The 60,948-nt window shown below is 34.7% G+C and overlaps 1 protein-coding gene across 2 annotated transcripts; it reads left to right on the top strand.

Annotated features, from left to right (window-relative positions):
* The first annotated feature begins 1,584 nt into the window (after positions 1–1,584).
* Positions 1,585–48,766, top strand: LOC136032844 (alpha-amylase 4N-like). 2 transcript variants are annotated; one of them, XM_065713254.1, is made up of 12 exons: positions 1,587–1,810; positions 7,415–7,572; positions 10,319–10,508; positions 12,145–12,260; positions 14,350–14,459; positions 17,778–17,906; positions 24,397–24,521; positions 30,479–30,547; positions 37,331–37,478; positions 41,755–41,870; positions 45,521–45,667; positions 48,664–48,766. In XM_065713254.1, exons 1-12 carry the CDS (start codon positions 1,643–1,645, stop codon positions 48,676–48,678), a joined length of 1,491 nt encoding a protein of 496 aa, XP_065569326.1. In that variant the 5' UTR covers positions 1,587–1,642; the 3' UTR covers positions 48,679–48,766. The 2 variants fall into 2 exon arrangements, with proteins under 2 accessions (XP_065569325.1, XP_065569326.1); XM_065713253.1 differs by lacking the exon at positions 48,664–48,766 and having other exon boundaries at positions 1,585–1,810; positions 45,195–45,555.
* Positions 48,767–60,948: the final 12,182 nt, after the last annotated feature.

Genomic DNA, 60,948 nt, shown 5'->3' with positions numbered 1-60,948 from the left:
CTCTCTGTGAAACTAAAAAAAATGGGTTTTGTAAATTAATTACCAATAAGAAAAACGCTTCGATTATGCTCTCCTTCTCTTTTTATAAACAAAACCAGATGATCCAGATTTTTCTTCTTCTTGTGATAAACATTACAATAAAAAATAAATAAAAATTAATATGATGGCCAAAGGGCATCACAGTTGATATTCAGTTGAATATCAACGACAAAACGACATCAGTTGATATAACTGATCTGTAGGACCCAAGAGCCCCAACGACTCTTCTAATTTACTAGGCATTTTTTAAGTCTTAAAATGATAGCTACTAACACTAGGTTAGAAGTAGATGACTACTTAGCATGGACAACTGTTAGAAGGTACGGATTAGCCCCGGTACTTGTCCCTTTAAGAGACCATTGACTACGTTGTATTTTTCCAGAACATAAATTTTGTCTCAGTATAGCAACTGGCTATTTGACTCCCAGGCAGCGTTCTTAGTTATTATAAAATTGTAGCGGTGTCGCTTACGCGTTTCTGCGTGTTAAGGGACGCCAAACTGTATCTGCGAGCTAGAAACGAAAAATTTACAAAGTCGACATAACATCTCAAGACATTTTTTGACTGATTCGTCTGGAATTTATAAAATCTGGGACCTAACCAGGATTCCACGTTAGGTGGGTCTAACGTGTTCTTAGGGACCCTATTCGTGTTTTGAACTCTACCTCTTCCTAGTTACTCCACTGCACAATATGTGACAAAAAAAAAACTGTGTTGCAAGAAGATTACTTTTAGAGGATCAAGGCCATGGCCAGGATTTTACGTTGTGTAGTTTTCAACTGAGAAGATTGGTTCGCATAGCTGTTATGTCTTTGAAGTCAATATCCACGCTGGTTCTCCTCTGGCTATGCCACTGTCGAGTACAAAATAGTTTACAAAATAACTAGAATTCTTTTGTCAGTGCAAAATTGAATTTCTACAAGTGAAACTTAAAATTCAAAAGCCGGATCTTATTGAATTTTTACCATAAAACTGGAGAGAAATGAGTAAGTGAAAACAGTATTTTTATGAGCTTTCAGGGTTTAATTTACTTTAATCTATTGCAAGGAAACTTCGTTTTATTGCCTAAGTCCTTTACCGTTTTTCAAGAAACCCCTCTAGAAAAAGTAGAGTTGAAGAAGCGACAATATGTAAAATACATTTGTGGTCACGTGTGTTGCATTAGAAACACAAAGAAATTATTTTGGGTCAAATGTCTTTCCAGAAATTGTTTCCCAGGAGCCAACTGTGTTTTGATGAATATGTTAAGTGAGTTGTAGTGTATAATTACTTACCTGGTTTTTCGAATCTTGTGGTGCCTAGTCAGAAATAACCGAAACGGCGCAGATTCATGTGTAAAACCATTTTTTGAGCAAATTAATTTTTATTCTCTAACATGATCATTCCCTTAATTGATTGGCATATTAGTGATAACAGAGCATTGGAAATTAAAATTATTTTCATATGTAAATGTAAACTTTTCCGTCTTATCAGGAGCAAAGGCCATTTAAATAAACTTATCATGTTTTATACTAATATATAAAGACAATATGTCTAAATCTGTCAGTTTTATTTGTTCTTTGTTTTTTTAATTTTGGTTTATCGGAAGTGGCAAAGCCTCAAGATGCACTTAATTGTGCTTTTGTCGTTGGCCACTGCAGTCTATGCACAATACAATCCTGGCTATGACCCAGGACGAACAACGATGGTCCATCTTTTTGAATGGAGATGGGATGACATTGCCGATGAATGTGAAAGATTTTTAGGTCCCAAGGGCTATGGTGGAGTCCAGGTGATTATTCCCCTAAGTACTATTTGTTTAGTAATAGGTAAAAGCAGGATTGGGTGTAAAGCAGAGACATACTGACCCTTCTGACTTCTGATGGTGAGACACGAATCTTGCAGAGGACGACGTAAATATGCGATTTGCCAACCGATGGCTGATAGATTTTATATTGGAAAAAGGGGTGTGTTTTTCTTGATTGTCTGGGTTTGAAATTTTTAGAGATCGTCCTTTGGGCCAAGAGGAAAACATATTTTTAGTGAAGAAGACATATTTAATAAAACATATTTAATATTTAAGAAAAAAAATTTAAGAAAACATATTTTAGTGAAACTTTTAGAGATCATCCTTTGGGCCAAGAGGAAAACATATTTTTAGTGAAGGAGGAGAATTTTCTGGGTCCCGGAAATATATGCTGAATAGTATACTTTTAGCACATAGTTTAAAATTTAATTTAACAAGACTACTGTTGAGACAACACGAACATGAGTTAGCCAAATTCTAAGATTAAAACCTATGAGTAATATTCTTGGCAGACAGAAAAAAACGAAAATCACCAATGTGTGAAAAAAACATCTATTTTTCGGCTTAGCGAAAATGACTGACGTCAAATTATTAAGATTTTAGCAATGGAACTAAGATTATTCTACAGATTTAGAAAATAATCTTCGAAGATTCGAAGGGTATGATTTTTCAACATTGCTATTATCTGATTTGGTTCAAAAATCAGTTATGTCTGAAAAAATCTGCCAAAATTCAGAATCCAACGCTTAAGCTCTTAAGCAATAAAATTAAAAATAAATTGCTATTGCTTTTTTCCTTAAAGCATAAAAATAGACTATGTGAAATAAAAAAATGAATGGAAATTAATTTCCTAATTAAATCATTTCAAGTTTACCTACAGAATGTGGGTCAGGATGGCTTCAACTCTCATAAAAGATCAAAATTGCGCAGATATTTAAATATTATGAATAATAATCCCGCTGCTCATCCATCCAAAATTCCATGGTAAAACTAATATTAAGTATTTACAACCAAAACTACTGTCGATTTAAAATCGTGACTGAGTCCTCAAGTTTTCTCTAAAATTTGGATTACAATCTAACATTCCCAATCTTAAGCAGAAAAATGCGAAAACTTTTACAAATATTCCTAACATTAACCAACAGTAAAACTATGTCAATTAAAAACGAACCGAAGTTTCGAAAAATAATAACCACACTAATGCGCATCGTTTTCAATAAAAGAAAATGACAAGCCTATTAGAGGATTTGATTGGGGAGTAGAACCTCTGCTCTTTATTTGTGAATGTGGACTTTATGATCTATGAAAAAACGATTCTCGAAATGTTGGAACATACATTTCTTGAAATACAGATCATTTTTAGTAAAGCAGAAACGGCGCTATGGCATTTAGAACCGATTTGAAGGGGCCCTGGGCCTACCCCAATCTGTGGTAATGTTTATTAATTTTCAAGTTTAGCATATTTATCCGTTTCAATTTCTATTTGTTTTATAATTCATATATTCATCTATAGGGTATATTTTTTTATGTAAAGGATATATTTTTAGTATATATTTATTCATCTGTACATTTATGTTTGATGTGATTGTTAATTTTGATTTCTGTTCGTTTTCTTTCATTTATTCATTAATAGTAATTTCGGTTTGTTTCTAATTTGAATTATTGTATGGGATTATTTGTGCTTCTTTTGGGTTCAAATATGGCTCTTTATTAACTTAGGAAAATTTCCTAAGGAGAAAATGTAGTTTGTTCATAGAACACTTTATAAACACTCATGACTTTAGATTCCAATCTCTAAGATTTTTTCAAAGCTTCCAGCTGTCTTTTCTGAAACTGGTAAGAAAAAGAAATCACCAATTTGGCATACTTTTTCAAGCCATTTTATGCTCGATTCATCTAGAATCTAAATTCCATTCATTCTATTTTGGCCCGTCCAGTGTATTCCTAGGGGTCTTAGAGGTGTTTTGAAGTCCACCTCTTCCTGACTCGGGTTCAATTGAGAAAAGGGTCTTCGAATAGCTATTATGTTTTTAAACTACATGTTTAATATGTATTTGTTTAGATTACCGTGGTGTGAATTTGCCCCCCCCCCTAAGTTATGGATATAGCTATGCCACCTTCAAATGCCATCTATGCCACTGACTAAAACCCATTTTTGTTACTGCGAAGTATAATCTCTTTAAGTTAAATATACGACTCAAAATCCGCTTTTTATTGAATGTTCACCATAAAAAATGTAGAGTGAGCCAATGAAAACACTATGTTCATTATCTTTCATGGGTTTTCATTTATTTAATGTATTTCAATAGAATATGGTCTTTTGTTGACTGAGTCATTCGCTGTTTTCCTATCAAACCCGTAAGAAAAAAAATGAAAAAAAGAGCGTGTATAAAATAAATATATGTTTAATAATTTTGATTGACTAAAGGAATCATTTTCTAACAGGACAAAACTTTTAATTGATTGGCATATTTATCACAAAGACTTAATGTCTTACAAATTTAACTTATTTTTGGATGCAAATACACTTTTCTGTCTTATCAGGAGCAAAGACTATTTAAATACACCGATCGTCTTTTAAGTAAATGTATGAAGGTAGTTTGTCTAAAATTGTCTATTTCTTTTTTTTTTAAATGTATCTTTTTCGGCTGGGGCAAAGCCTCAAAATGCACCAAATCGTGCTGTTGGCTACTGCAGTCTATGCGCAATGCATTTCCTTCGTTACAATAAATTATTTCTTCTTGTTGCTCAGCTATTTGTACAGTGTTTGGCGAAACGCAGAATTCGCTGAAACACTGTCTCTTCTGAGTTTTAATGTGGCCAGGCAAAAGTCTTCCAGAGGACCGCCAAATGAATTTTACCCTTTTCAAACAAGGTTCGAAAAGAGTGCTTCTGAATAAATTCGATTCTGTCGTTTGAGCATTGTTAGTGAAACGGAGTGCGTGTACTGTTGAGTAGAGGGGTTGGAGATGGGTCGTAGGCAGTATACACACTCTGAAATGATACGGTTAGGCAGGTATGCAGGTGTTTGTTGGGGTGGGGGATGGTGATAATAAAGTATTTTTATGTGGGGCACAATACTTAATAATGAGAACCGAACCAAAGAAATCGGTGACAGAATGTAGGCAAATGTTTACCAAAGAAGGTTGAAGGCGGAGCACATGCAGTTTTTACAGAAGGAGTCAGATATGGAATGCACGAAGAGTTTACCAGAAAAGGATAGAAGATTGAGTGTATGTACTCCTGATAAAAGAGGTTTGAGACGGAAAATGCGTAGCGTTAGTCAAAGGAAGCCTTTTTTTTCTAGTACTCTCCAGGAAGACTTCGGCACATTTTGTTTTGCATCTGACATAAGAGCTGAAATTCACCCAATAACATCGCTTGGTTGTTTTTACTTGACAAAATCCATTATCATCTGTCAAAACATAGTTTTAGATCTGTCTTGAATTTCATGATTTATTTGAAAGGAGGAACCGAAGGTGCGTGTGCAATGTTAAATTTTTCCAACTTTACAACAATTGAACTGTTGATTTTAAATTATTTGAAATAATTCACGGTAAATGACGCAACTGTTCAACGGTGAAATACCGTTCACTCCAAAAAACACGAAAGTTCTATAGCAATATATACATCAAACGACTCTACTTATAATGTTGACTCCAAGTATGCAAAATAGACAAGTTTTGATGTTTCCCGTTAGATTAGAATACGGACAATCGCATAATTTTAGGAAGAGGAGTAAACACCTAACCAAAAAAGGGTAAGTCTTAATGAAAATTCTAAATTCAAATTCAGTATGACCATTCTCACTAAAAGAGAGGTTTCAACCTCCTATTAACGAAAATATCCGATTTTGTATTCCCCCCCCCCCAAGAAGGATGGTCACAAACGCGTGTTTTTTGCTTGTTTGTTTTTTTTTTCTTTTTATACCCTATGGTTAAACATGTCGAGGCCGATTAACTGTCTTAGCCGAGTGGATTGGTGCGCTGGATTTAGGATCCTTTGTCCGAGAGGGTGAGGGGTCGAATCCTAGTGTACCCAATTATTTGGTTTGGGACGGGGGTCAGTGGCATGACTCTGTAAGCTCAGCCAGAGTCAACCCAGCTCTAAATGGGTACCTGGAGAAATCCGGGGAAGGTACACAGGAAGGGTGTGCGAAAGCACAGGATAGTTGCCCCCCCCCCATTGCACTTCCTGGCTGAAGGGCCAAGAAATGGAGATCTTATTCTTTACCTTTACTTAATCATGTCGAATCCGTGGTCATAGATTGTCGCAAGAGAGATTATTTGAACGGAAATTTTCGGTTTTAATGCCCTTTTTAAGTAGCGAAAAGATGTTATAGCGAAAGATTTCTGTCATTTTATGCAGCCAAAGAACCACTTTGACCCAAATAGAGCCACGGATAGGGCCGAAAGGATTTCTAGTGAAAGTTCTGAGATAGCCAGTGGCAGAGATATTTAACCTTTGAAAATAAGTTTGTATGGGTTCCCCAGTTTAAGGAGTCATACCACGGCTCGCTGTCGCATTTGTCCATAAATATGTATACAGTCTATTCAAAATGAAGCCTCAATAAGTGTATTTTTAAGCCAAAGGTTTCTAAACTTTCATGAAAGGTCATTCGGATCGCTATGTAGTGGGAATGAATTCAACCTGTGACAACCCTTTATTTTATGTAATATGTTTGGACTAAGCTTGCAATGTGAATACTGAGGTGCTGCACCATGAATGGTTGTTGCAGACATGATTGTATGTATTGCAGTGCATTGCAAGCAATGCTTTTATTTTTGTTCTGCATCGTTTTATCGCACGTTCGAGTGTTAAATACATTAAACTCATATGCTCAGCTGCGTAGAGGTGGGAGAAGTGATTAGCATCTCTGGAGCAACTTTTTTTCGAATAAATATATTCCCTTTCTTGAAATTTTAAATTTAATAACCTTAAAAACCTTTTCTGGCACTTCAGACCCCCCCTCCCCCTCCAAAGGTACTCTTTTCATGGGTGGTTTTAAGTTTTTAAGGATTGTTCAGTAAAGGAGGAACCTTTGTCTTTGCTACATCATTGTTAAACAATTTAGTGGTAAAGAAATAATACGAGGGTACAATACCCGCTTATGAATGACCCTTTTAGGTGCTCCATAATCATTAAGCAGCAAAGAATATCTCTCTCCATCCGAAAATTATTGCCAAAAATAAATTGGTCTTATAATGATTTTTTATTTTTTTTTGTTACAGTACAGACAGAAGATTAAGCTTCTGTCTTTTCAAACCTTTTTCTCTATCTTTGATTCAAAAATGTTAGATAAGAAAAAGTAATATTTAATAACGTATGTCATAAGCAACTATGCCCGAATTTGAGGTTTCAAGTCATCCAATAAAAACTACGAACTTTAAAAACTTCGTAAACCGCTACTTTGTTTTAAACTACGATAGAAAATAATAAGTACAATAAGAGGGAAAAACTAAGATATTATGAAGAAGAAAAAATGAAAGGGAAAGGACGATGCAGAAACGAAGAATACAAAGGTGGTAGTACTTAAGTGAATATCGATAGAACAGATACAAAAACCTTAAGCCAGTGCTTTATTTTCAGGTTTCTCCGATCAATGAAAATATCATTGGTCATGCCGGGTCAGTTCAGAGACCTTGGTGGGAACGCTACCAGGGAGTTTCCTTCAACATAATTACAAGATCAGGCGATGAAGGGGCCTTCAGGAGCATGGTTCAACGTTGCAATAATGTGGGAGTTAGGTATGTTTATACAGGGTTCTTGAAAGTCCTTCCCCATGCTGAATAATTTACTTTTATCCTATTTGCGTTTACTAGTAAAAGTTTTTTTTTTATGAATTGCTTTGCTTCAGTAGTCGTGTACACGGTCTTTACTCCCTAAGAACACTGCCAGGGACATATCTACTCCTAAAAGAATTGGAAGATGAACATAATTGGTAAAAAAAAAAAATTCAGTGGCTCTAGCTAAAGGGTTACTGACAAATTTTTTGTAACATATATTAAAATCAAGCGACTTTGTTCATTAGCTCAAGGTTTTCTGATCAGTTGTTTCTCAGTTTAAATAGTTCGTGGTAAAAAATTGTAATTGATTACCGTAGCGACTCGTGCTAATAGTAACCGAAACTCTGAAAAAACTTGTTTTGACAACCATATATACATAAAAAGAATTAGTTTTTCATGATGACTCTAAATATGTCCATTTATTTTAAAGTTGTCAACCAAAAGCTGTAAGCCCGAGAAAATTTTTGTAATTGTCAAAAACGAGGAAAAACACATCCCAAAAGGGGAGTGACCTAGGTGAAAATTACAGTGTCAAATTCATATTATCAAAAAACCCCGGTGCAGTGGTTTCAAGTCCATATCTACAAAAATTGTGGTCGTATCGAATCAATGATAGTAGAATATTGGAAGAGAAGTAGATGTAGAGAAGTAGAAGTAGAGAAGTAGATAGTAGATAATAGAATATTTGAACGGAAATTGAAAGCTTTCTGACTTTTTTACGCAGTAAAAGAGATTGCGCGGCATCCAACTAGCATTTTCTGTCATTTGTGAATATAGCCAATAGATTAAGAACTGTCGAAAAACTACATAATGATTTTTCCAGCACATTTGATCCTATAGATACATTTGCTATATTTGCGTGCGGTGGCACATTTATTGCTCCTATAGATGTATTCGCTCCATGCACAATAAGCAGTTAATATGGAAAAGTTGTTTTACATTTACCTGAGTTAATTCATTTAAAGCTTTGTAATATTATGAACAGCGGTGTATAATTTTGCATCAGCTATTATGTCAATAAAAAAGCCAACATTTGCTAATGGTATGAGTTCTTGCTTGATTTCAACATCATATTTGTATTACAAAAGCATAAAATTAAAATGGCAAGCAATTGGTTTGAAAACCTTGCGTTAACACTATTTTATTCCCAACGTTTTACTTTTAAATTATTTCTATTATTTTTTGTGAGATTCGTCTTATTAACAGTGAAATTTGAAAAATTTGGAGCATTTTTTAAAAATATTTTCAGTCCCTTATCCCCTTCACGTAGACGCATTCAGGAATGCGTTCCAGCTTATAATGCAGATCGTAAAATTTCGTATCGTAAAAATCGTATAATGCAGATTATAGATCGTAAAATTAAGGTCTAATGGCAGATGATTTTTTTGAATTAAAAAGAATGCTTCGGAAACAATTTTCAGTGCTATATCTAGAGTAGGACTTTTCGAAAGGGAGGGGGGAGTCCTAAACCCTAATATTCTTAAAATAATTTGACATCTCAGATACCGAATGTACTTTTTCCATAAAACACATTACAGAACTATACATTTTTTTTTGATTTCTTTCTATTGTGTAAGGCAACATAAAAGTAACAGCTTTTATTCTTCCGCTAAAATAAAATGGTATATAAGAAGAAAATTCTATTGTACCAGACTCTTGGGAGAATCAAGCCTATTTCACAACAAAAAAGAGAAAGCAAAGAAAGGCAAACGAAAAAATAAGGTAACTTGGCTAGTCGTTTTCGTTTTACCAACAGTGTATTGTTTTCTTATAATAAATTTTTGTCCCCTTGGTCTTCATCTTCCAGTTGTTTCTAATCTCCCCAATTCGGAATTCCTTATACAAAAAGGAAAATAAGGAAAAGAAAGATGAGGGATTATTTGACAGGTCGCAACTGTCTTCATTTTTTCGTTTTACCTTCTATTCATTTTTTTTGTCTTCTTTGGTCAGTTTTCAGAGTTTCATTTATTCATCAATAAATCTACAACAACTACTTCAACTTAGTCTCTCCCGTAAGGCTCTATGGCCTGGGAAAAACAGGGTAGAGTTTTATCATTCAGTTTTCATCCTCGACTTGTTTCTGACTTCTTGGTCAATTTTCCTCTTCCTAGATTTTCATTCTTCAATTGTCGAATCGTTTTTGTTCTATGGAGTCAACTTTCAACCTTTCCTATTTTCTATTTTCAAAATTACACCATAGGTCTTGACTCTAATTGCTCAATCACAAATTTTATGCTTGGAAGTTGAACGTTATTCAGTTCGAAAAATTATAAACTGGATACATAATTGGCGTTGTAGTCGTGCGTAACTTTGATTTAATTAAAGAGTTTGACCAAAATGTGGACAAGGTATTACTTTACTGAATCATATTTACAACAATAAAATAGATGCTGCGACAGATTCCATGAATGCAGACAGTGTAAAGCCTCTAAAACCGTGGTATTTAGAGATCCATTTATACCACTGGGTTATAACGCATCCAAAATTCGAATTTGCTACTGTTAAGGGTAAACGAGTCTTCTCCAACTCTTTAGACATCAAATAGATTTATAAGCTATCGGCTATGTGACAACAAAAAAATAACATTTTCTACAATTGGCCAGGAAACAGACGCGTGTTTGAAAGAAAAAGCTGCCACCAACAATGTTTTTCTGCAGCTTAAAGAGTCTCACCATTATGTTTGATGAATGCCAACGTTTCTTTACAGGATTTATGTTGATGCTGTGTTTAATCAGCTTGCAGGTGGTGGATGGACTGGCACCACTGGAGGATCGAGCTACGATGCAGGTGGGCCCTCATACCCAGCAATTCCTTTTGGGCCAAATGACTTTACTCCTTGCTCAGAGTGTCCGAACTCAAGTTGTGACATTGGTAACAGTTATGATAATCCAAATGCAGTAAGTAAACATGTGTTTTGAGCAATTTTTTTTTAAACTAGCTTTAGTCTGTAGTCGGTTCACTACCCTAGTCTAGTTTATTAGGTTTATTAGTTTAGCAAGGCTATTTTTTCATTAAGGTACATTTATTTTCTAAGTTACATTAAAACAAGACTTTCTTTTGAGGTTGCCCACATAATTTTTTTCAGGAAGAGGCGGATAAGCCTGGAAGTTTTTTTTTTAAGTGGGAGAGAGGGAAGAATGCTTAATGATTGTTGTTTTTGCCCGAAGTTCCAAATTTATTTCGCATATAGTTTAAAAGTGTTCATAGGATTATATGAGTATCTAAAGAGATTCGACAGCCAGACGGAAGAAGTGAAAGATTTTATATTGGTATGTTAAGCAATTGAGGGAAGCGGTTATTTTAGACTAGTTCCAGGTAAATATTTGAAGAAGCCCACAGTTAGTAACAAATAAGCTTCAAGGCTTAGAGAAAGGAACAATTCAGGAAGTAGTGAGATAAATTTTGACAATTAAGAAGGGAAGGAGGACTTACTACTAAGGATGAGTTAGAGATATTTAACAATATATTTAATGATTAAAAAATAACAGGGATCCAGATCCTGATGAATATAGTAATGCTATATGGTGGTAATGAGTTTAGAATAAAACGCTGAAAGCTATTAGCTCTGGTAAAGGGAAAATGCCCAGTGATTGCAGGAAAATTAAATTAACTTTTTTACATAAAAGGTATATATGAGGGACGAAAGGAGTGTTCACCTCCTTGTTGACCCAAATTCGTCTAACTAAGTGGAAACTGCAGATAATTAAACTGCACTCAAGCCAGGAGAAGAAGGAGTTTGCCACTATTTACTGAGCTTGTATTTTCACAATAAAACCCATAGCCTCTATGTATTACTGACAAATCTGTTTATGGTCATAGAAGGGTACAGTTATGACCCCTAACCCCTCCACCCTACTTCTAAAAATGCATTTATTAAATTAATGTTTAAATTCACGACACTTATGTCATTATTCTTTTAATTCTCTCAGATAATATGTTGGGTATTTGTGGATGTCTCTCTTTTTTTTAAAGTAAAGAATTCATTGAAGACTTAAAAATAAGAAAAAAATTGACTTAAAAATAAGAAAATATTGGGCCAAAGACTTAAAACCATGGGAAAACTTTAAACTTGTAAGTTTTAGGTATATCAAATTATTTTCTAATTTAAATAATTCGACAGATTTAGATTATTTATCTTTAATTTAACCTGAAGAAAGGCTGTAACTTCAGATTATAGCAGGATATGCTGTAATTTCTGTAGCTCAAGCTACAGCATTAACGAGTGCTGTAACTAAATCTCTTTCAACACTCTCTCAACATTCCCTGAAAGTTTCAACTTATACCTTTAGCCATTTCTGAAAAACTGCTGACAAGACTAACCAGCTGACTGTCCAACTTATTTAAATAAAATTCACTTAATGTTTAGATCTATATTTTCTGTTCGGGATCGTCTCAAGTAACCCCGAAATAACTTTAAGAACATGTACGATTTGTCAAATAATGCGTGGCCGATACCTCTAATATGTTTGCTTGTTACAATTTCCCTTTTTTGCTAAAATAAAAAAAGTTTATCTTTTCTTTAATTTAACTTAGGTCCGAAACTGTCGATTGAGTGGAATGCCTGATGTTCGGCAAGGAAGTGACTACGTCCGTGGCAAGCTTCTTGAATTTTTCAACAAATTAGTAGAAATGGGTGTTGCAGGCTTTAGGTAAATATAAAAATACTGATTCCTTATTTGCTTTAAATGGGGTTTTTTATGGTTGCTTTTAAAATACAGTGTCTCGTGGAATGATCCTGTAAGGAGTTTAATCTTAGGTTGGTTTAAAACTGAATGGTATATATGTAACCTGGAATGTTGATAATTTGAATTAGAAAAAGAAATTTTAATCTATTTGAGAACTTAAACTGTGAAATGAAAACGCAAGAAAATGATATAACTTATGCCGTATCTAGGGGGGGGGAGGCTACCGGTCCCCCCCTTCCCTAAATATTTGTCCGACTCATAAAAAAGCATAAAAACTAATTTTTTATGTGGTTTTCAAAAAAAAAAATTACCCCCCAACCCCAAATAAAGTATGTTAGAAAAACAACAAAACATTAAAAAAAAAACTGCCACAGGTAGAAATTGAGGCATGCTCAAGCCCTCCTATCACTGGATTGAAATAGCATGCTCAGTGGTCACATGAAAAACATGAATAATTGTGAAAACTCCGATTGTCCTAAGAAATAAAGCAATTTCGTTCTAAATTCAACTACATACGGATAACATTGAATAACTAATGAATTACTCTGAGTAGCCTACAAGGAGGATAGGTTGGGTGAATTCCTGTTTTTTGGACATGAAACCCGTTTCATGTTCCGCCACAAATGTTACCACTTTCCAATGTGGCTAAAATTTATTCTACAAAAGTGTCTGTGAAAATGAAGCGACCGCATTTCAGAGAAAGATGCGATTTACTGAGATTTAGTCTGAAGTAGGCGGTAACTGGTTGCTAAAATATTGTTAAACTGAGCAGTGGTTTTATTTGTTAAAAGCTTTCGAGGAGAAAACTGTGTTATTTTAGTGGATATTAGAGGCTTTCATATTAAGGAGAATATAAATCTTTCCCTCTTCCTTTTTTTCTCGCAATCAAATTGCAAGAGATGAATGACCTTGGTCAAATATGGAAAGCTCCGTCAAAGAAGTAGCTCTTTGTACTTATTCCATACTGAACGAAAGATTTCAGGGAAGCTGTCACATTTTTCCAAGAATTGTTTTTTTTTCCGATATTTTTCAACATAGTCTCATCATGCAGGAAATGCACCTATAAAGATAGGTGCTGAGAGTGTTTTCTAAACGAGGAGAAATACATGGGCTTTATAAACTCAAGACCGATTTAATAAATATATGTTGACTATTGACGAGTCCGTTGATTTTGAATTGAAAATGGAATAGCTGTGTGAAAAGTCAAGTCATGGCCAATTGTAGACGAAGCCAAGACAGATTGTCCAATTAAGTGGGCATCAAGTCAAGGTTAATTTTACCCCTTGATTGCCGTTGTTACTGTCTCCCACTTATGCTACACCTCTCATGCATGTCACTACACAATGCCGAACTAGAGTCAACTTTGTTGAAGGGTCTCCCCGGGGAACACACGCTGGCTGACAGTAGTTTACTTGAAAATTTTCAACTATACTTGAAAATTTTCCTCTCATTCATGTCACTCCACAATGCCGAACTAGAGTCAACTTTAGTCTACAGCTTCAAGAATAAAAAAAAATTATAAAGCTGGTAATTTACGTAGCACAGGTTGATAATGGTTGCACTACGTAAATGGTTGATACGATCTATATGCTACTTAGCCTAAATCATTTTTACGACACGTCAGTAGCCTGACATGCCCGAGTGGCCTAAATCAAAATGTAAATTCTGTAAGACAGTTATTAATTGCTTTACTGGAAAATTTGAGAGGAAAAGGGAAATTTGAGGCCATGTGTTTACCCAAAGAGAATATCAAACTGGAAAATGATTTTGTTTTGCACGATTTCAGGCAGCATACTATTCTAAATCTAGTTTATAAGTTCTGAGAGTTTTTTCGCAATGAAAATTAGCAAAAACTATCAAAGAAAAGGAATATTTGAGCTTTTTTTTCAAATTAGTTGGTAATGCAAACTACCAACATCTAGTACATGATTTGACCTTGGGGTCTGAACATGCAATAATAACTACAGAGAGGTCATCTTCAGAATTAGGATTGCTGCTAATCCATCATTATGTTTTTTATTGTTTTTAAGACAGATTGAGTTTTAATTTACAGATTCGATGCTGCAAAACACATGTGGCCAGGAGACGTAAAGGCAATTGTTGATTCAATGCCTTCAACTTCATTTGGAAAGCCGTTCATTTTCCAGGAAGTAATTGACCTTGGTAAGTTATCTATGAAAAAAACTGGGATGAAATGAATTCTTTATTGTTTCACCCGTATTTAGTTCTTTTTTTTCTCCCTTTTTTTGTCTGTTCATACGGTGTCTTTAAAATGTGAGATAAGATTCTTTTTGTGTCTTTAGTAGATATTCTTTCCTTTCTTTAGCTTGAGTGATCTCCTCTGTATCTCACTTACAAATGCCTTCCTGAACCTTATTTTAAGCTATACATCCATTCCTGAATGGTATTATCAAAGACAGACAGAACTGTCCAACAACTTAACAAGTATCTAAGATAGACAAAACCCTTAAATTATTTTTCTAACATTTTTTGCATACTTTATAGCCTATAATTCTTCGAATTTTATTTCTTTTGTTTCTTAGCCTGTCCTTCTCGGTGCTTCAAGTTTTTTTGTTTTTTTTTGGTGAAAAGAAAATAGCGGCTGTGGTTAACTGTTCTTAAAAGATATTGTAGTTGACAAGCTTAAAAGACGTATGTCTCTTCTTTTTATTTGCTGCAGATAGGCAGAAAAGTTAATTAACTTTCCTCGTAGATAACTTCGAAGACCACACTGCCTTTCCATGACGAAAGTATAACAGTTCAGAGTAGGGATGAAACCTTTTAATCGACAGTGAACAAATATAAAATTAAATATCACTTCTTTTTATTTGGTGCAGATAGGCAGAATAGTTAATTAACTTTCCTCGTAGATAACTTCGAAGACCACACTGCCTTTCCATGACGAAAGTATAGCAGTTCAGAATAGGGATGAAACCTTTTAATCGACAGTGAACAAAAATAAAATTAAATATCACTTCACGTAAGAGCTATGACCTCTGTCCACCTGATATGTCAGATAAATCTAATGAATCGGAGCCGAAAAGGTCAAGAAGATTTGCTTCCGCTGTTGCATTGAAAAAAAATAAGAGCAATAAACTATATGTAATTAGTTTATTGGGTATAAATTTTGTTTTGCTTTTATTGATGTCTTTTAGTTTTACTGCTGATGATGAACACTGTATATGTGTTCGAAGTATCCAGTTAAAAATTTTATATCTGTTCACTGTCGATTAAAAGGTTTCATCCCTATTCTGGACTGTTATACTTCTAACTTTTCTCGGTACCAGACACTGGTGTACCAATGCACAGTCCTCTGCAATAGACCAACTAGAGGCAAGTTTATCCCTATAAATTCCAAATTGCTTATTAGTTATAAAATTTTTCCTTTGCATCTTTTAATTTCATATATAGAATTTATGTATAATAATTACGTCCTTATTTATACTTTATTCTTATTCACACTTATTGCTTTCTTATTATATTTACTACTTTGATATTTGCGTTATTTAATTCTTTCTTTCGATAGAACTACACCTTGACTCCTCCTGAAGTCCAGTTAAAACTGTTTTTGAGTCAACTGCAAGTTTTCTAGTACCTACAAATAAAACTTTATTTTTGTCCCCGGACCCATCTTACCCATCATACCTGAAAACCACAATTTTATAAGATTTTTATTTTGTGGTTTCAAAATTAAGTTTTTAGGGCAGCACCACCTTTTTGTCGGTGTTGCCACGTTAAACCGTGAAAATAAAAAAGCGAAACTAATTAACAAAAATTGAGAACATTTTTAGTGTGTAAAAATTCAAACAATAAGAATCTGTTAATCCCCAAAGAAAAACATTTTTGATGGTTTTTCATCGCCGTTTCTTTCACTTAATTTTGACGCCCGTGAAAGAATTTTAATTCTTTCACTTAATTTTAAATAATAAAAATTATTTAACTGCACATAGAGGTCTATTCCGTTAAAATTGAACTTTCGGGGTCTCCTTAATTGTTTATATCCATATATATATATGGTTGTGTAAGTTTTCACACAAACAATCTAAAAAGTCAGAGTTGATTTTGACTGTCCTTGGTACTTTCAGCAAAAGGACTTACTTAAAACGTAAATGAAAACTTTGTTTAAAAATACAAAGATAACCCACAACTCCCTGACAGTGCATAAAAATGACCTTTAGAGTTGGTCGAGTAGATGGCATGGTGAAAGTTCAAAATTTTAGTAGTTAGGGTTTCTTGAAATTCGGTTTCTTGATTATCTCGCTAAGATATGTAAGATATTATAACTAAGATATTCTAAGATTCTTATTCGCACTTGAAATTACGCTGACGTTCAAGAAGCCCCAGAAAATGATGAAATCATATGACAATTCAATATAATAAACGGAAAATTGTTTTTAATAAAATCTTTCGTGTGTAGCATAGCTTATTTAATTACTGGGTAAAACAAGAATTTATGAATGTACCTTTTGGGAAAATTAGATGTTACCTTGATGCCCTAACTGTCCTTCCAAAAGTACTTTTAAATAGTGTCCAAGAGCTTAAACGACATATAGTGCGTTTTTGTTTCATGTGTATCACCACTAAATGCTACTTTAAAAATAATGTCGTGTAGACTAAGAATCTAATTCGGTAGAAAAACTGCCAATAATATCAGGAACATTGACTATATACAGGGTAAAAAATATCTATAAACATCCCCAGGATTCTATTTAAAAGGCTAGGTGACATTGATTGACTTTTTTTTTTGAAAAAAGGGTGATCTGAGGACCTCCCTCCCCGACAAAAAATTTAACAAAATGCAGTAAGTAAGAGCCCAGGGGATTGACCCCTATTTCTAAATATTTTTTTTAATAATAGTAATTACAAACAATAATATTTATATAAATATAAATTAGATGAACCAATATAAATTTGTTATAAATATCAGTTCATCAATGTTGAAGGTTTCATTTAGTTTATAAAAGTTTTGATAGAACAAAATAATTGGTGCCACAAATATTCCTGATAATGGAAGTTCCAGAAATGTCACATAAACAAAGATTCAAAACAAATAAAATTATCTGTGAACCAAATCGTTGGTACTGTGCATTATATTGTGCATATCTGTGACTTTTCACTGTTCTTTGCTTTAAAGAATCATTTGAATGAATAGTAGAGTTATTCCTTTTTTGAAGTTTTAATAAAATGGTTTTGGGAAATTCTTTGCTATTTACTAAGTAAAGGGAATTTACAAGTTGAAAAGCTTCAACTTTAAGTAATGAAACTTTTGTGGCTGAACTAAGGCAGCATTGTTTTCAGCACTATGCAAACTTTAGATACTTCATGTTTTTTCTGAAAATGAAGATACAAAAAGAAGGAAGATAAAAAAAAGTTGTTTTGAATAGACAACTCTAATGCAAACTAAAGCCAAATAATCTATACGAGAACCAAAAACTGAATTCATATATGCACTTCTAGTATTCTGTGCTTCTTTTGTTCCAGGTTATGAGCCAATTAAGTCAGATGAATATACAGGTAATGGTGTTGTTACAGAATTTAAATATTCTACTAAAATTGGAGAAGTTTTCAGACAAAAAAATGGACAAAAACTTGCCTATTTGAAGAATTTTGGTAAGATTTTATCTATTCATTTATAAATTGCAATAGAAAAATTTCTAAATTGGTTGTAGTCAACTCAGGGCTCCCCTTAATCTTGGTATTTAATCCCTGAAGTTATTCCTTCAAATCAACTTTGTGTTTAATCTGTTTCTCTGTAGGCGTTCTTCTTGTACATAATAGCGCTTTAACCTCTGCATTATATTGCAAACTGGCCATGACAAAAACAAACAAAAAGAACAAATAAACACAAACAACAAAACAGTAAAGTTGTTGAATAGCTGCTCTCGAGACTGAGACATGCTAGAACAAAAAGAGATGTATTTTTAGATTGCTCTTTTATACGGTTAAAATCGTGTTTGTGATCATTCCCTTCAACCCCGGGATGGCTCTTATATAGCCTTAGGATACATAGTCAATCAAAATAAAAAAATAATAAAACAATGAAATTTGTACTTTATAATAAGCAGCATACTCGTATTAATCAGATTATATTGTTTCCTATTATTATTCAGATTTTTAACTTATTTAAAATTGTATTTATTTTATCCATTTTTAGCAAAATAACTCAGGCTAAAGTGGACATCTCAAGTCTAGGATGCGTAACTGGTTTCACAATGGATCAAACAATGGAAAGATAAACAAACAAATATATTATTAGGGCTTTTTATATATCCATCAAGGGGGGGGGGCTGTGCATTTTTTGGGTAACGAATATTATGTTAAAAGGGAGCATAAAGTAAGGTATTTAATAGTACCGCTTTATTTTATGTTTCTTTTGTATGTAACCTAGTGCAATATAAGAAGGGGTGTGAGGATGACTTATCACAAACGTTGCTTTAGCCATAAAAAAGAGCATAAAATTAGTAATTTAAAAATTTCTCTCTTTATGTTCTAGTATGTCTCCTTCGGGAAAGCCGCTATTCTGAAAATTTACCCAAAGGATTAATTACAATCTTTTTCCCTAATTCATGAAAACAAAGAAGTATGTCTTGACAACAATGAGTCTATAGTAAAAAAAAAAAGTAGAAAAGGGTAAGAAAAAAAAATAAAAAGAACAGTAAAACGAATAAAAAGGAAATAATCTAAAAAACAGTTTTACATTAAACTAATATATTTTGCTCTTCTTACGTTTTATCTTTAGTTTTATTTGGTAGGTACATTGGGCTTTAAATCTTTTACTTCAAGCTCATTTTTTCCAGTATTAAAACTAGCTCCAATTTTAAAAGTATTAAACTAGTATTAAAACTAGCTCCATTATTAAAAGTTTGGCTCGTATCCTGAAGGTTACTTTGTAGTTACAAATAAGGTTTTCCCAATAAAACCGAGCCTTCGGTGCGTGATTCGATGATTATTTGTATTTATATTTGGGGTAGCAACTTCCTAATTTTGGGACCCTAAGACGTCTAAAAGTCTGGATAGCAGCTTTTTAGTCCAGTACCATTCGAAGACTAGTAAATAAAACAGATTGTATATATGTATTTCCCTGTGTATTAGTTAGAGCAGCCGTAGATAGTTGCTTAACAAAATGACTATTTCTAATCCTTATGAGCTCACATTTTTAGTTCTCGGGGTGGGGTAGATTTAATACTTCAATAAATATGTGTTCCCTATTCTCTTCTATTGTATTATTGAGTTCTGTTTTCCTACCCCAGTGGTTTTTAGCTAGCAGTAGTACACGGAGGCACTGTCACGTCATCTGGATTACTCTTTGTTTTATTGGGTGCCGAAATTAGCAATCTATATCCTCAATTTTAGATACTTTTAATTTGCGAGGCACCAAAATTAGTAAGTTACTACCCCGACTTTAGATCCGAAGAGCCCTGACCCGGGTACTGAACAGCTGACTTTAGTTTTACCGAGGTATTGATTTCATTTTGGTATAGTAAGATGCCGGATGCAGCATAAGTGACGGTCAAGATTCTCCATACAAAATGTATTGTGTTTTTACCAAAAAGAGTAACTTTCTACAAAATGTGTTTTTGAATAAAAAAAAACAAAAAACAAGTGCTCATGCGAAAGACAGTTAAATTTATAAAGCGAATCATTCATTTTTCTGGATGACCGTAGCCTTTCAGACCCATAGGGGGCTAATAGCACACCCTGCCTCAGAATTTCCTACGGTTAAAAAAGAGGACATTTCCCTACCCTTTATTTTTGACAGAAGACACAAAAAATTGAAACTTATTAGTTCAAATACGTATTTGCGGTATTATTTTGGTGTCAACAACTGTCATTTTCTGAAAAAAATAGTAGTATAGTGAGCGAGCACTAGAAATAAGCCAGATAAATGCAAACTAAAGTTAAAAAAAACAAAATGTTAAACGTAATCGAAAGTGAATTCTTAACCCTGGTTTTCAATGAAAGCAATGTCTTCAAATACATTGGCCAGTAAATGTAATTTTTTGCCTTCAACACTAGGTACGCAAAAATCTATTAATACGAATAGCTACAATAAAACATCAATTCTAGCCAAGGGAGAGCAGAGCTCGATGTGTCAGCTTATTAAATAGAACCTAAGATAAAACTAACACTTCTAAAGGTTAGAAGAAGTGGAAGAAGTAAATAATCTTCCGACAAAAATAAAAGCAAACCAAGAAAACAAGCAGCAAAAAGTATTAAAAAAAGAAGAAGAATAAGAAAGCCAAGAAGCTTAGTAGTTTGATAACTTCTAGTTAAATATCTCCAAATCTGAATTTTTTATGACATTTTTGAAAGGATCATGTCATGTGTGTTAAGCCATCGACTAGATACTCCAAATCTGAATTTTTTATCACATTTTTGAAAGGATCATGTCATGTGTGTTAAGCCATCGACTTGATACATCTTAACCCTTTCACTGTAAGTGCCTTTCGTTTCGTGCCTTTATTGGATCAGAGAGCTACTGTCAATAAATTTTAAGACCACATTGCTCTTTACGTGCCGAAAAGGTTCATTTCTTTGTTTTATGTACCTACTTTGGGGGAGATGCTTAAACGAATTTTAGGTAAACATAACATTGATACTTGTTTCCAATCAGTGAGACCATTAGGTAGTTTTCTTAATTCTGGGAAGGATTTAACCCAGGGAGCTTTAGTTAGTGGGGTGTATAAAATTCCTTGTTCTTGTGGAAAGTTTTATATTGGTAGAACTCACCAACAAATTACTGAAAGATTTATTGAGCATCGCAACTCAATAGAAAAAACGCTATAATTAAGAAAGCCTCCTGAAACTTTTGTTTCGGCTTTGGCTGAACATACATTCTTTCATCCCGAACATTTTATACAATTTGATGAGGCTACAACTATTTCTAATGATAGAGGTTTTTCTCAGTGGGCGAGGGAGGCTATAGAAATTAAAAAACATATATTTGCTAATCTTTCAATAAATAGAGACACAGGGAATTTAAATATTGACCCAATTTATTATTGTCTTTTGGAAAATGAACCAATAGTCAGTAAGGGAATTAAAATTTTATACAATCACCAGGGGACAAGATTACCTACTAGACCAAAAAGAGTTGCTTCAATGTTAGCTTACAAGAGGATTATTTCGCAACAGAATAGTTAACTAAGTTTCAATTTTCATAATTTTTCCTCAGTTGCTTTGATGTTTGCATTGAAGTAACTCTAATAGCTTCTTTTCCCTACGTGTATAAGTAGCGACAATTGTATTTATTATTATTGGTGGTGGTTTAATATGTTTTTAGTTTAGTGTTTTTTTTCTTGTGCGGAGGACGCCTAGTTTGGATACAGGCGAAATATCCGCGATATTTTAGTCTTTCCTCTCTAGTGCCCGCAGTCTCCTTCGAGGTTTTTTTGTGGAGTTTTATCTCTGTTTGTTGTTTATTACCACATTGGTTCTCCGTAATTTAGCATGGAAAGAAAGTATTTTAATATGGGATTTTTTTTTTATTATAGACGGTAAAGAGGCAGTATTTATCTTTCTGCTTTTGCTAAGTTTACGCCCTGCTCTTTACGCTAAAATTTGACTCTCTCTCAACTTTACTTTTCAAAACAGTAAAAAGCTTTAGCGCAAAGAGCAGGGCGCTGATGAGGGAACAGCTCCTTTCATATACGGAGTAATTTCTGTTCGTTTTAAGTTTTAATGTCGCTCCTTATTTTCAGGTAAAAAAAACTTCTTTTTATAATTTAATTTCTGAACTTTTTTGAATTAATGCATGTTTTAATTTTGGCTCTCCGCACAAGAATAATTGAAACGATATTTGCATATTAATTTTTATTGGCTAAATGGCTTTCTCATAGTTTTGATCAGACGATTTTGAGAAAAAAGAGCAGGGGTGGAGATCTAGTTGCCCTCCAATTTTTTGGTTACTTAAAAAGACAACTAGAACTTTGAATTTTTAAGAGATTTTTTATTAATAAAAAATATACATAACTTACGAATTAACTTTCGTAACGAACTTCTATATTCTTATGTTTTTATTACGTATATGGGGGGGTGGTGGTCGCACCCTCGTCATCACCTCGTTCTTTATACTAAAGGTTGAATTTTGTCCCAATTCCTTAAGAACGACCCCTGAATCACAAAGGCCGTAGAATAAATAGTTGATATTACTAAAAATACTTTAGCGTAAAGAGCGAGGTCTTAGGAGAAGGTGAACCCCTCATATGCGTAATAATCTCCGTTCGTTTTAAGTTTTAATGCTTCTCCTTACTTTCAATTGAAAAGAACTTTTTCATGTTTATATTTTCATTGTTTTTTTTTAATAGTAATGCTAGAAAATCCTGCGCCCTTTTCATTGAATTTCTCTTCCCCCATGAAATATTCCTCCAAGGAAAGATCCTCCCATATAGCCCCCTCCCGTGAACCCCACACCCAAACCAAAAAAATCCCCCTGATAACGTCGGTACACTTCCCAATAACCATTACTATATGTAAACACTGGTCAAAGTTTGTAACTTGCAGCCCCTCCCATGGGGACTGTGGGGGAATAAGTAGTCCCCAAAGAAATAGTTATGAGGTCTTTTGACTATACTGAATAAAACGGCTATCTCAAAATTTTGATCTGGTGACTTTGGGAAAAAATGAGCGTGGGAAGGGGTCTAGCCCTCCATTTTTTTTACTTCAAAAGAACACTAAAACTTTCAATTTCCATTAGAATGAGCCCTCTCACGACATTCTAGGACCAATGGGTCTGTACGATCACCCCTGGGGGAAAAAAACAACAAATTAACGCGCATCCGTCATCTTTCTTCTGGCAAAAAATACAAAATTCCACATTTTTGTAGATAGGAGCTTGAAACTTCTACAATACGGTTTTCAGATACGCTGAATCTGATGGTGTGGTTTTCATTAAGATTCTCGGACTTTTAGGGGGCGTTTACCCCTATTTTATAAAATGAGGCAAATTTTTTCAGGCTCGTAACTTTTGATGCGGAAGACTAAACTTGATAATAATCTGCATAAGTGTCTATGCCTAATCCTCCTTACTACAGATCAATTTACAAAACCAAAGTTTTTTCTGGGGGAAGTAAACAGCTAAGTTGAAACTTAAAACGAACAAAAATTATTGCATCACAGTCTATATAACACATGTCAATAAAACCAGTACAAATAAACTAACTAATTATATTTTCCTATGTTTGTAGGATTATGGACAACTAGCGCTTTACTTAAAGCCCAAAACAATATAGGAATTTCGGTACACTAAAAACAAACTGATTATTGTTGCTTCATTTTTTTTTTCGTTTAATTTGGTATCACTTCTGCAAAATGGGACAGTCCAATGATTGACTCTCACTTTGGTTCTTTAAAGGACGTGTCATGATTAGTTTGTAGACAAGTTTGAATTAAAACCATCGAAGTAAAAACAAACGTATGCAAGAGTACTTCTCAGCTCAAGAGGCTCAGATTCTTCTAATTCTTTCCTTGTTTCCAGTTTTGTTTTGCCTGTCTTTTAATCCTTTGGAGTACTCTCAACCCTTTTCAAAACAAAGTTCTGCGCATGTGCGTGTTTGTGTATATTTTGTATACAAATGATTGGCAACATCTATTTTGAAAGAACAAAAAGAACAAGCAGATAAATTTAAACTGTGTTTTAGTGTCATTAATCGAACAGAATCTGGATTTTATAATTGCTACCTCATCACATATAATTTATATTCAATTTTTATTTTTTTTTTTATGTAAGTGTTGCAAGCGCACAAAGTTAAGACATTTTAGGCAGGCTTGAACTTATAAAGAAAAAGAAATTAAAAATTAATATTATGATAAATTTTTGAATAAGTGACTTGAAAAGAGTCTATTGAATTAAAAAAATATATATGGTGGGAATCAAAAATGAATATAAAATTTTATTTCATATTTAGAAATACACTACAAGAGTAGTTTGAACAACCCCGTTTTGCTTACAACGTGTAGAATACAAATATTTGCTCTAATATAAGTAGAATTTGATTCCATTTTGCGCGCAAGAGTAAGAATAAATTCCTTTCCAAATGTTGTTTAGTAGTTTTATGAGTCTATACCCCTAAGATTGTAATTCTTAGATTTGTCTTTAAAGGTGAAGGATGGGGTATGATTAGTGGAATTAATGCGCTTGTTTTTGTTGACAATCATGACAACCAGAGAGGACATGGGGCAGGAGGACCTGATATCATCACCCATAAAGAATCAAAACTTTACAAGGTAACCTAGATTTTAATTTATTTTTAATAATTTGACGTTTGGCTTCACGATTATTTGTGTTTGGTACGACTTTCAGTTCCATTTTTTTCGCTTGATTCCCAAAAAAATGGGCATTTTGATGAAGTTTTTCTTAGGCAAGATAAATAATAATTGATAGTTATGCTTAAGTGTTGTTATTAAACAACTTGAAGAGAGTCTTTTTCTGGACCAAAAAAGAAAAAATTTGAAGACTGAGAACACCAAAGTACCCAAAATTGCGAATTACTTCTATAAAAAGATCTACAACTGCGAAGGAAGATGACAAATAATCTTGAATTTTAAAAATGTTCATTATGAGAATAGATGAAAATCCCAAGACCCAAATTAGGCATGCTCCTAAACCTAGGCTCTGATAGGAGTCAAATTGTGTTTCAAGTTATGGATTCAATATGCGCCCCGTAAAAAAATATTTTCATTAGGGGGAATATTTGTTTCGTTTATGTTCCGATCAGTGTTCAAAAATTCATTGATACGGCGGGAAATTTATTTTTGCAATAAATTGAGACAGGCTCAGTCAATTTCAGGTTCTGAGTCACTAAAGAGTAAACTAGTAGGTTTGGAAACAAACACCTAAATTTGTGATTGAGTGACCCTCCTCTAACTTTCTATGATCGTCCGTTCTAGGGCAAAGTCGGAAGGGGGGATGCTAATGAATAGAGATACATTCCTCCATAATAATTCATTTCTAATGCGTTGACTGTGAAATGAGCTTTGATTTTTTAATAGTTCAACGGTAGCTCTGTTTTAACAAAGCATAAATTAAGATGACCATGGATCTTTTTTCTTCTTTTTTAGAGACGGCAAACGTTTATGCCAAAAGTAACAAAGGCTAAATAGCAAAGCGGGTAGGGAGTGATAAAAGATTTTTTTATCTTTCCCAATATTTTTTTTATCTAGGTTGTTTGTGCTATTAAATGTCTCGTCAGACACTCTCTGTGTTTCTTACAATTGCTCTGTAGCAGTAGGCCCATTTGCTCCTTTTGTTAGTAGCCTCCTCTAGGCTCATTTAAAATCTGTAGCAGTAGCCTCCTTTGCCCCTTTATTAATAGGCTCCTTTAGGCTCTTTTACAATTGCTCTGTAGCAGTAGGCTCCTTTGCTCCTTTTGTTATTAGGACCCTTTAGCCTCCTTTATAATTGCTTTGTGGCAGTAGGCCCCTTTGCTCCTTTTGTTAGTACCCTCCTCTAGGCTCCTTTAAAATTTCTCTGTAGCAGTAGGCTCCTTTGCTCCTTTATTAATAGGCTGCTTTAGGGTCTTTTACAATTGCTCTGTAGCAGTAGGCTCCTTTGCCCGTTTATTAATAGGCTCCCCTAGGCTCTTTTACAATTGCTCTGTAGCAGTAGGCTCCTTTGCTCCTTTGGTTAGTAGGCTCCTTTGGGTTCCTTTACAATTGCTCTGTAGCAGTAGGCCCCTTTGCTCCTTTTGTTAGTAGCCTCCTCTAGGCTCATTTAAAATTACTCTGTGACAGTAGCCTCATTTGCCCCTTTATTAATAGGGTCTTTTATAATTGCTCTGTAGCAGTAGGCTCCTTTGCTCCTTTTGTTATTAGGACCCTTTAGCCTCCTTTATAATTGCTTTGTGGCAGTAGGCCCCTTTGCTCCTTTTGTTAGTACCCTCCTCTAGGCTCCTTTAAAATTTCTCTGTAGCAGTAGGCTCCTTTGCTCCTTTATTAATAGGCTGCTTTAGGGTCTTTTACAATTGCTCTGTAGCAGTAGGCTCCTTTGCCCGTTTATTAATAGGCTCCCCTAGGCTCTTTTACAATTGCTCTGTAGCAGTAGGCTCCTTTGCTCCTTTGGTTAGTAGGCTCCTTTGGGTTCCTTTACAATTGCTCTGTAGCAGTAGGCCCCTTTGCTCCTTTTGTTAGTAGCCTCCTCTAGGCTCATTTAAAATTACTCTGTGACAGTAGCCTCATTTGCCCCTTTATTAATAGGGTCTTTTATAATTGCTCTGTAGCAGTAGGCTCCTTTGCTCCTTTGGTTAGTAGGCTCCTTTGGGTTCCTTTACAATTGCTCTGTAGCACTAGGCCCCTTTGCTCCTTTTGTTAGTAGCCTCCTCTAGGCTCATTTAAAATTACTCTGTGACAGTAGCCTCATTTGCCCCTTTATTAATAGGGTCTTTTACAATTGCTCTGTAGCAGTAGGCTCCTTTGCTCCTTTATTAATAGGCTGCTTTAGGCTCTTTTACAATTGCTCTGTAGCAGTAGGCTCCTTTGCCCGTTTATTAATAGGCTCCTTTAGGCTCTTTTACAATTGCTCTGTAGCAGTAGGCTCCTTTGCTCCTTTGGTTAGTAGGCTCCTTTGGGTTCCTTTACAATTGCTCTGTAGCAGTAGGCCCCTTTGCTCCTTTTGTTAGTAGCCTCCTCTAGGCTCATTTAAAATTAATCTGTGACAGTAGCCTCCTTTGCCCCTTTATTAATAGGCTCTTTTATAATTGCTCTGTAGCAGTAGGCTCCTTTGCTCCTTTGGTTAGTAGGCTCCTTTGGGTTCCTTTACAATTGCTCTGTAGCAGTAGGCCCCTTTGCTCCTTTTGTTAGTAGCCTCCTCTAGGCTCGTTTAAAATTACTCTGTGACAGTAGCCTCATTTGCCCCTTTATCAATAGGGTCTTTTACAATTGCTCTGTAGCAGTAGGCTCCTTTGCTCCTTTGGTTAGTAGGCTCCTTTGGGTTCCTTTACAATTGCTCTGTAGCACTAGGCCCCTTTGCTCCTTTTGTTAGTAGCCTCCTCTAGGCTCATTTAAAATTACTCTGTGACAGTAGCCTCATTTGCCCCTTTATTAATAGGGTCTTTTACAATTACTCTGTAGCAGTAGGCTCCTTTGCTCCTTTGGTTAGTAGGCTCCTTTGGGTTCCTTTACAATTGCTCTGTAGCACTACGCCCCTTTGCTCCTTTTGTTAGTAGCCTCCTCTAGGCTCATTTAAAATTACTCTGTGACAGTAGCCTCATTTGCCCCTTTATTAATAGGCTCTTTTACAATTGCTCTGTAGCAGTAGGCTCCTTTGCTCCTTTTGTTAGTGGGATCCTTTAGCCTCCTTTATAATTGCTTTGTGGCAATAGGCCCCTTTGCTCCTTTTGTTAGTAGCCTCCTCTAGGCCCCTTCAAAATTACTCTGTAGCAGTAGCCTCCTTTGCCCCTTTATTAATAAGCTCCTTTACAATTGTTCTGTAGCAGTAGGCTTCTTTGCTCCTTTTGTCTTGTTTAAATATTGAAGAAAGATTAATTTTTTAGTGTTTTGAAAAAACAGTTTTTTAAAATCGTTTCTAAGACGCAAAACAATTCTGTCTTGGAAGCGAGTGTATTCTGAACACGAGTGTGACCCCTTCTTAATTTAGCCAAAATGGTGATTTTGGTGGTATTGTTAAATGATGCAGCAACATTTCAGACAACTCTAGAAATAAGTTTCAGGCGAATAATAATAAGATCTAGGTGAGAGTTGATAAGGAATCCTTAACAAATATATACACCAAATCTGAAAGAGATAAAATGCAAAAAGCAATTTTCCGCATAGTAGTTTGCAATGAAAGAAACAGTTTTTCTTTGTAATTTCCTTCTTCTTGAGAAGTTTAATAATGAGCACAGCATAGATACCAACACAGTTATGAAAACTCGATTTATTTTTGGAACATAATGCGCGGTAGAGATGCTAGCGGCTGGAGACAGGAAACTGGCAGCACAGCTTAGATATCAATATTGGTATCTAAGCTGTGTATGCAACAAAACAAAATTGCGTTCCCGCCTATGGTGTTGTAGTACGATCTACGCGTCGGAGCACGGGCTTGGAGGAGGCGCTGTACCAAAGGCTTCTCATGGGCAAGATAGGAGTTTTCATAACTGTATTGGTATCTAAGATAATGAGTATTGAAATCAGAAACATTAGTTATTTCATTGTCCTTCAGCGGAAAGAAATTTCCCTCCGGGTACTTGACAACCCTGAAAGACTTCATACAATAGCAAAGATAAAGAGAACGTCACGTACCCTGCATTCGTTATCTTAATAGCATTCACAGAGTTTTTAAATTTTTGGCTTTTTTGCGTAGTCCAGAGTAATCGCTAAATTAACAGTCAAATGTTATATAATGAGAAGTAGTTCAACTTATCAAAAGTGTTATAAAATGAAATATTATTCATTTTATAAAATAGAAATATTTATTTTGTATATTTATTCAGTTTATTTTTATGCTTAGAATATTTGGTATTACTATTATTTATTATATTTTTGGAACATAATGCAATTATAAAGGAGGCTAAAGGATCCCACTAACAAAAGGAGCAAATGAGGCTACTGTCACAGAGTAATTTTAAATGAGCCTAGAGGAGGCTACTAACAAAAGGAGCAAAGGGGCCTAGTGCTACAGAGCAATTGTAAAGGAACCCAAAGGAGCCTACTACCGTAATCGCTAAATTAACAGTCAAATGTTATATAATGAGAAGTAGTTCAACTTATCAAAAGTGTTATAAAATGAAATATTATTCATTTTATAAAATAGAAATATTTATTTTGTATATTTATTCAGTTTATTTTTATGCTTAGAATATTTGGTATTACTATTATTTATTATATTTTGTTTGATACTTCAAGGAGTACGAGTGGAGGAGTGGTCGTATTAAATTTATTGTTAATCGACGGTGGTTCGGGATGGAAATTTGAGAAGAGATGAGACCACGCTGTGTTTAGTGTTTGTATTATCCACGGACCTAAATGGGTATCAATGCATAAGCAACCGTGTTAATTGTATTTCTATATTTTTATTTTTTACTACTAAAACCCATATCGAATTTGAGCTTGAAACCTGTTAGGCTTGAAAATTATTGTGATTTTGAGTACATTAGATGCTATAGTCTTCAGAACTGTCTAGAATTTTTTCTCCATTCCTTTTCTTTGGATGTCTATTTTTAAGGTTTAGTTAAATTTTGAAGAAACTGTTGTCCGAAAAGCGATTATTTAACCTACTAGCCCGTCGTGTCATTGAGCCACCTGAGAAAGACGCACTAGAAAAGTCCTCATTTGTCCTACCCTTTTTAAAGCTGTTTGGTATGCCTTCTAAAAAAAAACTTCGATGATTTATAGCCATTTCGTTTGATTTCACCTTTCATCCAGCCTGTTGCAAAGGTTGGATGTTTTTTTTTTGTTTTAACCTTGTTAAAAAATATTAAACATACTCATAACAAAAGCATGGTCTAACGTAATTACAACATTGTTTCCGCATATTCTGTGATGATTGTTAGTAAAACACTTGTGCTACAAAAACGCAAAATTGAGGCTAGAACCTGGTGTGAAAATCCTACATTAAAGCTAACTTAGTCCCTTTTATTGTGTACTCAAATTATGTCTTTCTATCGTTTTCTCAGATTCAGTTTACAGGCATGAAAACTAATATTTTAAGATCTAATTGGCCAACCCTAAAAATTCCGCATGGAAGTTGGGCATTGCTCAGCTCACCAGATTATGCGTAATATATATTATTATTACTGTGGTCACGCTTTACTTAGTTTCTATATACAAGCATGACTTTGTAATTATTATACATGTAATTTATTATACGGGTTTATCACAGAATGCATATCAAGCAAGGTAAAACGCTAGACTTTTCTTTAAAGATCGCAGGGTGTGTAATAGGGGTATGATGAATACAAATTTGACAAAAGTAAAAAAGAACCAAGAAATTTTGTAATTTTGAAGCCTGTAAAAAACAAAAGTTGAAAATGGAGAACGTTTGAAAACAAATCATAGATTTGAATATCCAAAATACAATTAATATATGTCATGTTTTCTTTAGCCACATCCAATAAAATTTTCAAAATCTTTAAAGAAAAAAAAAGTAAAATTTCGGTCTTATAAGTTTTTGGAATTTAAATTTATTCAAAAAGCGATTGTGCTGACGAATTTTCCACATGTATATTTTTGTATTTTTTTTTTTTTAGATGGCTGTTGGTTTCATGCTTGCATACCCATATGGATGGACTCGAGTAATGTCTAGTTATTTCTTTGAGGTAAGTAAGGCGTTGTACATACAAATTGGTTGTGGTAAATCCGAGTGCATTGTGTCACTCAACACAAATTTTGCAAAACAGCAAAAACCGGGAAATATCTGCTTATGTCTTTTTTGTTATTAAGTTTTTTATTTGAAAACCAAATAAGATGTGGGAAAACAGATTAAACTAATTGATACAACACACTTCTTATGAGGTGCTGGGCTGCAAACCTGAGCTCTACAAAATTTCCATGTAGAGCACATAGAATTCCGGCAACAGAGTTGTCACTATAGACTTTAGAAATAGAATCATACTCCCATAAGGGAAGAAAACGTAACCATTAATGTGCTTTAATGGTAGACATCTCTTCCTTTTCTTTCTTTCGAATGATACAGTAATTCAGATTGGGCAAATTACGGCCCGTGGATTTTACTCCCTGTATATTATGCGGCCTTTTGTGATCTTGCGTCAGCCTTATTTTTTTCGATTAGAATTATATTCCGTGATATATTTCTGACCGTTTTTCTGAATATTTTCTTCAAAATTTCAGTTCAGAAAAGCTACTAACTCGAAAACACTCATTGTATAAGCTATTAAGAATTATAATAATGGTTTTCGCTTGTGCACCTCGCGTGTAGAAAAATATCAATTTTTAAGGGAAGGAAAACATTGTTTTAGGTCAATGCTATTGGTCGAGGTTATGTCAGTTTAGGTAAAGTTAACTTCGGTTATAAATATCAGGAATGGGTTAAAAATCCAACTTAACCTAGCATAACCTAACCTGTCATCATCAAACTTTGCATTAAACTAAAAAGCTGACTGGCAGCGCTGACTAAATCGAAGGAGGAAGAAACTTATTTCGGGCATTTATCGTTGAATGACAACATTCACGGATTTTGGACATTCGTGGTAAATGGGTTAAACACTCTCTTAGCCTCTTCTGAATTCTAAGCTCTATTATTGGTCACTAAATTTACAATATAAATCAACTACAATATAATCTCTCCAGCAATGCTCCATGTTCAGTAAGTGCAGAGGAGAAAAAAAGATTAAACTAAGATAAAAACTAAGGAAATCCTTAACAATCTCCAAAACCACAAGCTATGCAGGGGAGTAGTGCATGATTCCACCAAGTCAATTAAACATCTAACCCCATCCAGATACATCAACTCCGAGGAAGATCGGAGAAAACGTTTTTAAGATATTAAAAACGTTTAATTATTAAAAATGTATAAACATTTTACGTTAAAAACAATTAACTAAAATTCTCTAACGTATCTTTAGAAGAGACTAAACAAGTGGCAGCTTTATACAGACTTTGGGTGTGTGCTCCATATCATCTTGTAAGATGTCAGAGGGTTGAAGTTAAACCGCATTAATGACGTATCACGAACCTGTAGGTAGTTGGGAGTGTGAAGATGGTATTTTCATTAATCAGAAACAAAAGATATATTACGACATAAATCAGGAGGAAGTTGGCCATGCAACTTAAAAAATTGGAAGAAGAACAAGACGGAAAATAAGTATATTTCAAATCAAGCAAGGGCTTAAGTAAGGAGCGGCTAGTATCCAGTATAAGAGTAGTAGTATCAGTTTTTCAATGGGAACGTAGATTAGAAAGAGTGTCAGCCCAATGATAGGTCCTTGCGGAGCGCAAAACTCTATTTCAGAAGTGTTAGAAAAAAATAGCGGATCAGCCAAGATAATTCGACCAGATAAATTTGATAGCAACCAGGAATATGCACTCCCTCTTATGGCAGGGATAATTTCCCAAGTAGAAGTTTGTGTTTCGATAATTCGAATTCTTTTCGTACATCAAGAAAAAGAGCAGTAGATATTAGATCAGGTTCTAGAGCTGAATGTACATAATTTAAAAGGGTTGGGTGTTTAAAAGGAATACGGTGCAGTGTTTGTCCGATTTATTTTGTCAGAAGCTTTTTATGGGCATGGATTTATAAAACAACTGTAAATCTAGAGGGATTCATTCAGTAAAAAGTAGCGATTTGTGGATTTATTCGGGTTTGAGTCGGAGCCAAATGTCTACAAGAACCGAAGGGGATAGGACAGTCAAAATTTTGTAAAAAGTAGCATATTCCCTAAAATACTATGGACATATCCAGAGGTGCCATTTGGGCCAAATCTTGGAGTGGGCATGGGGCATTTGACGGAACTTGAGACTTTTATTATGAATCTAACCTACTTTCAAAGTTTACAATGATTAATGTCTTCAAGCCAAATGTCTTCAAGAACCGAAGGGGATAAGACAATCAAAATTTTGTAAAAAATAGCATATTCCCTAAAATTAGACTATGGACATATCATTTAAAAATAAAGGACAAAATTTGGAAAAGGCTTTTGAAATTTTTTGCTCTATGGCGGAAATCGAATTGCAATAGTAGTATAATATAATCTGAAATGTACTTGAAGACAGAAAAAAGACATTTAGCTTGTAGAAAAAATGTAAATTGTCAAAGAAATAAAAATACAAAACCTTTTCTGAATAGAAAAATATTTCAGGCTAAGGAAATCTACAAAATAAGAAGCTTATGTCTTAGCTATTGGGACTTTTGTCTGTCAGAATTAAACGGTGCTGGATCTCACAATGGCCCGGTTGTGCCTCTCTATTTGAAGAGAGAGGAACAACCATCGTTGCAGCAGTAGCTGCAACCTAGCAAAGTTATGAAGACGGAAACAATATGACTTAGAGACAAGTTCAAGTAAAATATAAATATATTTCAACAGAATATAGTTCAAAATACAACAAAATAAGAAAGTTAAAGAATTACTTATTAAATTAGAGGTAACAGAAATGCAAGAACGATGTCTTATTTAGGAGAGTTGAAGGCGGCCAACCTCAACCCTCTTGCTCTAAAAAATTACATGTCTTATCAACTTTTGCTGATTTAAAGTCTGCACTTTTCCACTTAAGCCTCATGAGTTTGTTCTTATTTTCCCTGAAAATATACAGTGTTTTTTACCCGGAATTTGCCTTTGCTTCTCTCTAATGATTCAATTAAAAAAGATAGCAATAATCGGTTGATTGTATTATTAATAAATCTCTTTACATGAAATTTCATTTCAACTTGTTTTAATGTTAATAGTAAGAAATAGGCCTTTATAGTTTGATTTCAATCGTTTTTATTTACCAACGGGTTGATTTTATTTTTCGGATTTTCAAATACCTGTTTGGTTCGGCAGGACAGCTTGAAACGTAGGGGGGAAAGGGGCTAGTTTTGTGTAACTTTTCAGAATATGTTATGGTGTAACCTTTCCCCACCAAGAAATCTAGAAATTATGCTTATGTTTTGTCTCTCTTTCTCTCTTTTTTTTTTGGATGTGATAGCTTTATAGACGGATATATATATATATATATATATATATATATATATATATATATATATATATATATATATATATATATATATATATATATATATATGTATATATATATATATATATATATATATATATATATATATAAAATAGACACTTATAATAAAAAAGCTATATGGACAAACTGCTTTAAGACTACAGTTAACTCGAGATGTTACAGCTTGGATATGATCTTTGAGTTATTAGAATTTGTTTTATAGAATACTTATATAAGATTTGGTGGTGGTTTGTACAAGCCAATCGTGGGAATTCCCATGGGGGGGGGATGCCAGCCCATTTATAGCTGACTTGTTTTTAAGTCAACTAGAATATAAATATATGATGGATAAGAATAATCCAAATAATTTAAAACATGTTTTGTCAAATAATAAAAGATATTTAGATGATATTTTGGTCTTAAATTGTAAGGATTTCATTGATATTTCTAAAAATATATATCCATCAGAGCTTACTCTTGAACCTAGTCATGGCGCTGGTCATGAAGATCATTTCTTAGATTTAAATATTAATATTTCTGATAATAATAAATTAAGTTTTAAAATGTATAATAAAACGGATGATTTTGATTTTGAAGTGATTAGTTTCCCATTCCCTGAAAGTAATATACACTCAAATATCACATATTCGGCGTTCTTCTCACAGTTACTTCGTTATGCAAGGATCTTTAGTAATTATATTGATTTTAAAAATAGATGTAAAATCTTAAGCCAAAAATTGATATTAAGAGGTTTTTCGGCAAATAAATTAACTTGGCAATTTAAAAAATTTAGTTTTTGTTATAATGAACTTTTAAATAAATACCAAAAGAATTATCTGGAAATACTTGAGGAAATTTTTGGCTAATTTCGGAGGTTCGCGAAAAGATGATGCAGCGCCATTTATTTTGAATTGTGTTTCTAATAGATTGGATTTTCTTTAAAAAATACTACTACTACTACTAATAACTCACTGCAGCACCAAGCCGCCTGAGGCCAACACAGCTACGCACGCTCCTCCTCCAACCTAATCTATTTAAAGCCTCCCTCTTTACACCCTCCCAGGAAGTTCCCATTTTCTTTAAATCCTTATTTATGACATCCTCCCAACCCAGACAAGGACGACCTGCTTTCCGTGTAGCCCCAGACGGTTGGCCAAAAAGGACAATCTTCGGTAATCTGTCATCCTTCATCCGTAGAACGTGGCCTAGCCATCTCAACCTTTCTTTAATTATAGCCCCAGAAAGCGGGATTGAACCACACTTTTCGTACAACCTACTGTTTGAAATACTGTCAGTCAGCCGGGTACCCAGAACAATCCGTAGGCAATTTCTCTGGAAAACATCTAGTAAATTTTCATCTGCTTTTCGGAGTGTCCATGCTTCAGAGCCATATTTGACCACTGTCATCACTGTAGCTTCCAATATTCTAATCTTGGTTTGTAGGCTTATCTTTCTATTCTTCCAAACTTTTTTTAACTGTGAAAAAACACCCTGAGCTTTAGCTATTCTACTTTTAACATCTTCACTGCTCCCACCATCTTAACTAATAATACTACCAAGGTAACTGAAGCTCCCAACCTGATCAATCTTTTCGTTACCTAAGGTCACCTGTTCATCTTCACTTATTCCTAGCCTTAGTGACTTAGTCTTCTTAACATTAATTTTCAAGCCTATTTTAGCACCCTGAACTCGTAAAACCTCTAAAAATTCATTCATTTTGCTCACACTTTCATCTAATATGCTTAAATCATCAGCATAATCTAAGTCCAGGAGCGTTCTTCCTCCCCATTTGATTCCATGGTCTCCCATTGCCTTTCCTGTGCTCCTTAAGAAGAAGTCCATCAAAATGATCCATATAAAGGGGGATAGAACACAACCCTGCTTAACTCCTGATTTAATACAAAACCAGTTGCTAACCTCATTTCCTACCTTAACCGCAGCAGTATTATTCTCGTACATAGCGCAAATCACTTTAATGTATTTTTCTGGTATACCATATAACGATAAGACCTTTGTTAACGCTGTTCTATCAACAGAATCGAAAGCTTGCTCATAATCGATAAAACTAAGGACCAAAGGTGTTTGACAACGAAGGGACTTCTCAATTATTAACCTAAGAGTGAAAACATGGTCGACACATCCTCTACCTTTTCTAAAACCGCATTGTTCTTCCCTTAAAACTTTGTCTACAGCATGTCTCAGTCTAAAAAGTATCATATTACTCAGTAATTTGCTACCTACAGAGACCAGATTAATGCCTCGATAATTACGACATTCACTCGTATCACCTTTCTTATACAGTGGTTTAATTAAGGTTTTCCAAAAATCATTGGGTACTTCCCTTTTTTCAAAAATCATGTTCATAATCTTCAGTAGCTTATTCCTAACCTCAGAGCCACCATATTTAAGGAACTCATTAATCATACTATCAGCACCTGGGGCCTTATTATTTTTTAATCCTTCTAGTGCTGTCGCTAATTCTTCCTCACTAAACAAATCTTCCTTCACATCCAAGGTATCACAAACTTTTTCATTTTCATCTATATCTTTTCCTGCAACTGTATCTCGGTTTAGCACATTCATCGCCTCCATTTCACATCTCCTTACTTCATATTTTAATGCTTTCTCCACTTTCTTTACATTCCTTTTGTTTTCATACGACCTATCGCTCAGATAATTCTTATACAAACCCCTTCTACTCTCTATTAAACCTAAAGCTTTTTCACTAATATTCCTAGTTGCTGTCTTAGCACTCTTCCCTAGGACACCATCAGCAACTTCACAAATTGTTAAAAAATAGCCTCATGGTAAAGATGAATTCTTTAATTGTTTAGTTCATTCAGGTTTTTTGCAATGTGTTAATATTTGTAATTTGGTAAAATTTATCATATTTAGTTTACCTATTGTTGCTAAAAAGAGGGATATATTAACAGGATAAGTTGTTTTGGTGTTACTTGGTTGTTCTACATTTGCTGGTTTTTTTTTTTCATAGGCATGTATTTTGGGGGTGATACCTGACACGGGGATGCCATGGATATTCTGTGGTAGGCACAACACTTGACTGGGTAGAGAATTTAAAGTGCCGAAACCGTATAGGCAAGTGTATTCTCCTGATGAGCCCTTGTGTTGAGTTGTTGCCTCTGAATTATTTGTCTTTAGTGTTTTTATTGTTTGGTAAATGACGACTTATACTTATTGACGACATGACTGCCTGTCCATGGATTATTCTTTATGGTTGATTGTGTATGGCTATGCTGTTTGACCTATGTGGTTGTATGTATGAGTAGGGTTAAGGCCTTGTTCAAGTGCTGGTCTATATTAGCCACTAATTTAGGAAAACAGTTTTCCCTTTCTCCTTCTATCTCCTTTCTTTTTCTTTTTTTTTGTGTTTGTGCTGTTAAATTGATGATTTCTCTTTTCATTATTTTTAGAATACTGATGAAGGGCCACCTCATGATAGCAACTACAACACAATTAACGTTCCTATCAATGCTGATGATACTTGCGGCGGAGGATGGGCTTGCGAACACAGATGGAGACAAATTTATAACATGGTCGCTTTTAGAAACACTGTCTTTGGTATGAAAAATTTATTTAGCCTATAGGTTGTAATTCTGTTGTTCCCGTGTATTGTCAACTCCGAGAGTCCCGTTTCGTTTTGTAAATGTAGATGTCTTATTTGTTGGTGAAAAAAGTGTTCGTTTTTGTGAAGAAAAGTGTGAGTGTTGGTGATAATAGTGAATTCTTTGTCTTCGGATTTTGTTTTGGCCTCTTGAAATTCTCTTGAAAAATGAAAATCAGTAACAAAATTCAGCAATAAGAAAATAAGTCTAAATGAGTAATAAGAATGAGTAATAATTTTGATTGTTGTGCTATATCTTTGAAAATTTGATCTAATTTTAGATATAATACGACTAAAATCAAGATTTAATGTCCCCTCCAATGCCCTTTTTTGGTACCTTAAGCCCACGTATCCCTCTTTGATATTGGATAAGAATTTTAGCATTGATTTTTTTTTCTAAAGTTGTCGAATTTATTGAGAAAGCCAATATACACAGAAAATTCTTTGAGGTCACGGGTTCTCAAAAATGTGGCTCTACAGAGGGACAAGAAAATTTTTCGTCCAGAAAAAAAGAACAGCTCCTCAATATTATTAGCTCCTCAGAAAATCGGCCGATCAAAGGAGTGAGGAAGGGCAATAATTTGTTTTTATAAAACGGTCTGAAACTTAAAAATGTAATTGCCAAGGTGAGACTAGGCATGAACCCCCAAAGGGGTCAAAAACTTTTCTCGATTGGCTTGAAACTTGTACCCTTAAATCCTTAGGGCCTGGGCACCCTATTGCACAAAAAAAAAGATTTAAAAATAAACTCCTGTTCTTGCTAAAGAGAAGGAATGAAATTTTTTTTCTCCAAACGGCTTGAAACTTACACTTGTAAGCTTCTTGGTTAAGCGAACCTTTTTGCACAAAAGAAGACTTAGGTTGGGGACAAGGACCCTAAAAATATTGCAAATTTTTTTATCTATTTGTTTAAGACTCATATCTGAGATTCCTTGAGTGGGGAGAGTCCCAGTTTGCATAAAAATGGAAAAAAATCGCTTGCCTAAAAATGGGACCCTAAAAGGGTTCAGCATACTTTTTTCTGAGTAGTCTGAAACTTAAAACTGTAATTCCCTGGCAAAGTGGATCCTAATGTGAAAGGAAAGTTTATTTGGATGAATTGACCCTTTTTTTCAAAACAGAGGCCCAAAAAAGGCTACGGAACTTTTTTCCTAATCGCCTTGAAACTTCCATGAATCATTGCCTGGGATAAGGAATCCACATGTTTTTGTTTAGGGAGGGTGTTACGGGGTTAGATAATAACCGGACCTACAACTGCAAGCTGCAAACTACATCTGCAAGATTCAAACTTATCAGGGAAGCAAGATTTTTACCCCATTATAATGGGCCAAAAACCTTGCTACACTTATTAAGTTTGAAACTCGCAAATGCAGATCCTTAGGCCGAGAGAAGGCTAATAAATAAAAAAAATTTTTGGGTGTATCTCTTCCCCCTCACATAAATGGGGTTCGAAAGGGGTCCAAAACATTGCTTCCGATCACTCTAAAGATTATATCCTTTTGTCCTTGGGAAAATAGGACTTAAATGCACAAGAAAAAATATCAAAAATAGTTCACTCTGAAAAAAGCCCAAAAAACCAACAAACTTTGTTTTCAGATTGAAATTTTAAGTCATAAATTCCTTACCCCAGTGGACCCTAATGAAAAGAAAATAAATCCAAAATATTTATTCCAAGTTGTTTTGAAGCTTTCAAGGATTGTTGACTAGGCTAAGGAAGAATCACACTAAGAAGACTTGGTGGGAAGATGAGGGTGTTAGGACGCCTGGAAATGGGCTTAAAAACTCATTGTCCTTGATCCGTTTGAAATTTATATCCGTAAGTCCATGGGCCAAGGGGAATCTAATGAAAAAAACATGTTAAGCCAAATGGAGCCTAAATGAAGACAATTTTTTTTCCAGACGCAGGTGTGATAAACTACAGATAGATATTTCTCAATCAGCTTTAAAATTACATATAGACAAGACAAAGAGAACCATATCGAGTCCGAAAAAAAAATCTGAAAAAATATAGTTGAATGGACTATTGACTTCAGAAATTTGAGCAAAAAATGCTGGAGAAAATTTTGTCCCACCCGTAAGAGCCCGATTGAAAATCGAACTCAAAACAAACTTATTGGATTTGCTGGGGCATCAGGGTTAGCAAGTTGCTGTGCCACTTTAGATGCCATTTGGTCCCGCAATTAGCAAACTACTACCCCAATTTTAGAGCCCCAGTAACACCGGTCTGGGTACCGAAGATCCAATTTTTAGTGAGAATCCGTAACAAGATTCTTTTAGTGGTTGATTTAGATGCATGTAAACTCAGGAGTGTCCATGGGAAAAGGTCAAATGGCTTCAGCCCTAACGAAAGACCAAAATATAACGTAGATGTTCAATTCATATAACTAACCACCCTCTCCTCATTCACCAGGCATTCTATTGCAGGAATAATATTAAATAATCATTATAAAAACTATTGCTGATTGCAACGCAACATCTTAATTTTTGAGCAGAAAAACTGATAAGAAAAAAAAACTTTGTGAATGTCCCTAAAATTAACTAACTATAAAACTATGCTAATCAAAATCCAGCAGCAATAAATTTGTTTGATTGTTTTCCAAAAAGAAACTTTTCAATGAAAAGTAAGGAGATATATTAAATCTTGAAACGCACAGAAATTACTATAGATGAATACAAAACAGAAATTAAAATGAATAGTCAGATCAAACATAAAGATAATATATACGGAAATGGATGAACAGATGAATCTTAAAAGCATCGAAAACTACTATGAATAATCATGTCAAACTGAAAAAGAACAGAAACTACCCCAAATAAGAATGGAATTACCGCCAATTAAACTGTATGAAGGCCATAGTGTCGTTTGCACTTCACTAAAAAAAATACACTTTAAACCGTTTCTCTTTTATAATTATAACATTTGAAAGTAAAAAAAAAAAAAAAAAAAATGCTGAGACTCTTGAACTAATATCATCTACTTATATTTAAATAATCAATCCACTTTTGTTAGTTTTTTCCCTTAGCCTAATCTTGACTATTATCGTGATTATTTTTTTTTCTATCTTTTTTGACAAATGTAAAACACGTTATTCAGAACGCATATTGTTTTTGACGCAAATGACACACAGGCCATTTAGAGGATATTGAGGTATGTGTGTTTGTTTGTGTGTGTGTGTGTGGGGGGGGGGGTAGCCACACTCTTATTGGTAGTATCTCTTATGAATAGACCTTGGTTAGCCTTGTGATATTATTTTGCTGTGTATCGTATGGTGAAGAAAAAACACACTGATTGAAATATAAATTGTTTTAAGCAAAGCGGAAATCATACTCTGGTCTTTGAAAGGGTTAGAAGAGTGGTGGTTCTACTCTTATTCCTGTTAATTTCTGTTCAGTTCAGTTTGACTATTCTTTTTAATTTCTGTTTTTTTGGGGGGGTTTTTTGTTTACTCATCCATAGTAGTATCAGCTATCCTTTTATTCGGTGTAATTTTTCATTTAATTTATATTTGTTTTGGGTTTTGTTTATTCATTCTTCGTAATTTCTTTTCATTTTAAGCTTTAATTATTATATGGCTTTATTTCTGCTCATTTTAGGTTTTAATACGGCTCTTTACTTATATTTGAAAAATATATCCTGTGGAAAACGCTTCTCAAAATTAATTAGATGCAAAGGCTATATTTTCCTGGATCTTTGTATCAAGCCATGGGCGAGCTAAAATAAACAGGCAAAGGTTGTACTTCAGTTTTCGAAAACTGGTCAATTATTGATAAATTGGTAAACATATTATTGATAAACTATTTATAAACATATTAATGTAAGGATGACCTCTGCTCATGGACACCTCTAGAAACGTCTCTCCAGAAAATTGTCATGGGAGCTCCGATGTACGTTCTCGTTTGCGCGTTTGTGAGACTTCTTGTCTTACTCTGAAATATTTCCTATTGAAGTAGATTCTACTTTCTATTTCCTCTCCCCCTCTCCTACTACTAGGATGAGATTGAAAAACAGTGATATTGTAATATTGTAAAAATCAATTTTTAGTTAATTGAGTAAAAGATTAAAAAAAACTGTACTATATCTAACTTCTGAGAAGAAGAGGACAAAGAATGTTGCTTTATTTAAGGGCTATAGCAACACTTACCGGCCATTTCGATTATATGAAGCTTCTACGAACTAGTACTGTCTACATTTTCTTAATGGGTTTTACAATATTACCTGTGTTATTTTTTTAGGTACTACAATGAATGATTGGTGGGATGATGGTGGCAACCAAATTGCATTTTGCCGTGGGGGAAAAGGATTTGTCGCTATAAATAATGCTGGTTACGATATGAAACAAACTCTTCAGGTATGGTATTTGAAATATGTACATTCGGCTATCATTTTGATTTTTACCAATTGAAAAAGGCCCAAAAAATTTCTCGACCAATTAGATTGTCGACTTGAAAATGGAGGTTAAAAAATGTTAGGATTTTTTATTAAAAAGTTATGGACACATAAATTGTTTCAAATCCTTGAAAAAGAGCTACCGAGTAAAAAGTTGTGACCTGATGTGCCACTAGGGAACCTTTTACCAAGGCTTTCACTCTAAAGCTATGTCTGTCCAGCTTCATTTTAAAGGAATCAATCAACCAGTTTTCAGGGACGAGATGCATCGAAAGACCATTTCAAACGGATGTGCAGTGTATTAAAAATCTGCTTTTTCAAGTACCCGGTGTGGGGTGACTCCTCTTGAAGGCAATCTAACCGCACCGTGTTTGCCGTATTGGCCTGGCGACCGACGTTGCAAGTATAGATAGTTCACCAGAGGGAGGCCAACATATGTATTTATAGAAAATAGCGATCGACACCGCATCAAACCTCTCACTTAGAGATCGTAAAGATAACCAGTCTGTGCTACAACTTCTCCTTGAAGCAATATTTTGAATCCTCTAGAGTAGGGTCTTTAGTGTTTTATGAGCGCCTGCCAAAAATACCCCTGCCAAGAGTCCCTGTTTAGCTATATGCACGACTTGTAAAGCAAGATAATCGAGCTGAATTGTAAAAAGTTCTTAGAATAAAGATTAATACCCAGCTGTCTCGTGTAGGAGGAATGGACATGATCAAGATGTATGCCCTAAGAGGTGGCTGAAAAGAAATAAATCCTAAAAGACGAAGTCTGTTTACTTTCTTGATTGTTTTACCTTTTAAGATAGGTCGGGATGATGAAGTAAGACCTTTGAACGGAGGAATAATAGCTCCTGCATGTTGAGTGCATTGAAGCTGGCTATTCAGATATCAGACCACTGCTCCATCTCTAAGAAATCCAGTTGCGGGGATAGGAAAACTTGTACAGGTTTGTTGTGTTTATGGGCTGCTGCATAGGTCGTCGTATCGTCAGCAGATCGTTGTAGAGGGTTAATGAGACTGTCTTCTATGTCGTTAACATCCAGAAGAAAAACTATGGTACTACCTAGAGAAATCCCAACCTTTATATTAATATTATTAATTTATATTAATTGTAATACTATTAATAGACACTCACTGAAAGCACACCCTTCAAAAACTACTTGGAACATGCAATTTTTCGGGAAAATCCGAAGAACCTCAAGCAGATGACTAAAGTTTCTATACTCTTGGAGTCTTTTCAACAGGTCCTTATTAAGACCACCGAAATATTTTGCTATATCAAAAGAAATTTTCACTTATATTATCCTATATTTTCAATTAAAAAGTTGTACAAATCATTAATTTTTATCAAATAACACTATTTTTTATCAATTATCAAACGGGTAATCATTAATAGTAAGATTTGCCGCCGTATAAATTATTCTATGAGATACCATTGGTCTTGGGCTAGAAAATCATTTGCATAGCTAGATAATAAAAAATAAAGTAACAATACAGAGATGACGAACGGGTCTATGGCCATTAAATGAAATTGAAGAGAAAAAAAATCCAACGAATATCCAACGTCTTAGCATAGCAAAAAAAATAGAAACTAAAACTAAAAAATATATGCAAGCAATTATATATTATATATTTTATGTCAGTCTATTTTAGTTTTATATTTTTTGTTATTTTTCTAGTTTTAGTTTCTATCTTTTTTGCTATGCTGAAGACGCCTTGTTTTATACGGGCAAAATATTCGTTGGATTTTTCTGTTCTCTGTTTTCATTTACTGGTCATAGACCCGTTTGTCGTCTTTATCTTCATTTCTTTGTTTTTGTCATGGCTGGTCAGTCCGGCTTTAGAGCTTTTACTAGCTAGATAATACAACAGACGAGGGCTCTCTGAAGACAGCACCGCTTTATAAGATATTGAACAGTTACTGGCATTACACATGATATTACTGTGGTAATCTATTAAAGGGCTTATAACCAGTATAAAAAGATTATATTGAATGAGATCGTAAGATATATTCAAATTTCTTATAGATATTTCTTATATATATATATATATATATATATATATATATATATATATATATATATATATATATACATATATATATATGTATATATATAAATCACTATTTGCGATCTAGCGTTGTTTTTTTAGTTCAAAATAGTAATAATAAGAATCTATATATCACCGTAAAAAATAAAACAAGCGAATTGAAAACATTGGTAACTAAGGATGTTTTACTAACATCTATTTCCTGTCAAGTTAGAAGTAGCATTTTACAAGCATTTGGATTAAATTTTGCAGCGCTAATGCGTATATCATGTCACTGTTGCCAGAAGCCATCCCAAAAATTTGGAAAAACACTTCATGAGAAACATATGTAGTTTTCGAATCCTCAGTGTTTTCCCAAAACGTGTTTCATCAGTTTTTAGTTTCGTTTTTGCAGCTCTTACTGCAAAGTTCTGGTAATTATCAATTACAATTGTAATTAGCATAGCTTTTATTTGAATAAGCAGTTATATTAATATTATATTGGCAAAATTTTTCTGAAAGCAACCATTGGATTGCTAGTCGTTTTTTAATGATAATAAGACATTGTCGCTTTGGTATCTTATTGCCTATCGTCCTTGCTTTAACCTTTCGTACCTATCACACTTTACAGAATTGAATTTTTCTGCCGTTTGTCAAAGACTAAAACCAGGATCGCATTATAGTCACACTCCTGGTTAATAAAAATTACGTAAGGCTACAGTTATAATTATATAGGCCATCGTAGTTTCTTGAGATGAGCATTGTCAACAAGTGTGACTCATGGTGCAGCTCGAATTGTCAACAATTGTGACTCATGGTGCAGCTCGAATTGTCAACAATTGTGACTCATGGTGCAGCTCGGGCACCAGGCAACATTTGTAAAGGCTGATTGAATTGTTTTTTATGCGACTTTAAAGGATATCAATTTAGCATGCAAGGGTCAATATTCGGTACCAATATTTTAATTCGGTTTGGGTTCCAATCGGGTGTGCAAAGTTTGCGGTAAGGTTTATGTTAACTTTCTCTATTAGTCGTGATTGTCATGATTCCATAAACTGATTAAGTTGGTAAATCTTACTTCTTAAGAATCCGCCACTTCATTCCTTAAATTGTTATTTGAATTACATAAAGATTCAAAAGCAAAATATTTTTCTGTTAGGCTAAAAGTTTTGCCAATTCGGGATATTTCTTCACCCTCTGATAGTTTTTTTTTACTTAATTTTCCTGTTTTATTTCATTTAGAATACTTTTTAAGACTTGTCTTCCTGCTGGAAGCTATTACGATATTATAATTTTTTTGTGTGTGTGTAAATTTTACGTCGTTGGCAATGTTCTGTTTGTTTTTGTTATTTTATCTGTATTTTTTTTCTGCTCGTGTAGGTTTTTTATTGACTCCTTTGTTATCACCTTGAATGTATTATAAAAAGGGTAAACAATATTTATATCTATGACTCAAAAGATTATAGTTAATGACTCAAAAAGCTAAAAAAAAATTTACCGGTTTGGGATAAATCTTTACCCTCTGATAGTAGCTTTTATTCAATTTTTATATTTCATTTCATCTTAAATAATGCTTTTTAGACTTGTCTTCCTGCTGGTACCTATTGCGATATTATCAGTGGCAACCCTGACAGCTGTGTTAAACAGATAACCGTAGGTGGTGACGGAAGAGCATACATTGAAATTTTAGCTTATGAAGATGATGGTATTCTCGCTATCCACGAAGGGGTAAGCTCTAGTATTAGTATGGTTGGGTTTTATTTTTCGATCTCGGTATATTTCCAGTCTTGCCACTTTTTATATTTGTTGAAAATCTAATATTTTTAACAGTAATATTTTCTTTTAATATTAACTAGTATTACTTAACTAGTAATCTGTAATATTTACTAGTACTAGTAATATGTAACTACTAATATTTAATATATAATATATAACTAGTAATATTTTTTTGCACGTCCGTGAACACTTTAACCCAATTGTCAGACAGAACTAATTTCTTTGATTATCCTGAATGAAAACAAATTCAGAAGTTCATTCATGCTGATTTCCTAAAAAAAGCACTGTTAATTATGTCTTCTGTCACTATTGACAAGGGCTATATTGTGAATTTTCTTCAAAAAGTATAATAAGTATATATATTATTCTTAATGAATATCAAAAGTGGTTGAATACTGTTCATATAATTGTTAATAATTGTTCATTTTTTATGTAATTTGGAATTTGAATACGAAACTGATTACTTACTTGCTTATTCCATTTGTACTTTTGAAGTATTTTGTTAACTTGCTGTGTTGCTTTTACTGATTAGCTAAACTGATTTCAAACCTCGTGTTTTTTTTTGTGTAAATCTTAGAATATGGTTCAATTTTGAGTGGCAGCCGTACGGCCAGGTCAAATAATTCAGTATTTTTGGTTATTGGCATGGAAAGAATCTTTATTCTCGTTCAAGGTCGATCACAAAATTGGGTTTTAAAAATGCCAAGTTTTTCTCCCCAGGTGTATTCCAATGCTTTTGGTCCAAAAAAATGAAGTGTGAAGTTTTTCTATATGTTTTTATTTTCAATATGTCAAATTTTTTAAGGCCCCCAAAGCCTATGTTTTTGATCCCATATGTTGTATTTATGAACATTTTTCTCCATTCTCATTCCTTTTTGTCCAAAAAAGATGAACGTAATATTTTTAGTTTTTTTTTAGTAAGGCGTATATCCGCTGGGAAATATGCAATTTTTTGGCAAGCACACAGCTGTAACCTATACCTTGGAAATATTATTTTCTCAGATCTGTCTATTCACTGACCTAGAACTGCAATCCTGCTTTGAATCTTTCTTAGAGATTTAAACTTGCATAAAAATAGGAAAATTTACTTGCTTTTGCATGCTTTCAGTTTATTTTTCAATATTAAAAATTGAGGCAAATTCCAAAATGTAATTCAAAGATGGATAAAACTGAGCGTCTGCTATCTAATTATGACAAAATCTGTCATTAAAAATACCTTAGGATTGCATATAAATAACATGCACAATTTGAAAAAGGAACCTAACCTCAAAACAACCAAACTCAATGCATTTGATGCAGACATAATATGTCTGTCATGAGTCAACCCAAAAATCTTGGTCATTCACATTGTACTGCATTTTGGGGAGCCTTTCCACGAGGGAAAGCTCATATAATTAGAACAATTTAAGTTGCCCAATTGCCTTCACAGTCCTATGGACATGGTTAGTCATGAGTCTTTGAAAACCTTTTATTTGGGGTCTCCAATTCCCTTTAAAATGCCCATAATACTCACACACTATTTGAATTACCTTTATTCCATGCCTATCCACCTTAGTTGTGCCCTAACTCAACCTAACTAACCTTTTTTTTTTATTTTAAGAACAGTTCGCCCAACAAAATGACTGTAAAAAGGGGTATCCCCGACACATCTTTCTAACTTTAACTTATTTTTGGTTGGGAGTCCAAACTTGATAAAGCATTAATATTTCAAACATGTGTCAGTTTCAAATAACTTGAAGTGAATTTTTCCAAAGTTAAGATAAGGCTCCAAATAGGAACGATACATTAGAGAATGATGCATCATTGCTAACAGATTCCCGTGCATATCTCGCAGCCGGATTAGCGATGTTATTTGTTTTATAATGTTGTGTATAATTTGGATGCCAGATACACTATGATTGTTTAATTTAGAAATTCGGGCATTGTGAACAGATGTTTGTTTTTATGCTACAATAATGGGATCATTAATTATTCCAATCATTTTTATCGATTGCTGAAAATCCTATGTCGCCAAAAAAGAATAACTGGACTCCTAAGACCCACTGGTGAGAAAAGCTGGGTCCTGGTTATCTATATGAATTTAATATTCCGGTTATACGTCTTGTGTGCTAATGTTTTCAAATCTTTTTATTCAGATGAGCACCGCTATACCGTATTTGGCACTACTGGTTTTCAATTTCTGTAAGAGCCGTGTTCATGGGCCTAGGATCTGTTGTTTTTTTGGCTAATTGCTTTAAGCTCTTTTTTAACTTTTTGTTTTATGGGAGAACAGAAGACAAGCCCAGTAGAAAATTTTCTTTCGATGAAAAACGCACACCTTCTAATTTTTTTCAAGAACTAAGATTTCAGTCCTCAACTTGGCATCTTGGGAAAGTATATATGTAAACATATATATTCATACAAAAATTATATCAGATACACACGTGTTTTTATTTAATATCTTTGCTGTGTTATTTGGTTTTATAAGAGCCATATTCATTTCCCTACGTTCTGTTTCTTTTTTCTTTGGTAAGACTTTTGAGGTGTTTTGTAATTCTTTGTCTTACGAGAATAAAGAAGTTCTCAATAGAAGTTCTCAATAGAAAATAAAGAAGTTCTCAATAGAAAAACAGAACTTAGAAAACAAAAAATATACTTTAGTTTGAAAAGTGAAAAATACAACATCACTAAATACAAATTTGAATTAGAAGATATTAAAATTATGTTTCAATTCTAAACTAAAATTGGTTAAGAAATCGAAAATTGTGTTAATTCCGTTAAAAAAATTATATTAGTCATAAAATTAAATATAGAAAAAATGCTGTCCTCGAATGATTGATAAATTTAGAACGTCAAATGCAAATGAAAAAAAATTGGAGCTTGTTTTGTAGTTTAATCATTGGCAGCAATTTCTGCTTTTCTTACCTTGAAATTTAGCATCTGTAATTTTGATTTTTTTTTTCTTTCAGTCTCGACTATTCTGAATGTTCCGATCCAGCAAAGTTAAACAACGAAGATCAGTTTAAAAATGCTTTTGTTTTGTTTTTCTTCAGAATATATCATTTTGTTCAACTGTTTATAGTTTTTTCGCTGTGGTAGTTGGATCTTATATTGGTTGTGCCATGGACCAAAATTAAGCTGAGTATTTGCAAAATCAAGCATTTTTGGTCATTATTACAGCTGCGCACACAGCTCCTCTGCTGTATTCTTTTCAAAACTTCACTCTTCACTCACCTCCATGGAGTCCTAAATTTCTTTAAGTCCCTTCTTATGACACCTCCTCGCCCTATTTTGGAATGAATTGCTTTTTTTGTGGCCCTTGAGGAATGGCCAAAGTTATAACGTCTGATCATTATTAATAATTTTACTTAACTGCTAGTATAATGCTCTAAATATATCTTCTGGACATTTCTTATACTGTACAGGCTTTATAACTGAACCGGAAGACTCAGATTGACCATCTCAGATTTTTTTTTCCTTTTTTTAGGATTGAAATGTCGATTTTTTAGCATTTTTTTTAAATGAATGATCCTTTCCCCCTTCTTCTACTTGACAATTAGCGAGTTTAATATCAGTAAGATGCAGGAGGGGATGCAGAAGGTCCACAAGATGAGTTTTGTATCAAAGGGTAGTCATGTTTACAGGGTTTATGTCCTCTGCTTCCTACATATGGTGTGGCTATGCAACATTTTATGCAATGTCTACATATTTTGATTTAACTCCCGTATGACCTACGTGGACACCTATTACTTCTTTCATTTCATTTTTAAGTAATGGGAGGTACCAGAAGCATTGGTGGAAAGTCGTCAAAAATGAGCTCAATGCCATTGGTGGATTTCGAAAGGTTGGCAGAAAGTAGAAGAGTTGCTAGCTCTGGTTTGCTGAAGATCTGGCACAAGATCACGACAAATGAGAGTCAATCATTGAAAGTCTTCTAGATGCTGGGTGAGGTGTCCACGTCTGGTCCCGTAGCAAGTAAAAGTAAATAATCAGAAATATTAAAAGACATAGACCTAGTGAATGGAAAACATAATATGCTATCCTAAACTTAAATAACGACGAAGACCACACTGCCTTTCCATCACAAACACCAAAAACAAGAAGAACAATAGGGAATTTTTTAAGACATTGGCAAACAAATTAGAATGAATATTTTGGCCCTATGTCCAAGGGCCGTCCTCAGCAATACAAATAAGAAAAAACAACTTACGAGAGGATAAAATCAATAAAACTAAAATGAACAGTTTTTCAAAACAGTCCCAGCATCCTTATCTCAGCGAAGTTCAACCAGTGGTTCCTGGTCCAACCATTCATAGGCCAATTTGACCAAGTCTATCAGAACAGGATGGTGGAAAAATTAAAGAAGAAGATTAGTTACTGGTTTTGCTTTTGATTCACTGATTATCCTGATTCTAACTCACCAATGACCCTCTTTATAAAACAAGATTTAGTTTTTTTAATGTTACCTTTGCGCTTGAGCATGAAGAATACTCTTAACTGAGTAATTTGGTTTAGTTATTGCAGAAGCATTATTATAGGGATTTATTTTAGTCAATGCTCTTAAGTTAATTGCTCTTAATGTTCCTTAGTTTATGCTTGTTTATGCTTATATTTTATGCTTATAAGTTATGTCATGCTTGTTTATACACTACTACTACTAACAACTCACCGCGGCATGAAGTCACCTGAGGCCATCACAGCTACACATGTTCCACCTCCATCCGTATCTATTCAAAGCCTCCCTCTTTACACCCTCCTAGGAAGTTTCAATTTCCTTTAAATCTTTCTTAATGACATCCTCCCACCCCGGACGAAGACGACCTGATTTCCATTTAGCCATAGACGGTTGACCGAAGAGTACAATCTTAGGCAATCTGTCATCCTTCATCCGAAGAACGTCCCCTGGCCATTTCAACCTTTCTTTCATTATAACCCCAGAAAGCGGGATTAAACCACATTTTTCATACAGCCTACTGTTTGAAATACGGTTAGTCAGCCGGGTACCAGGAACAATCCATAGGCAATTTCTCTGGAAAATATCTAGTAAATCTTCTGCTTCTCGGAGCGCCCGAGATTCAGAGTCATATTTGACCACTGTCATTACTGTAACTTCCAATATTCTAATCATGGTTTGGAGACTTATCTTCCTATTCTTCCAAACTCTTTTTAACTGTGGAAAAAACACCCTGGGCATTCGCTATTCTACTTTTAGCATCTTCACTGCTCCCACCGTATTTACTAATAATACTATCAAGGTAAGTGAAGCTGCCCACCTGATCAATCTTTTCGTCACCCAACGTAACCTTTTCATCTTCACTTATTCCTAGCCTAAGTGACTTAGTTTTCTTAACATTAATTTTCGAACCTATTCTAGCAACATAAACTCGCAAAACCTCTAAAAGTTTATTCATTTTGCTCAAACTTTCATCTAGGATGCTTAAATCATCAGCATAATTTAAGTCCAGGAGCATTGTTCCTCCCCATTTGATTCCGTAGTCTCCTATTACCTTTCCTGTGTTTCTTAAGACAAAGTTCATCAAAATGATCCATATAAAGGGGGATAAAACACAACCCTGCTTAAATCCTGATTTAATACAAAACCAGTCGCTAGGATCAAAGGTGTTTGACAAGTAGGGCACTTCTCAATTATTAACCTAAGAGTGAAAATTTGGTTGACACATCCTCTACCTTTTCTAAAACCGCAGTGTTCTTCTCTTAACACTTTGTCTGCAGCATCTCTCAGTCTAAAAAGCATCTTATTACTAAGTAATTTGCTACCTAATGAGACCAGACTAATGCCTCAATAATTACGATATTCACTCGTATCATCTTTCTTATACAGTGGTTTAATTATGGTTTTTCTAAAATCATTAGGTACTTCCCCTTTTTTAAAAATCGTATTCATGATCTTCAGTAACTTAATTCTAACCTCAGAGCCACCATATCAAAGAAACTCACTTACCACACTATCAGCATCTGAGATCTTATTATTTGTTAATCCTTTTAGTACTGTTGCTAATTCTTCCTCACAAGATGTCAGATTGATTCAGAAATTTTTACTTTTACTTTCCTTTTGTTTCTTCTTATTCAACTAGCCAATTCCAATTGCCGCTGTTGAATTTTGAAACAGTTGCCAAGCAATTTTGAAAAAGTTGGCGCGTAGCTCACTATATCGCTCATACTGACGAAAAACAAAATCCTTACAGGGAAAGATAAAAAATTCTGGAAGCTGCACCAAATACCAACAAAAATCCTTGAATACACCATCAAAACTGAAAATCCTGAATATCTCTATTTTAGTAGGGAAAATCCCTTAATATCTCAGTTATCCCTGAAAAATCCCGTATCCCTTTTTAGAGAAAGTAATCCCGCGGAAAGCCTAGAAATCCCTCAGAAAGGGATAAATCCCTCAAAGTGGAAACACTGGCTATTTTAATTCATGAAAATGAAACAGTTCATTAAAGCCGCGTCCGTTTCACTTTTCAAGTTAACTGACATCGTCATTAACCTTTGAAAATACGATCCTGATCGATCACTCTCAATCTTAAAAAGGACGCTAGAACACCCTTTCTGTATAAACCTTATATGCCCCCAGGGCGCTGCTTATAACCCTTGCCCTGAGGGCTGTGGGGGGTTTGTCATCGTTAAAAACACAATTCTGGACCTTTCAATTACGTTGAACAAAATGACTTTCTCAAAATTTGGCTTAGATGCGTTAGGGGAAATGGTGGGCATGGAAGGAAGGGTTAGTTGCCCTCCAATCACTTTCAGATATTGAAAAGGGCACTAGCCCTTTTAATTTCTTATTGAAAAAAATCTTTTCGAAGTTCCTACGACAACAAATGGTCATCTCAAAATTTCTATCAGATGCATTTCGGGAAAATACGAGGTGTGGGGGGGTGTTCACCCTCCAATCACTCTGAATCTTATACAGGCCATTAGAACATCAAATTAACAACCCAATAATCCCCCCTCTGAAGTGTCTATACATATACTTTATATGCCCCCAGGGCATATGACTTACAACTCTTGCCTTGAAGGGTTTCAGAGAGATATAATCCTCAAAGACATAATATCCGGAGTTTTCAATTATGTTAAACAAAATGGCTATCTCAGAATTTTGATTGGATGTGATTGGTGAAATGTTGGGCGTGAGAGGGGGGTTAGTTGCCCTCCTTTCAATTTTCAATCGAATGAACCTTTTTTGAAGTTTCTAAGACAACAAATAGACATCTCAAAATTTCTATCAGATGTATTTTGGGAAAATACGAGTTGTGGGGGGTGTCTTTTATTTACCTTGTTAACCAAATGTGCCAGGATTTGAGCTATTAAATGAGTATCTATGTGTCTTTAATTTTTTCTGTCTGGAATATGGCAATGGTTTATTTTCTTTCATGGTTCCCGAGATTGAATATTTAGAGATTTTCAACTAAGTAATGTGCTTGATGTCATCTATAATTTTCGCAGAAATATCTTTTTAAAGTAACCGCTGAAATATAGAACAATGTAACAAAAATAGAAAATCAGAAGCGGTGTAAAGAGTTAAGTTTTGAGTAAATTGGGATGTAGGAGGAGCGTATACTGCAGTGCTGGTCTCAGGTAGTTTGTTGCTGCCGTGAGTTGTTATTGGAAAATTAGTGGAAGCAGAAATTAGCAAATTAATAGGCTATAAGAAAATTAGCAAATTAATGGAAATAGACCTGAAATATACATGCATAAAACATTAGAAGAAATAGACATTATGAATACGGGAAAAATACAGTTTTGGTTATTACCTTTTTAATAAAATATATACTATATCATCAAAACCCTCTTAAGCCTTTCATTATTATGCATCATTTAATTTTACTCAAAAATGACCCTCAAACGAACTACCATTAATTTACCTAAAAGCACCAGAGCCGTTATCAGGATTCGCAATATAATTTCAACTAAAAGGTCTCTTTACGTCTGAACACATTTAATTTCACCTTTTAAGGATTTTCTTCCAACCTTCAAGGAAAATTTTATGCATCTGAACCTAGTATTAGCGCTGAAAATTGCCAAAAAGAACAAAAAATACTATAGATAAGAGAACTCACTTGCTCTCACATAAAGGCTAAAAGGCCGTCTCACAAGTAAAGCATATTAGAACAATAAAAATTTTTGTGGCGGTTGATTTTTCAACCGCCACACCAAGGATATCACCTTTGCAAAAGTAAACAACAAAAATTTTTGGTCAATGTTGCAATACTTAATCTGCATCTGAACTTGATAAAAAATAAATGTGGTTCCTCTTTAAATAGACGCTGTTTGAATTTTAAGTCATTATTATTGTTTTTTCTTTGGGTTCAGCCAGGGTACTCTTCGAAAGATTTAGAGTATGCTTGGAAACTATGTGGGGGGGGGGGGGTTGCCGGATACTATGGATATATAAACAAATAAATTAAAAAGAAATTTGTCGGTAATTTTGAAGTAAACCTTACTAGGGTCTTAACCTAGCCTAAATAGAAAGTTGATGATAAAGACCACGAGGTACATCAACACAATACACAGTAAAAACATATATAAGCACAAATTCACGAGTTTTTAGTTCTTTTTTTATACATGTAGTATATAAAAACTAATGCTGGAATACATTTTCTTTGAAGCAAAGCATGCAGTTTTATTTACCCTTTGGCTTTCCTAGAAATGGCTCACTAATTGCCATAATTCCTGATATCCCTCCACCATTTCGGTTAATAACGCTTCCAAGAGATTTTATCGTTGGCAATTAAATTTGAAAGTAGATTTTTCTTGGGTTTACCCTGGATACTCGTTATAAGAAACTGAATTAAAAAAAAAAAAAAATACTGAAAGTAAGGATCAAAATTAAAACTCAAAACGAACAGAAATTATTCAGAATTATAAGAGGTCGCCCCTTTCCTCAATACATTGCTTTTTACGCAAGAGTTTCAGTAAATTTAAAAAAAAACTTCCTATTCTAATTAAACAGCCCTTGTGTTTCAGTATCTGTTCCTAAAATAAATGGGGACAACAGTCAAACTTTAGCATAAACAGCAAGGTATTGAGAAGGGAGGCAATCCATTCATATACGGAGCGATTTCTGTTCGATTTGAGTTTTAATGTTGCTCCTTCTTTCCTATTAAAAAAACTTGATCTTTGTATTTATTTATTGATCGTTTTTGAAATAAGGACAGTAAATCTGGGTCACTGCTTCATGAAAAATTCCCCTCTCCCTCAGGGGAAATTTTTCCGTGGTAAAATACATCCCCACCTCTCTGCAAAATTCCCTCGAGACAGTTCCATCCTCGCCAAAAATTTCGTGTGGACGTTTCAACGAGAAAAATTCACCTGAACTTACTTTCTTTTGAAATATACGTTAATTTATAACAGTTTTCTCGATCACTCCGGAAATCCTCCTCCATAGAAATATTTTTCAATAAATCGAAACACGCTGAAAATACCCCAGATGATTCCCATGCCATCTCCACATGCAAAATTGAGTTCGTAAAAAGAAAGTAAGACAATAAAAATAATTTCGTACAGGAATTCTGTCAAATTCCCCCAATGTAAATTTTCGCCTGAAAAGTTAATCCCCTGTCAATTTTTCTCTCCACTGAAAATTCTCCGTTTGGAAACCAACTCCAATCATCCCACCCCCATCATAAAATGTACTAATTTCCAAATAACAAATACCATGCGTAAACAATGGGCAAGTTTCTGAATTTACAGCCCTTTCCCCAGGGACATCGGGGGGGGGTCATTTTGTCCCTAAAGACTTGGGTACTTCTGTATTATAGCGACCCCATTCAAGAAGTGAAGTTCGGTGAAATATACCAAAACAGGATGAAAACATAATACTTTATTAACGCAATTATGGAAACTACAGAAGAAAATTAACAGAAGTAATAAAATTTTACTGTCAGCAAACCACGTGTTGACGCACAAACGACTTTTCCTACATGGCTTAGTTGTTCACTTCCGAAAATGCTTTATGTTGAAAAAAAAAAAACACAGTCATGCTGTTTCCATGGACACACTGTTTTGTTTTGGGTAACACCCGTTTATCCTGGAAAAGTCTAATTTCCTCTTCTTCAGGACTTGGCAAATCCCAAATCTTCATTTTAACATCCATGGTCAGACATTATTCTCTATCACTACATATGGCAAACTTAATAAATTTCATTTATGGTCAGATAAACCAGTTCTGCTCAGATCAAGAACTTGAGTGGGGTCGCTACAATGCATATATACCAGGCATAGCTATCGGATCTTTTAACTATGCTGAATAAAATAACCATCTGAAAATTTTCATCAGATAACTTTGGGGGAAAAGAGTTAACTTGGCAAGCTACATATTAACTCTTGCCCTCAGGGCAAATAACTAATTTGCCATATTAAATACTAACTTGATTGCCTTAAATCACTCTTGCAAGCAATAAGGATGAATCCTGTAGATACTGGTTACTGATGATGAGGGCTCAGCTTATTGGGCCAACCACATAGTTGGAGAAAACATTGTTCTTTACCCTGCTATTAACAGGTTTCTGGTTGAGCTTCAGGGGGGGGTACTATTATGTTCTTGAGGAACTATCTATCTGGAAAAGGTTTGGGATGATATCCTGGTCATAAATGAATGTCAAACTTCTGAGTTCTCTTATCACTCTATCTCCAATGATGCCCTTTTCGAATGGATTACTGATGAAAACTGGCTGGCTCTCAAGGGAAACAATGACATTAATTTTGAAGTCTCTAACTTCCGAAATCTGATTAAAACAAAATGCATAGATTCCTTTAAGTTTAAAAAAAAGCATGGGGTGTAACAGATTATACCAAAGACTGGGAAACTCATTAGAGTTAGATCTTAGGTAATCTAACATGGTGAAAATTCCCTAGCACCACTAACATTACAGCGTCTGGCGACATCTTTAAAAGAATGAAAAAACCCATCAAAGCCAGCTGGATAATTGACAGAACTAATTAGTAGTGTTACAGGACCAAAGCTGAAATTTCTCTTGAAGTGCCTTAAGAAATTTCTCTGAAGTACCTTATTATCTAATCGGCATTGTTTTTATGGCACTTGGTATTAACCAAGTGACATATAGCAACCACAAATTCTGTCGGTCTGTTGGTCCCGGTTTTGCTACTTTAGCCACTTCCAGGTAAGCTAGGACGATGAAATTTGGCAGGGGTATCAGGGACCGGATCAGATTAAATCAGAAATAGTTGTTTTCCCGATTTGACCATCTGGGGAGGAGTGGGGGCCGGTTAATCCGGAAAAAAATGAAGTATTTTTATCTTACGAACGATTGATCAGATCTTAATGAAATTTGAAAGGATATCGTGTCTTAAACTCCTTATTTTAAATCCTGACTGGATCTGGTGACATTGGGAGGGGGAGTTTGGAGGGGGAAACTTAAAATCTTGGAAAACACTTACAGTGGAGGGATCGGAATGAAGCTCGTTGGGAAAAATAAGCACAAGTCCTAGATACATGATTGACATAACCGAGACAGATCCGCTCTCTTTGGGGTAGTTGGGGGGGGGAGTTAATTCTTAAAAAATTAGAAAAAATGAGGTATTTTTAACTTAAGAACGGGTGATCGGATCTCAATGAAATTTGATATTTAGAAGGATATCGTGTCTCAAAGCTCTAATTTTACATACCGACCGGATCTGGTGACACTGGGGGAGTTTGGGGGGGGGACCTAAAATTATGAGAAACGCTTAGTGGAGGGATCGGGATGAAACTTGGTGGGAAAAATAAGCAGAAATCTTAGATACGTGATTGACATAATTGAAACGGATCTGCTCTATTGAGGGGGGGGGGGTAATTCTGAAAAATTAGAAAAAAATGACGTATTTTAACTTACGAAGGAGTAATCGGATCTTCATGAAACTTCATATTTAGAAGGACCTAGTAACTCAGATCTCTTGTTTTAAATCTCAACCTGATCCAGCGTCATTGGGGGGGGGGGCAGTTGGGCGGGGACCGGAAATCTTAGAAAATACTTAAAGCGGAGAGATCAGGATGAAATTGGATGGGAAGAATAAAAACAAGTCTAAGATACGAGACAGACACAGCCGGACCGGATCTGCTCTCTTTGGCGGAGTTAGGGGGGGGGGGGTAATCCAGAAAAATGCGGTATTTGTAACTTGCGAACGGGTGACCAGATCTTGATGAAATTTGATATTTAGAAGGATCTTGTGCTTTGAAGCTCGTGTTCTAAATTCCGACCAGACCCTGTGACATTGGGGGGGAGTTGGAGGAGCAAGCTGGAATTCTTGAAAAACGTGAAAATTATGTCATTTTTATCCTAGGAATAGGTGATTGGATCTTAATGAAAAAGGTTTTGGATGATATCCTGGTCATAAATGAATGTCAAACTTCTGAGTTCTCTTATCACTCTATCTCCAATGATGCCCTTTTCGAATGGATTACTAATGAAAACTGGCTGGCTCTCAAGGGAAACAATGACATTAATTTTGAAGTCTCTAACTTCCGAAATCTGATTAAAACAAAATGCATAGATTCCTTTAAGTTTAAAAAAAAAGCGTGGGGCGTAACAGATTATACCAAAGACTGGGAAACTCATTAGAGTTAGATCTTAGGTAATCTAACATGGTGAAAATTCCCTAGCACCACTAACATTACAGCGTCTGGCGACATCTTTGAAAGAATGAAAAAAACCCATCAAAGCCAGCTGGATAATTGACAGAACTAATTAGTAGTGTTACAGGACCAAAGCTGAAATTTCTCTTGAAGTGCCTTAAGAAATTTCTCTGAAGTACCTTATTATCTAATCGGCATTGTTTTTATGGCACTTGGTATTAACCAAGTGACATATAGCAACCACAAATTCCGGACCGGATCAGATTAAATCAGAAATAGTTGTTTTCCCGATTTGACCATCTGGGGAGGAGTGGGGGCCGGTTAATCCGGAAAAAAATGAAGTATTTTTATCTTACGAACGATTGATCAGATCTTAATGAAATTTGAAAGGATATCGTGTCTTAAACTCCTTATTTTAAATCCTGACTGGATCTGGTGACATTGGGAGGGGGAGTTTGGAGGGGGAAACTTAAAATCTTGGAAAACACTTAGAATGGAGGGATCGGAATTAAACTCGTTGGGAAAAATAAGCACAAGTCCTAGATACATGATTGACAGATCCGCTCTCTTTGGAGTAGTTGGGGGGGGGGGGTTAATTCTTAAAAAATTAGAAAAAATGAGGTATTTTTAACTTAAGAACGGGTGATCGGATCTCAATGAAATTTGATATTTAGAAGGATATCGTGTCTCAAAGCTCTAATTTTAAATACCGACCAGATCTGGTGACACTGGGGGAGGGACCTAAAATTATGAGAAACGCTTAGTGGAGGGATCGGGATGAAACTTGGTGGGAAAAATAAGCAGAAATCTTAGATACGTGATTGACATAATTGAAACGGATCTGCTCTATTGAGGGGGGGGGGGGTAATTCTGAAAAATTAGAAAAAAAATGACGTATTTTAACTTACGAAGGAGTGATCGGATCTTCATGAAACTTCATATTTAGAAGGACCTAGTAACTCAGATCTCTTGTTTTAAATCTCAACCTGATCCAGCGTCATTGGGGAGGGGTCAGTTGGGCGGGGACCGGAAATCTTAGAAAATACTTAAAGCGGAGAGATCAGGATGAAATTGGATGGGAAGAATAAAAACAAGTCTAAGATACGTGACTGACACAGCCGGACCGGATCTGCTCTCTTTGGTGGAGTTAGGGGGGGGGGTAATCCGGAAAATGAGGTATTTGTAACTTGCGAACGGGTGACCAGATCTTGATGAAATTTGATATTTAGAAGGATCTTGTGCTTTGAAGCTCGTGTTCTAAATTCCGACCAGACCCTGTGACATTGGGGGGAGTTGGAGGAGGAAGCCGGAATTCTTGAAAAACGTGAAAATTATGTCATTTTTATCCTACGAATAGGTGATTGGATCTTAATGAAACTTGATATATAGAAGGATATTATGTTTCAGACGCTCCATTTTCGACTCGAATTGGATCCGGGGACACACACTCAGAGTGAAGAGATTGGGATGAAACTAGATGGGAAGAATAAGCATAAGTTCTAGATACGTGATTGACATAATTGGAACGGATTCGTTCTCTTTGGAGGAGCTGGGGGAGTTAATTTGGAAAATCTAGAAAAATTGAGGTATTTTTAACTTAAGAACGGTGACCGGATCTTAATGAAATTTGATATTTAGAAGGAATTCATGTATCAGAGCTCTTATTTCAAATCCTGACCAGACCCTGTGACATTGGGGGGAGTTGGAGGAGGAAACCGGAGTTCTTGGAAAACGTGAAAATTAGGTCATTTTTATTCTACGAATAGGTGATTGGATCTTAATGAAACTTGATATATAGAAGGATATTATGTTTCAGATGCTCCATTTTCGACTTGAATTGGATCCGGGGACATAGGGGGTTGGAGGAGGGAGACAGAAATCTTGGAAAACGCTCAGAGTGCATAGATCGGGATGAAACTTGATAGGAAGAATAAGCACAAGTTCTAGATACGTGATTGATATAATTGGAACGGATCCGTTCTCTTTGGAGGAGCTGGGGGGTGTTAATTTGGAAAATCTAGAAAAATTGAGGTATTTTTAATTTAAGAACGGGTGACCGGATATTAATGAAATTTGATATTTAGAAGGAAATCATGTATCAGAGCTCTTATTTCAAATCCCGACCAGACCCTGTGACATTGGGGGGAGTTGGAGGGGGAAATCGGAAATCTTGGAAAACGCTTAGAGCGGAGGCATCGGGATGAAGCCTGGTGGAAAGAATAGGCAAATGTCGTAGATACGTGATTGACGTACTGGATTCACTCTCTTTAGGGGAGTTGGGGGGGGTCAGTGCTTTGGCAAGTTTGGTGCTTCTGGACGTGCTAGGACGATGAAAATTGGTAGGCGTGTCAGGGAGCTGCACAAATTGACTTGGTAAAGTCGTTTTCCCAGATTCGACCATCTGGAGGGCTAAAGAGAGAGGAAAAATTAGAAAAATGAGGTATTTATAACTTACAAGTGGGTGATCGGATCTTAATTAATTTTGATATTTAGAAGGGCATCGTGACTCAGAGCTCTAATTTTACATCCCAACCGGCATTAAGCCTCGGATTTTCCTTTTAAATCAATCTATTGATTCTTAGAATTTTGTTAGAGCTCATACCATATGAGCTCTTAGCTCTTGTTTAAAATTATTTCAAGTCAATAAGTTTTAAGTACT

The sequence above is a fragment of the Artemia franciscana genome, chromosome 11 (genome assembly GCF_032884065.1).
Source record: "Artemia franciscana chromosome 11, ASM3288406v1, whole genome shotgun sequence".
NCBI classification, from domain to species: domain Eukaryota; kingdom Metazoa; phylum Arthropoda; class Branchiopoda; order Anostraca; family Artemiidae; genus Artemia; species Artemia franciscana.
This window is presented reverse-complemented; position numbering and strand designations above follow the sequence as displayed.

Coding starts and splice junctions, on each gene's coding strand:
- LOC136032844 (XM_065713253.1), top strand. CDS start 1,643: ATGCACTTAATTGTGCTTTTGTCGTTGGCCACTGCAGTCTATGCACAA. Junction 1,811..7,414: donor AGGGCTATGGTGGAGTCCAG/GTGATTATTCCC, acceptor CTTTATTTTCAG/GTTTCTCCGATCAATGAAAA. Junction 37,479..41,754: donor TTTTAGAAACACTGTCTTTG/GTATGAAAAATT, acceptor TTATTTTTTTAG/GTACTACAATGAATGATTGG.